The sequence below is a fragment of the Pelodiscus sinensis genome, chromosome 30 (genome assembly GCF_049634645.1).
Source record: "Pelodiscus sinensis isolate JC-2024 chromosome 30, ASM4963464v1, whole genome shotgun sequence".
NCBI lineage: Eukaryota > Metazoa > Chordata > Testudines > Trionychidae > Pelodiscus > Pelodiscus sinensis.
This window is the reverse complement of record NC_134740.1, coordinates 2820361-2891265: the sequence shown is the minus strand read 5'-3', so window position 1 is coordinate 2891265 and position 70905 is coordinate 2820361. Positions and strand designations below refer to the sequence as shown.

At 46.3% G+C, this 70905-nt stretch overlaps 6 protein-coding genes across 6 annotated transcripts; 2 read left to right on the top strand and 4 right to left on the bottom strand.

Moving 5' to 3' along the window:
* Positions 1–9027: 9027 nt before the first annotated feature.
* On the top strand, positions 9028–9975 carry LOC102456226 (olfactory receptor 14A16-like). Its single transcript, XM_006128282.3, has one exon. The coding sequence runs from the start codon at positions 9028–9030 to the stop codon at positions 9973–9975; it is 948 nt and encodes a 315-aa protein (XP_006128344.2).
* Positions 9976–14629: 4654 nt separating this feature from the next.
* Positions 14630–18946, bottom strand: LOC102456481 (olfactory receptor 10A4-like). Its single transcript, XM_075911903.1, has 2 exons — positions 18917–18946; positions 14630–15604 (listed from the first exon to the last, which is right to left on the bottom strand). The coding sequence occupies exons 1-2, from the start codon at positions 18944–18946 to the stop codon at positions 14630–14632; spliced, it is 1005 nt and encodes a 334-aa protein (XP_075768018.1).
* Positions 18947–21284: 2338 nt separating this feature from the next.
* Positions 21285–22223, bottom strand: LOC102455489 (olfactory receptor 10C1-like). Its single transcript, XM_006128279.3, has one exon. It carries the CDS (start codon positions 22221–22223, stop codon positions 21285–21287), a length of 939 nt encoding a protein of 312 aa, XP_006128341.2.
* Positions 22224–33814: 11591 nt separating this feature from the next.
* LOC102456727 (olfactory receptor 10C1-like) lies at positions 33815–34741 on the bottom strand. The gene has a single exon (XM_025187345.2). It carries the CDS (start codon positions 34739–34741, stop codon positions 33815–33817), a length of 927 nt encoding a protein of 308 aa, XP_025043130.2.
* A 10202-nt stretch (positions 34742–44943) lies between these two features.
* LOC102456971 (olfactory receptor 10C1-like) lies at positions 44944–45900 on the bottom strand. Its single transcript, XM_006128284.3, has one exon. The coding sequence runs from the start codon at positions 45898–45900 to the stop codon at positions 44944–44946; it is 957 nt and encodes a 318-aa protein (XP_006128346.3).
* A 20958-nt stretch (positions 45901–66858) lies between these two features.
* LOC102457219 (olfactory receptor 2AP1-like) lies at positions 66859–67821 on the top strand. The gene has a single exon (XM_006128285.2). It carries the CDS (start codon positions 66859–66861, stop codon positions 67819–67821), a length of 963 nt encoding a protein of 320 aa, XP_006128347.2.
* Positions 67822–70905: the final 3084 nt, after the last annotated feature.

The following is a 70905-nucleotide window of genomic DNA, read 5'->3' as shown; positions in this document are numbered from 1 at the left end:
CCCATCATCAGCATGGATGCGTGTCCTCAGAAATGGTGGATGAAGCATGAAGCCATATGACCCTTTAGTATGTCTGGCATGTAAATATCTTGCTATGCCAGCTACATCCGTACGATACGAACGCCTGTTTTCAGTATCAGGTGACACTGTAAACAAGGCACGTGCCGCATTATCTCCCGCAAATGTAAACCAGTTTGTTTGTCTTAGTGATTGGCTGAAAAATAAGTAGGACTGAGTGGACTTGTGGGATATAACGTTTTACGTTCAACACTGGGTGAGCTGTTCATGGGGTTTGCAAGAAAGACTTGAGATGAGCAAGAGCGGCCCTAGACGAGCAAGAGCGGCCCTAGACGAGCAAGAGCGGCCCTAGACGAGCTGCCAGCAACTGGAGCCCTTGGCGAAACACGTTGTCGGCACCCCCGCCTCCAAAACCCTCAATGGCCGTTTATCTTGGCGTTTTAGGCCACCGCTTAGTTCATCTGTATTGACGGGCCGTGGTGGCAGACGAGCAATTGGCTTGCTTTCAGAACACACCAGCTTGCATCAGCTAGATGAGGGGGCTGCTATTCCCTCAGGGAATGGTTCCACAGGTCGTTTTCGTTCCGCCATCCTTCGAGTTCCATTAGTTGAACTTCTTTGCCCTACCATCGGCATGTCCGTGGTGGCGCGTCGGAGTTTCCCAATCTCCTGCATCCCTGTAGTGGCACGAACAGATTCCGCCAGCCAGTTGGATTGAGGGAGTGTATTGCTTCCCCAGGGTACAGCACAGATGTAATCTGGTTACAGGAACTGGGCTAGGAGGCCTCAGTGCCTCCCCTTGAGATGGGGGGTGGCTGGGCCCTACAATCCCAGCCCCCCTCCCTAGCTCCTTCTCCCCTGCTTCCCTGACTGAAACTAAACTCTTCCAACCCTGTCCCCCAGCCAGGGGCTGCACTCCGCCTTCTTCCTTTTGTCTCTCTCCCTGGGAGGCGACCTGTCGGACAGGTTGGGAGACCCTTGCCTAGTGACTCATCTGCTGGGCTACAAATAGCCACCAGTGGAGGTCCCCCACAGCCCACTACCCAAGCCTAGCAACCAGCAAGGCATCACCACACCACACTGGGGCTGTGTCCAGACTCAGGGGTTTTTTCGAAAAAAGTAGCCTTTTTTCGAAAAAACTTCCCCTGTGTCCAGACTCAAGCCGCGTTCTTTCGAAATTAATTCGAAAGAACGCGGCTTTTCTTTCGATGGCGGTAAACCTCATTTCACGAGGAAGAACGCCTTCTTTCGAAAGTTCCTCTTTCGAAAGAAGGCGTTCTTCAATGTAAATAGGGCTTCTTCAAAAGAGAGCATCCAGACTCACTGGATGCTTTCTTTCGAAAAAGCAAGCCGCTTTTTCGAAATTTCTCCGTGCAGTCTAGACGCTCTCTTTCGAAAGAGGCTCTTTCGAAAGATGCTTTTGAAAGAGGCTCTTTCGAAAGAAGCCTGCAGTCTAGACATAGCCTGGGTCACAGAGCAGACAGCACGCCCCCACTACGTCACAATGTTGCTTGCAATTTTCCAGGAACCAAATAGATTTCCAGAAGATGCATTCTCAGGATGGTGGTTTGCAGCCTACCTCTGGAACACACTCATGCCCTAGGCACGTTGGTGGACTTTCGCCAGCAACGCAAACTACTAGGAAATTTCTTTGAAAACACAATAAACCCTTCCCAAAGCATTAACTCCTCACCTGTGGCCTAAAAACACACAGTTTTGCCCCCTGAGCTAAAGGAGTAATCCATTACATGGCAGCCATACTTGACTGTAGACCTCTGTGTCTAGTAGAGGGAGACATGGCACCTACTTTACAAACATGCTACAAAGGCACCTGACTCAAGGCAAGGTTGGACCAGTAGAAGAGCCAACAAAAATGCTAAATTTTCACCTCTAATGAACCCAGGCACTAGAGTTTGACTGGCTAATTATTTCATTGGATAAATATATGATGTCTGTCCTGGGGTGGGGGAAGGGTCGATACAGGAAAGAAAGAAGAAGGAAAAAAACCTAAAATTATACTTATTTTTCAGGAGAGAAAAACAACCAACTTTTGTTCTTACATTCCAGCTAAGTTCTGTGTCGACGATAATCACGGGGGCATAGAATAGACGCAGGGAAAAGAGTCTTTTTTCAGCTGAAATCCTGGACCCAAGTCTTCGCTCCGGTCTCTGTACTGCTCCGCCCTCCACACACATAATTGGACGGTTACCACTTTGGCATCTGCACCCTCGTTTTATCTTTAGGAGGCGCAGTGGGTTCTCGTTACCTTTGAGTGTATGAGGAGGGTCTGTCTGGACTGTATTTGGTATTGGGTTGTTCTATGGTAATCTCTTTTTTCAGTGGCATCCTCTTAGAATCATACAAACATGGAATCCCTGGGCTAGAAGAGACCTCAAGAGGTCAAGTCCAACCCTCTGCACAAAGTGGGACCAACCCTTTGGTATTGGCACATCTTTTACAGTCATCTTGTGACTTTATTGGCAAAGGACTGTTCTTTCACTCATAGCAAGCCTCTGGCCTGGTCTGGCTCGGCAAAAGTCTTACAGGCCTCCACCTGTATGCCTTGCGTTCCATCCATAATTCCCTTATGGACCTATTGCACACTCATACTTCTCGATCTTACACTGCTATGACCCCACGACTTAAATCTGGCTTACACCTATCCTACGACTTGAATCTGCTTAATTCTACTTAACATACCTACAAGTGAATTGACCATCGCAGCAAATAACATAATGAGAAAATGAACTGATATTTGGGCGGGAGCTGGGTTGGTCCCTAAGGGACAAAATAGTGAAGGCATTGAATGTTCTAGCGGGCATTTCAAAAGCACCTGGTTGCCTAAAATGCCTAGATTTGAGTGGGCACGAGGCACCCTGGTACTACTGGATATCTCAGTGGGCGCCAAGATATCTTTAGCCTCCAGCCCTTCGTTTGAAAGTCTCCCTCAGACTCGTAAGACCAAATCTCCTTTTAAATGGCCTCAGTTGGACAACTGACAGGAGTAAATTCTCTGGCCTGTAGTAGGTAGAAGTTCAGACAGAAGATAATCGTAATAGCCCCTTCAGGTCTTGGAATAGATAGATAGATAGAAGGGTGTGAGGGGATGGATAGATTGATGGATGGATAGATAGATGGGGTGTGTGTAGATAGAGGGGATGTGTGGGGATGGATAGATAGATGGACAGATAGAGGGTGTGTGTGTAGGGATGGACGGATAGATGGATAGATAGAGGTGTGTGGGGATGGACAGATAGATGGATAGATGGGGGTATGAGGCTAGATGGGGCGGCAGACAGACATGACGGTTAAGCCAATGTTGTTACATTTGTGAGGAGACACTTTTGAACGCGTGGCATTGACATTGCTACCGCATTTTCCTACCAGAAAAAGTTGAATTTGAGGGGTTTTTTTTCCTCAGCTCTCCTCCTAGTTTTCACTCTCTTCACTAGGAGTTGAATTTTCCCTCTGCGTCCTCCCTTCTCAACTCTGCCCAGCCCCAGGGAGCAGCAATCCTGGTGCACGTCAGAGAAACCCCCTGGATAAATCTCCTTCACCCGGCGCGCGGGGCTCATTGCTAGGGAGGCCTGGCTCGGGGGCCCACCATGTGACACAGGGAGCTAGTTAAATGTCCTTCCCTTGAAGCGGCTGGCAGGCCACAGGACAGGTAGCTGGGTGCAGATTGGTTTCACTGGCGCACAAGTCAGCTAGAATCAGCCTGCTGAACCATTTCTGAGTCACGGCATCTTAGGTTAGTTTCCCCTTTCTGGTGAAAATGTTACCAACCCCTGATAATTCTTTGGTCACAGACTCGGAGGTATGGGGGGCACTGGGAGATCTAGGAGCGCATCTATTCCAGTCGTGTGTTTTCTTTCTAGAGATTGATAGCGTCTGGAAGAACCCCTCCCCCTGTGGTCAGGAGTCCTCTCGGGTAAGTGTCCTAGCTTTCCACGGATTCCGATTTCAGCGCTAGTAAATGTAAACCATGAAATTATTTCTCCATGGATATCCAGATCTGTCTTCCTATCAGTTTTCTTTTAGTGGGATAATTTGCCATGGTTCATGTTCTGTGCGGTTGAATTTAAGTAGATGCTGCAACCGTTTGAAAAAATTGAAGTAGGGTAGATAGGTAGATAGATCTGGAAGGGACCTCCAGAGAGCATCAAGTCCAGTTCTCTGCCTTCAATGCAGGACCAAGCACCATCTTGATCATCTCTGACAGGTCTTAAATATCTCCAGTGATAGATAGATATGGAAGATTTGAGAATAATATGGATGCTTATGGGAATGGATGGATGGATGGATGGATCAACAGATGGACAGAGGGAGGGATAGATGGGTGTGTCTGGGGATGGAAGGATGGATGGATGCACGGATGGACAGACAGATGGACAGATAAACTTTCCTCACCCTTAATACCTTACAACATATAAAAAGCCCTGTCCCTTCCCACGTCTGTCTTCATTTAAAATGATCTTTCTGCTTGATGTCTACTACTGGGTTTTGTGTTCCCGCAGCCCCATGGAAGGAGGTAAGATGGGACTCGTATCATGTGTACCGGTTGCTTTTGTTTGTCCCACCAAAAAAACAGCACCAAGTTTCTGACAACCCATGAATTGGTTTATATCCTTTTAAAAGACAAGAAAATTCCTCAGCAAGCAGGTTTCAGAACCTCCATCTACAGACGAGGGCTCATGCAACTCCGGCTGTAGACACTTCCTTTCAGCCTGGAAACGGGTTCCGAAATCCGTCCAAGTTGCTGGATTTTAGAGCCAGTCTTCCAGCCCAACCGGGAATGCCCGAACACAAGCCAGTTGACTTAGTCTGAGATGTGATGCTCATGGGAGATTATTTTGTCGGGTAGGTGAACCCCTGACATGTCCATGGATTTGTTGGGGAGCAAGAAGAAGGTTTCTTATGCTCTGGGCATGTCATTTTCTAGCAGAGGTGGTGAGTTCAATCCTTGCGGAGGCCACTTAGGGATTTGGGGCAAAAATTCATCAGGGATGATACTTGGTCCTGCTGAGAAGGCAGGGGACTGGACTCGATGACCTTTCAAGGTCCCTTCCAGTTCTAGGAGATAGGCAGTCTCTATTATTATTATTATTTTATTATTATGAGGGGGCCGTATCCTGGTGGCTCATAGAGGGAGTAAGTTTGGGTGTGGTATCTATTGTAGCGTTCAACACAGAAAGCAACATGTTTCGTGGAATCCATTTCACCTGGGTTTTTCAAAGGAACATACATAGTTGAGTACCTTGAAAGTCAACAAGTCTTCGTTGAGGTATCCTCTGGCAATGTTGACAACTGCAGTCGAAGGGGTTAAGGATGGTGGAGGAAGGGCATAACAAGTATGTTTCCATACAGGTCTGCTTTTGGGACTGGTTCTGTTCAGTGTCTTCATCAATGGTTTAGATATCGGCTTAGAGAGGACGCTTATTAAGTGTGCAGATGGTACCAAGCTGGGAGAGGTGGCAAATGCTTTGGAGGATAGGGCCAGGACTCAAAATGATCTGGAAAACTGGACAAAGGGTTGGAGGTGGTATCAAGCGATGCTTAGACAGCGACCAAAACAGGAGGTTGCTGGTTGGGAACGGATGGATGGATAAGTTATTTTCATTTAACTGATGTAATAAATAAGCACGTTCTTCTTTGGAATAAAAGTGTGTTACAAGGAAGAGGGAGAAAAATTGTCCTCCTTGACCTCTGAGGATAGGACAAAAAGCAATGGGCTTAAACTGCAGCAAGCGAGGTTGAGGTTGGACACGAGGAAAAACTTCCTACCTGTCCAGGTGGTTCAACACTGGAATAAATTGCCCAGGGATGTTGTGGAATCTCCATCTCTGGAGATATTTATAAGTAGGGGACAGACACCTGTCAGCGATGACCTAGACCCATGGGTTCCCAAACTGGGGGGCATGAAGAAATTCTAGGGGGGGGTGAGACAACCCAGCCCTCCCATCAAGTATTGCTGTCCCACTCAGTTCTTTTTTTTTTCTCTCAACAAGGGGTTTTTTGGTGTGGGGGGGGGGGTTTCAAAAATCAGAAACTTTTTGATGCTGAAAAGTTTGGGAACCACGGATCTAGATGGTGCTTGGCCCTGCCATGAGGGCAGGGGACTGGACACGATGACCTCTTGAGATCCCTTCCCGTTCTGATACTCTACGATACTAGGAAAAGATTTTTCCATCCATCTCCTGGAAATTTAGTGGCCATTGGTCATTAAGGTTCCTTAGACAGCTTTCAAAAACGTAGCGTAAATATCTGATTGCTGAGCTAGGAATAGAACAAGTGACTCTGAGTTTTGAAGCTTCAGGGGGTAGCCAAGTTAGTCTGTAAAAACAACACATGGTCTTCATAGATTAACAAAACATATAGATGGTGTCATGAGCTTTCGTGGGCACATCGCACTTCTTCAAGATTATTGGATTTTTTTGTTTTTCTTCTTTTAGCGTTTCTTGCTGCCTTCAGGTAAGTGTTAAAAACCGCAGCCAAAATGTTCAGTTGCCAATCAAGGATCACATCGGTCTTCTCATTGCATGGAAAGGTGCAAGATATTTTTGCCCTGCGGACAAAACACCTCTGGTTTTCACTTACAGCAATTTTTAAAGCACAAACGTATTAGGATAATCTGATATAACACAAATTGCACATATGTGTTTTTTTTTCTCGTGCAGATTTTTTTCAGGGGTGTCACTACAGGCAGAATTAAATGAGGGATTCCTTTCCAAATGTCAGAAACCAGGGTTTGTGTGTGGCATATATAAAAATTATTCATTATTTTCCCATTGTCCTCCGTTCTGAATTAGAAGTAGGCTTGGAAGAATGAGAGAGATCTTGGTAAAGGTGAGTAAATATTCATTTCACCATACCTGCCCAAACCAACACAAATATTTCAATGAGTAATATCGAAAAACCACAGTGAGGCAAAGTAAGAAAATACAACCAGAGAGATGAGTGGAGTTTTGATTGTAGGCTATATGCTTTGTATATTTTGAAGTGATTTTACAAGTCGTATCGTAATAATTATAAATGTTGTTTTCTGATGTTCAGTGTAATTAAATAAGTATCGTCAGCCACACTTTGTACGACATCCCTCCCCAGTAATTTCCCATGCCCGTGAAAATTTCAAGAGAAGAATGTAAGGAAAAATGTAAGGAGATCTATAAAATAATGACTAGTGTGGAAAAAGTGAATAAGGAAAAGTTATTTACTTATTCCCATAATATAAGAATGAGGGGTCACCAAATGAAATGAAGAGGCAGCAGGTTTAAAACAAACAAAACAAAGTTTTTCTTCACGGAGCACACAGTTAACCTATGGAACTCCTTGCCAGAGGATGTAGTGAAGAGTGGGATTTTAACAAGGTTCAAAAAGGAGCTAGATAGATTCACGGAGGTTAGGTCCATCAATGGCTCTTAGCCAAATGGGTAGGAATGGTGTCCCTAAGCCTCTGTTTGTCTGGGGGTGGGTGACGAGGAGTGATTACGTGAGGATTCCCTGTTGTGATCCCTCCCTCTGACGTATCTGGCATTGGCCACTGTCAGTAGACAAGACACTGGGCTGGTAGGACCTTTAGTATGATCCAGGATGACGATTCTTATGTTCTTATGTAAAAATGCTTAAAACTGATAACTTTTTTGCAACTGGGAAAATATAAATGGATCATCAAACTGTACAAATTAATACTGATGTTATCTGCTGACATTATAAAAAAGGAATTCTGCCAAGCACGGTTATGAAGGTTCTGCTTGTTGTAATTGAGGGCTTATGCTGAAAACAATCAGACAGTTTTTCTGTGGACGTGAGGTCCCACAGTGTCATAGAAATAGACATTTACAGAAGCAGAGAATTTTCTTTTCTTTTGTTGTAAATGAGGGTGAATCATTTGGACGAGCAAACAAGTTTGGGAAACGTATCTGCCATTCTAGGACCAAGAAAGAAAATATTAACAGGCAAAACGTACCCAAATAAATCTTTCAGAAGAACATAGGAGCGGTTGGACGGGGTGAGACCAAAGATCCATCGAGCCCAGCGTCCTGTCTGCTGACAGTGGCCAATTCCAGGTGCCTCAGAGGAAGTGAACATAACAGGGAAGGATCAAGTGATCCTTCTTCTGTCATCCGTGTCCAGACAAAGAGAGGTGAGGGACACCATTCCTACCCATCCTGGATAATAAGTATGAATGCATCTACCCTCCATGAATTTATCTAGGTCTTTTTTTAGCCCTGTTAAGTTCCTGGTCTTCACCACCTCCTCTGGCAAGGAGTTCCACAGGTTGACTGTGTGCTGCATGAAGAAAAACTTCCTTTTGTTTGTTTTAAAGGTTCTACTCTCAATCCATTGTTTGTTTAAAACCAGCCACCTGTTATTCATTGAGAATAACTTTCCTCTAATCCCTGAGGGTATGTCTACACTACCCTCCTAGTTCGAACTAGGAGGGTAATGTAGACATACCGCACTTGCAAATGAAGCCCGGGATTTGAATTTCCCGGGCTTCATTTGCATAAGCCGGGCGCCGCCATTTTTAAATCCCGGCTAGTTCAACCCCCCCGTGCCGCGCGGCTGCACGGAGTAGCTAGTTCGGATTAGGCTTCCTAATCCGAACTAGCTGTACTCCTCGTGGAATGAGGAGTACAGCTAGTTCGGATTAGGAAGCCTAATCTGAACTACCTACTCCGTGCAGCCGCGCGGCACGGGGGGGTTGAACTAGCCGGGATTTAAAAATGGCGGCGCCCGGCTTATGCAAATGAAGCCCGGGAAATTCAAATCCCGGGCTTCATTTGCAAGTGCGGTATGCCTACATTAGCCTCCTAGTTCGAACTAGCGGGGTAGTGTAGACATACCCTTATTCTTGGACCTGAATGACCTTAGAAAAAGACAATTACTCAAGCTCATTCTAGAACGAAGAATATGACCATGGAAGAAGCACATAATATCGTCCTCTTTTCTCTTCTGCTTCCCTGACCCTTTGTTTTTACCTTCCCACTTTTCTCCCCACAGCAGGAAATGTCCAACCAAAGCACCGTGATTGAGTTTCTTCTCCTGGGCTTCTCTGATGAGCGGGAGCTGCAGATTTTGCACTTTGTGGTGTTCTTGGTGATTTACTTGGCTGCCCTGATGGGGAACCTTCTCATCATCTCAGCCATCGTCCTCGACCACCGTCTTCACACCCCCATGTATTTCTTCCTGGGCAACTTGTCTATCCTGGACATCTGCTACATCTCCGTTGCAGTCCCCAAGTCCATGGCCAACTCCTGGAACAACACCCGGTGGATCTCTTTCCCCGGCTGCGTTGCCCAACTCTACTTCGGCATCACCTTTGCCTTCGCGGAGGTGACTCTCCTCACGGCCATGGCCTACGACCGCTACGTGGCCATCTGCCATCCTTTGCGGTACAGGGTCATCATGACCGGAGGGGTTTGTGCCAAGATGGCCGCCGGTTCCTGGCTCACCAGCTCCGTCTATTCCTTGCTGCACACGGCGAATACTTTCTTCCTGCCCTTCTGCCGGTCCAACGTGGTGGATCAGTTCTTCTGCGACATCCCGCAGCTGCTGAAACTCTCCTGCGCGGATACGCGCCCCAACGAAATTGTGGTGGTTGTCTTAAGTGCCTTGGCGGGCTTGTTTTTCTTTATTTCGATATTTCTGTCCTACTTTCATATCTTTTCGCCTGTGCTAAGGATCCCCTCAGCCCAGGGTAGGTATAAGGCCTTCTCCACCTGCCTGCCGCACCTACTTGTGTTTTCATTGTTTATCAGCACCGGGATCTACACGTACCTACGGCCTGGATCAGCGTCTTCCCCCTACGAGGGCCTCTTGGGTGCTGTGCTCTATACTGTGGTTTCCCCAATAATAAACCCACTGATTTACAGCCTGCGGAACAAGGAGATAAAAGACGCCCTAGGCAAACTTTTAAACAAGTTGTGTTTCACCAAGGGCCTTTTCACTTCTTAGTGTCTATATACATTTGTATTTCCTGTCCCGTGTAGTCAACCTGTGGAACTCCTTGCCAGAGGAGGCTGTGAAGGCTAGGACTATAATAGAGTTTAAAGAGAAGCTAGATAATTTTATGGAGGTTAGGTCCATAAAAGGCTATTAGCCAGGGGATAAAATGGTGTCCTTGGCCTTTGTTTGTCAGAGGCTGGAGAGGGATGGCAGGAGACAAATCACTTGATCGTTGTCTTCGGTCCACCCTCTCTGGGGCACTTGGTGCTGGCCACTGTCGGCAGACAGGCTACTGGGCTAGATGGACCTTTGGTCTGACCCAGTACGGCCGTTCTTATGTTCTTATGTCCCACTCCAGCGGATCATCTTCACAGTTAAAGGATGGGAGTCATTTTCATGGAATATATGTTTCTCAAAACATAGAACACCATTTAGTCAGGCGTCAGGGCTGGTTGAAGTCAATTGTGTGTTTCTAAATGGTGTTTAAACATGGGGCCATTGATGGACCTAACCACCTTGAATCTATCTAGCTCTTTCTTGAACCCTGTTAAAATTCTAGTCTTCACCACATCCTCTGGCAAGGAGTTCCACAGGTTGACTGTGCACTGCGTGAAGAAAAACTTCCAAAGGTCCATCCAGCGCAGTGTGCTGACTGCCGACAGTTGCCAATGCCAGATGGCCCAGAGGGAATGAACAGAACAGGAAATCCTCATGAGATTCCTCTCCTGTCCTCCATTTCCAGACAAACAGAGTCTAGGGACACCATTCATACCCATTCTGGCTAATAGCCATTGACAGACCTAACCTCCAGGATTCTGTCTAGCTCAGTGGTCCCCAACACAGTGTCCGCGGGTGTCGTGGCGCCTGTCGGGCCATTTCTGTGTGCCCGTCGAGTGGTCGGGGCCGGCCCCACCCCCGGGTGCACAGGACATGGGCTGTTCTGGGCCCGGGCGCGCAGCGTATGGGCGGCCACACCCCTGGGTGTGCCGCACAGTTGCGGCGCCAGCCCCGGGAGTGCGGCGCATGGGTGGCACCAGCTCCGGGCACGCAGCGTATGGGTGGCCCCACCCCCTGGCACGTAGGCGGCCCTGACCCCGAGCGCATGTGTGGCCCCTCCCCTGGGTGCCCAGCGTGTGAGCGGCCCCGCCACCCGGGTGCCCGGCAGCCCCAAAAGGTTGGGGACCACTGATCTAGCTCTTTTTGAACCCTGTTAAAGTCCTAGCCTTCGCCGCATCCTCTGGCAAGGAGTTCCACAGGTTGGCTGTGTGCTGCATGAAGAAAAACTTCCTTTGGTTTGTTTTAAACCAGCTGCCTATTCCTTTCATTGGATGTCCCCTAGTGCTTATATTGTGGGAAGAAGTAAATAAGTTTTCCTTATTCACTTTTTCCACAATAGTCATGATTTTATAGACTTCTATCCTATCCTTCATTGGTCTCCTCTTTTCTAAGCTGAAAAGTCCAAGTCTTTTTAATCTCTCTTTAGATGGGACCCGTTCCAAAACTCTAATAATTTTTGTTGCCCTTTTCTCAACCTTTTCCAATGCCAAAAGTTCTTTTTTTGAGATGAGGCGACCACATCTGTACACAGTATTCAAGATGTGGGCATCCCATGGTTTTATTCAGAGGCAAGAAGATATTCTCTTATTCTCTATCCCTTTTTTAATGACTCCTAAGATTCTCTTGGCTTTTTGACGGCAAAAAACAGGTGTGTAAGATTCTGGGAACGGTTTGTACGTATCTTAGCTAGGGAGGGGATGGCTTGTGACCCCGGGGAAGTGTGATGAACATCAGAAGATGTTAGTGAACAACAGGGCAGATAAGAATTGTCTTTGGCAAAATGCATTGAAAGCGGTTTGGCTTGAGAAATTCCTAGGAGAAGGTGAACACAAACTCCAACCTATGTGAAGAGCGTAGCTCAGTGGTTTGAGTATTGGGCCATTATATAGAGCGTTGTGAGTTCAATCTTTAAGGGACCCAGTTAGGGTACGTCTAGACTACCGCGTTTTGTCGACGGAAGTTTTGTCGACAGATACTGTTGACAAAACTTCCGTCGACAAAGAGCGTCCAGACACATCGAGTTCTGTCGACAAAGCAAGCTGCTTTGTCGACAGAACTCCGTAGTCTGGACGCAATGTTACAGGCAATAACACCTTCTGTTGACAGAGTTCTGTCGACAAGGTGTTATGCCTCGTAAAATGAGGTATACCAGCGTCAACAAAACTGCTGAGATCTGTCGACGTTATGTCGACAGAACTCAGCGGTAGTGTAGACGCTGGTATAGTTTTGTCGACAAAAGTCCACTTTTGTCGACAAAACTAGGTAGTCTAGACACACCCTTAGATCTGTGACAAATCTGTCAGGGATGGTATTTGCTCCTGCTGTGAGGGCAGGGGACTGGACTCCGTCACCTCTCAAGGTCCCTCCCAATTCTATAATTCTTTCCTCAGATTATGCAAAACAAAAAAACAGATCTTTGAAGCTACACCCAGACGGAATGCCTAATTGTCTGCTAACCCAAAGACGGTCGGGCGAACCCCTCCGAAAGAAAATCTCAGCTCTTTGTGCTGGTTCTGATTTTGAATGTGAGACCGTTATGACCCTTTAAACAAAGGGGACAGCAATTGAGGCTACGTCTACACTGCTCCCTCTGGTGCAAAAAATGTGCAAATGAGGCAAAGCGTGGAATATTGCCGTGCCTCATTTGCATAATTAAGGAGGCTCTGTTTTTGCACAAGAGGCTTTTGCGCAAAAATAAGTCATCCACACTGCTCCTTTTTTTGCACAAAACCACCATCTTATGCCAGAGCCCTTATTCCACATTTTTTTCCAGGAAAAACGGCTCTTGCATGGAGAGGGCTGATAAAGAAAAGTTATTTATTAGTTCCCTAAATAGAAGAACTAGAGGACACCAAATGAAATTAATGGGGAGCAGGTTTAAAACTAATAAAAGAAAGTTCTTCTTCACAGCGTGTAGTCAACCTGTGGAACTCCTTGCCAGAGGAGGCTGTGAAGGTTAGGACTATAATAGAGTTTAAAGAGAAGCTAGATAATTTCATGGAGGTTAGGTCCATACAAGGCTGTTAGCCAGGGGATAAAATGGTGGCCTTGATCTCTGTTTCAGAGGCTGGAGAAGGATGGCAGGAGACAAATCGCTTGATCGTTGTCTTCGGTCCACCCTCTCTGGGGCACCTGGTGCTGGCCACTGTCGGCAGTCAGGATACTGGGCTAGGTGGACCTTTGGTCTGACCCAGTACGGCCATTCTTATGTTCTTAAGTAAGAGGGTTCTTGCACAAAAATGAGCTGTGTGGATGGCTCCTTTTTGCTCAAAAGCCCCTTGTGCAAAAACGGAGCCTTCTTAATTATGCAAATGAGGCACACGATAGTCCATGCTTTGCCTCATTTGCATATTTTTTGAGCCAGAGGGGGCAGTGTAGACCGAGTCCCAAACATTGGCCCCTTTGTTAAAAGGGTCATAATGGTCTCACATTCAAAAAGATGTGTTGATGTTGCCTTGGGGTTTGAAGGCCTGAGTCTGACCAGGCCGTGAGGATGGAGCTGAGGTGATTCCGGTTTAGCACTGTCAATTCTGTCATTGATTTTGATATGCTTTCCCCCTGAAGAATAAATGTACTTGCAGAATCTGTGTGGGAACTTCATTGAGGCAGGGTATTTATACTCTTTGCAGACTTAGAAGAGAAAGCAGAGAGATGCTAGCTTACTTAGGCCTTCTGGGATGCGTAAGACATCACCGGTGGTATCCTGACAGGTCGTCTTCTCCATCAACGATGATAAACTTTCGGCGGCATGTGTGTGCTCCCCATCGACCGTGTTAACCACGCACACTTAGTCAACATCGCAGACTCCGAGAGAGCCCCCAAAGAGCAAACACTCAGGGTATGTCTAGACTACAGAGTTTTGTCGATAGAAGTTTTGTCGACAGATACTGTCGACAAAGCTTCTGTCGACAAAGAGCATCTAGACTGCAGCCAGTTCTGTCGACAAAGCAAGCCGCTTTGTCGACATAAGTGTGGACGCAAAGGACAGTGTAGATGCAATAATGCCTTCTATCAACAGAACTCTGTCAACAAAAGGCGTTATTCCTCGTAGAATGAGGTTTACATACGTCGACAAAACTGCTGAGTTTTGTTGATGTTATGTCGACATAACTCAAAGGCAGTGTGCACGCAGGTATAGTTTTGTCGACAAAAGTCCAGTTTTGTCGACAAAACCCTGTAGACTAGACGCACCCTCAGATAAGGATCGAACGCACCCAGACAGGTGACAAAGGACTGACTCCGTCAACAGTATGGAGTTCACTCTTTGCCCCCTCAGTTGGAGAAAGACGACTGACGGGTTCGCTTTTCCACAGAAATGCAGACAGGTGACACCTCACTCCTGACAGAACAGGTTGCTCCTCTCCTGTTACTTACAGGCCCAGCCAAAAGGTTCACGGGGTCCAAGGCAACATGCTGTGTTTGCAGGGCCGGCCTTACTATGAGGAGAACTGAGGCAGCCACCTCAGGTGTGAGCCATTTTAATAATATCGGTGGGGAGAGGAAGGGAGAAACTACAGAGACGGAATGTAGCGTAACTGGGCAACTCCACACATGGACAAAATGTCTTGCAGTCCACACACTGAACCCCACATGTGCCATGTTCATCTCAAAATGGAGGCTCTCCCCAGGAAGATATTATCCTATGAAAGGTTCTCCTGAGCGCCCCTTTCACTACCTTGTTCCTGAGGCTGTAGACCACCGGGTTTAATAACGGGGTGATTACGGTGTAGCAGAGGGACCAGAATTTGCCGGTAGTGGGCGAACTATTAGATTTGGGCTGGAAGTAGGTGAGACCGGTGGTGCCGAAGAACAAAACCACCATGGTGAGGTGTGAGGTGCAGGTCGAGAAGGTTTTACCCCGGCCTGCAGCTGAGGGCATTTTCAAGATTTCGGTCAGGATGTAGAAATAGGACCAAAGGATCAACGCAAAGGGGATGGCGACAAATAGCACCGTCGAGATAAGGGCTTCGATTTCAATCCCATTGGTGTTTCCGCAGACCAGCTCCAGCACTGGGGGAGCGTCGCAGAAGAAATGGTCAATCTCCATGGGGGGGCAGAAAGGGAGATGGAACAGCCACATGACGTGCGTTAGCGTCACGAGGCTGCTGCTCAGCCAGGCCGCGCCTGCGAGCCGCAGGCAAACGCTCTTCTTCATCACAACGGCATACACCAGGGGGCGGCAGATTGCCACGTACCGGTCATAGGCCATCAGGGCCAGGAGGCAACACTCGGTGCCTCCGAGTGAGAGGAGGAAATACATCTGGGCCGCACAGCTCGAAAAGGAGATGGTTTTCGCCCCTGCCAGGATGTTGGCCAACATTTCCGGGATGATGACCGCAGTGTAGCACAGCTCCAGGAAGGATAAGATCCTGAGAAAGAAATACATGGGGGTGTGAAGGGCAGAGTCGGCACATGTTATAAGAACGATGAGAGCATTCCCCAGCAGAATAGTTATGTATATAACTAAGACCAAGACAAAGAGTAGGCCTGGCAGGTTAGGGAGACCAGAATATCCCAGAAGGATGAATTCAATTGTGGAGGACTGGTTCCTTCCTTTCGTGGTTTCAGGATATTGCACCTCCTAAGGAAATGAAGAGGTATTCAGATACCATGGTGACGTGGATCCTTCTAAAACACATAGATACAGAGCACAGTGACCCTATGAAAGTTATTGGGTGCAGGAATTAAACCTGGGCACTTAAGATAATTAACCTTTTTGGTTTGTACTAAAAAAGAAACCTCTGTTAGCCAATGCCCCATCAACCTCTCAGTGGCCTGGTCGCCAGTAGCGGGCAACACAGATCCCCCCCCCTTAACCCCAGTTTACATTAGGACTTTATTTTGCAACAACCCTCTTTAGGCTGAATTTATAAGCAGAGCATCCACACAACCAAGCCCGATATTTCAAAATAACGGGACACTCGAATACGTTTTTTGAAAGGCAATATGCAAATTTGGTGCTAATTTGCATATCTTCTTCGGGTCACTTTTTGGAAAGCAGGTTTTTCAAAAGTGAAAGTCTGGACGTGGTTTTTTCAGGAAAAAAAAACCCTTTTTTGAAAAAACCACTCTTCCAAAAAAGAGGTTTACGTGGTTTTTTGAAAGGTTTTTTTTTTTTCAAAACAAGCCCACGTTCAGACTAGTTTCACTTTCAAAAAACCCACTTTTGAAAAAGCAATTGGAAGAAGAGATGTAAATTAGTGCCAAATTTGCATACTTCCTTAAAAAAACCCATAGTCTAGACGTAGCGTTATTCTGAAATCTGTGCTCCTGCTTTCCTCTGGGAAAAATGCTAATTTTAAAATAGTTATTTCAAAATATCATTAGTGTGGACGCTCCGGTGCCACTATTTCAGAATAACGACTCCTCAGAGTCATGCGAAGTAATTACACTTCAGTGCTTCCTGGGGTGTTAAGTTGAGATAGCGTGTCCACATTAACAGAGCCTGCCTTGAACTCATTTCGAGGCTTCCCCCATAAAGGGGAGACACGATCGATTTTGTTATTTCCGGAGAGCAGGTCTACTCTGGGGAATTATTAGGTGTGCACTTTATTTCAAATTGATTTAAGTTATTCCGAAATTACACTGCTGTGTTGACATACCCTTAAAGATTAAGTGGAGCCCATTTCATCAGATGCATGACGTTTTTGCCGAAAGAGACTAACTCCTTTGAACAATAATCTCACTTCTACAAACACAATGTCAGAGGTCTAATTTAGCTGTAGCCACTCAACAAAGAGATTTTGGAGTCACTGTATGAGTTTTTGGACCCCTTCATGTGCAGTAGCAATCAACAAAGCAAACAAAATTTGGGGAAACGTTACGAAAGGGATAGATAATAAGACCATAACATCATATTGTTTCTATATAAACCAATGGTACAGCCACATCTTAAATACTGCATGCCGATTTGCTCACGCCATCTCAGGAAAGATATATTGCAATTGGAAAAGGTACAGAGAAGGAGGGGGAATTATTAAGGGCATGGGATAACTATTAATAGGACTGGGAGTTTTCAGCTTGGAAAAAGGGACAACTCGGGGGACACAAGATAGAGGTCAATTAAATCATGACTGTTGTGGAGCTTGTTCTCATAACACAAGATCTTAGGGTCAGGAAATGAAGTTGATAGGCAGGGTTTAAAATAAACACAAGGAAATATTTCTTTACGCCATAACACGTCAACCAATGGGACTCTACCAGAGGATGTTGTGAAGGACAAGATTTTAAGACGACTGAGGGTACGTCTAGACTACCGCGTTTTGTCGACGGAAGTTTTGTCGACAGATACTGTCAACAAAACTTCCGTCGACAAAGAGCGTCCAGACACATTGAGTTCTGTCGACAAAGCAAGCTGCTTTGTCGACAGAACTCCGTAGTCTGGACGCAATGTTACAGGCAATAACACCTTCTGTCGACAGAGTTCTGTCGACAGAAGGTGTTATGCCTCGTAAAATGAGGTATACCAGCGTCGACAAAACCGCTGAGTTCTGTCGACGTTATGTCGACAGAACTCAGCGGCAGTGTAGACGCTGGTATAGTTTTGTCGACAAAAGTCCACTTTTGTCGACAAAACTAGGTAGTCTAGACACACCCTAAAAAACATACTAGAGACGTTCATGAGTCAACAGTGGGACACTTGCAAAAAAAAAAAAAAAAGCCAACATGATTCTGGGAGGCATAAACAGGACTGTTGTGAGCAAGACACAAGAAATCATTCTTCTGCTCTGCTTTGCACTGATTAGTCCTCGGTGGGAGGATTGTGTCCAGTTCTGGGCACCACTTTTCAAGAAAGAGGGAGAGAAATTGGAGAAGGTCCAGAGAAGAGCAACAAAAAAAGATGAAAGATCTAGAGAACATGAGCTAGAAGGGAAGGTTGAAAGAATCGAGCTTGTTTAGTTTAGAAAGAGAAGACAGAGGCTATGTCTAGATTGCAAAGACAAGTCGGGAAAAGAACTGCAATTTGCAAATCCTTTTCCGTCTTTTTTTTTTTTTTTTTTTTTTTTTGGAAGAGGCTTTTCCAAAATTTGTCCCAGCCACACAGGGTGAAATTTCAGAAAAACCTCCTTTTTCAGAACATCCCTTCTTACTCATACAATGAGGACTACAGGGATGCCAAAAGAACATGTCCGCTTTATCGGAAACTGTTCTTTGGATATGTTCCTTGGATGTGACAGCTTTTCTGGGATACTGGAGATATCCTGGAAAAGCTCTGCCGTGCAGACATAGCCTGAGAGGGGACATGATGGCGGTTTTGAAGTATCTAAAAGGGTGTCACAAGGAGGGGAGAAAATTGTTCTCCTTGGCCTTTGAGGATAGGACATCAAAGCAAGGGAGGTTGAGGTTGGATATTAGGAAAAACTTCCTACCAATCAGGGTGGTGAAATACTGGAATAAATTGCCCCGGGGGGTTGTGGAATCTCCATCTCTGGAGATATTTAAGAGCAGGTTGGACAGACACCTGTCAGGGATGGTCTAGATGGTGCTGGGTCCTGCCGTGAGGGCAGGGGACTGGACTTGACCTCTTGAGGTCCCTTCCAGTTCCAGGATTCTATGGAGGACAGGTCCATTAAGGGGTATTCGTCAGGATGGGTGGGGATTCAGGGTTTGCTAGCAGCCCCGAATGGGTGACATGGGATGGATCCATCGTTGATTCCCTGTTCTGTTCACTCCCTCTGAATCACCTGGCATTGTACCAACAGCAGAATTAAAATTTTGCCTTCCTTGAAAGAGACACTTCCCTGCCTTAACCAGGAATCAGAGACATTCCATCGGAATTCGATCTCCCACGCAGGGAGTCTCCAACCTCTGCCATCCGCCTGGCCATGTCTAAGACCAACATTACGTCTTATATGCTCGCACACTCTCATAACAATCAGAGAGAAACACTCACTGAGAAGAGTGGTCCATTGTCCACATTCATTTCTGCAAGAAGCTCTTTGGTTGAGGTGGGTTCGCATGTCTTTGTTTATTTCAAGTCGCAAAGACAGCCGACTTTTATCCTCACTCCGTCTTCTCCCACCTTCCATCCCTTGTCCCAGGGATTTCCCCTCCCACCTCAGGGATCTATTAACATGTTTACGTAGCTGTGACCAAAACCAACGGTGCCCATTACATTGTGATTGCGAAAGACAGGCTACTCTCCAGAGGTGGAAAATGAGATCTCTTAGAACGGATTTTTTTTTGTAGGTTTCTTTCAAAGTTGAACGGGTTGCCACTGGGATATTGGATCCTTCCCAAAGTTCATGGGTCGATTTTCAGAAACTGGATTGCTACCTGAGATCCGCAGACTCTTGAGTGTCCTCAAACGATGTCTAGAGGGCCCATGAAAGATTACTGTAAAAAAAAAAAGTTTCAGGTCCCAGAAAAATGCATACTCCCACTACAGGCCAAAACTGGGTAGAATTGAGCTTACTTGTGGACATGTCTACACTGGGAAACTATTTTGAAATAACTCAAATCAATTTATTAGCTCCGGCTCTGTCTACACTACTAGGATATTTTGAAATAAGTTATTTCAAAAGAATAACTCCCCAAATCGCTATTTCAAAAAATGTTTATTCTTCTTCACAAGTAAGAGTTATTTTGAAATAATCAGCCTATTATTTCAAAATAGTAGGGTGGACAAGGGAGTTCTACATCATGCAATGAGAACCAGCTGCTTTTTAGTTCAAACAGTAGAGGCTCCTATGCAAGGCTCCAGGGATCCCAGGTTCAAATCTACCTTGTGGTGCTCTAGCCATGTGGTGGTTACATGTAAAGGCTGCTTCCTCAGCTAGAGGAAGTATGCAACCCACACACCTAGGCTACATCCAGACTGCACTTTTAGGGTGTGTCTAGACTAGAGGGTTTTGTCGACAAAAGTGGACTTTTGTCGACAAAACTATACCTGCGTCCACACTGCCTTTGAATTATGTCGACATAACATCGACAGAATTCAGCAGTTTTGTCGACATATGTAAACCTCATTCTACGAGGAATAACACCTTTTGTTGACAGAGTTCTGTCGATAGAAGGTATTACTGCATCTACACTGTCCTTTGCGTCCACACTGTAATGTCGACAAAGCGGCTTGCTTTGTCGACAGAACTGGCTGCAGTCTAGATGCTCTTTGTCGACAGAAGCTTTGTCGACAGTATCTGTTGACAAAACTTCTGTCGACAAAACCCTGTAGTCTAGACATACCCTCAAATCTGAAAAAGATATGCAATTTGTGGTAATTAGTCTCTTTTTTGATTTCCTTTCTAAATTTGGCACATCTACATGGCACCAAATTGCGAACGAAAGCGCTCTTTCAAGCCCATCCCTTATTCCTCAGAACGAGGTTTACAGGGATGGCGAAATAGCTCATCTGTTCTTTGGAATTTTTTTTTGAAAAAGAGGACTTGTTCCTTGGACGCGGTGTTTCTTTTTCCCGAAAAAGCAATGCAGTCTGGATATAGCCCTAGTGTTGTTCACTGCCCCATGCAGTGGCGCTTAGACCATTTACAGCAAGAGCTAAGAACAAGAGACCTCTACAGCCAGCTGGCTTTTTAACGCAAACAGTAGAGGTTCCTATACAAAGTTCCAGAGGTCCCAGGTTCAAATCTGCCAGGTGCCGGTTACAGATGCTCACCTTGTTGAATAAGGGGAGTTATTTTGAAATGACTCCCCAGCATAGATCTGCCCTCCTGAAATAACAAAATTGATATAGTATATCCCCACTACGGAGAAGCCTTGAAACTAGTCTGAGATAGGCACTGTTAAGGTGGACACTATTCCTCAATTGAGAGCTTGTGGGTGTGGCCAATTTTTCCAAAATCCCATGAAGTTTGTTTACAGTTACCACTTCCGACTCTCAGTGGTCTGTGCTATTATTTAGCCTGATTTTACCCATAAATATTCATTACCAGCCCAGTAAGCAGGGGAAGTGTTGATAATGCTGCTAGACAATATTGACCTCCCATGATCCGGAAAATTCTCTGGTACAGAACCGGTCAAGTCCCGAGGGTGCTGGACAAGAGAAGTTCGACCTGTCATACTAACAAAAAATTCTGCAAATGATAATATTTCTTCATGTATTTTGTTAAATTTGAAATGTTAAAGAAAAAAATGCATGGAAATACAAAACTCAGCCAATTTTCCAACACTGAATTACACACGGCAAATATCTCGTTGACAGCTGAGATGCTGTCTGAGAGATACTCCAGTAAAGGAAATGTCGTTTGGAGTAAGGTACTTCTCAGAGATTCATCCGTCAGAAAAGAAATTATCTGAATGTATTAAAACAATTTAATGGGTATTTTTCTCAAAGCGTCTTTCACCTCTTTGTTCCGGAAGCTGTAGATGATGGGGTTTAAGAAAGCAATCACCACGGAATAGAAGAGCGAGAACACCATCTCCTCCCCCATGCCGTAGCTGGACTTGGGGCGGGCGTAGGTGATGAGGGCCGTCCCATAGCACAAAGTCACCACAATGAGGTGTGAGGAGCAGGTGGAGAAGGCCCGACGCCGGCCTTCAGCCGTCTTGATTCTCAGGATGGTGGGGATGATAGCGACGTAGGAGAGCAGGCTCATTAACAAAGGCACCATGAGGGCGAAGCCAGCACCCAGAATGAACTGGATCTCTATCCAGTAGGTGTTCCCGCACACCAGCTTCAGCACCGCCTGGATGTCACAGAAGAAGTGGTTGATCGTGTTGGGCCCACAGAAGGGAAGGGTGAAGAGCGAGGATGTGTGCCCCACGGCCACCAGGGTGCCGCAGATCCACGACCCACCCGTCAACTGGAGGCAAACCCTCTTATTCATGATGGCCATGTAGCGCAGCGGGTTGCAGATGGCGCTGTAGCGGTCGTAGGCCATCGACGCAAGCAGGAAGCACTCGGTAACGCCGAAAAACAGAAAGAAAAACATCTGCACGGCGCAACTGGCAAAGGAGATGGTCTTACGGTCAGAGAGGAGGTTGTCCAGCATCTTGGGCAGAGTGACAGAGGTGTAGCAGAGGTCCAAGAAGGACAAGTTCCTGAGGAAGAAATACATGGGGGTGTGAAGGGCCGGGTCGACATATATGACAAGGATGAGGAGAAAGTTGCCCAGCACGGTGAGGATGTAAATGAACAGAAACACCACAAACAGGACGAGATTCATGTCGGGGTAGTTCGAGAAGCCCAGGATGACAAACTCAGTCACGGAGGTCTTATTTCTCATTCTCTCCGTCACCATATTTTCTCTTGAAAATCAAAAAGAAGACTTGTTAGTTTGATATTTTATATCAAGTCAAACTGATTATGATCTATCGATCTCTCTATCTATCCCCATATACCCCTCCCTCTCTCTCTATCCGATACCCTGTATCTATCTATCTATGGAGGGGATTTGTCTGGCACCTTGCTTTGTGTGATTCAAACCTTCAGTGACCCTGGGAGCGTTCATGTATACGAACTTAAGAACGGCCAGACTGGGTCAGACCAAAGGTTCATCTAGCCCAGTGTCCTGTCTTCTGATAGTGGCCAGTGTCAGGTGCCTCACAGGGAATGAATAGAACAGGGAATCATCAAGTGATCCCTCTCTTATCATCTATTGTCAGCCCCTGACAAACAGAGGCTAGGAACACTATTCCTATCCATCCTGGCTAATAGCCATTGATGGACCTAACCTCCAGAAATCTCTCTAGCTCTTTTTTGCACCCTGTTAAAGTCCTAGCCATCACCACATGCTCTGGCAAGGAGTTCCACAGGTTAGCAATGCGCTGAATAAAGAAAAACTTCCCTTGGTTTGTTTTCAACCTGCTGCCTATTCATTTCATTTGGTTGACCCCTCATTCTTATATAGTGGGAATAAGTAAATAACTTTTCCTTATTCACTTTTTCTGCAACAGTCATGATTTTATAGACCTCTATCCTATCCTTCTTTAGTCTCCTCTTTTCTAAGCTGAAAAGTCCAAGTCTTTTTAACCTCTCTTCATATGGGACCCGTTCCAAACCCCTCATCATTTTTGTTGCTCTTTTCTGAACCTTTTCCAATGCCAATACATCTTTTTTGAGATGAGGCAACCACATGTGTAAGCAGTATTTTGGGGGAGTCCATCACAGCCACACACTGAGCAAGATAAAATACACAATTCGAATCATAGCATGCCAGGGTTGGAAGAGACCTCAGGAGTCATTAAGTCCACCTCCACACCCAAAAGAGGACCAACCCCAACTCAATGCCCCTCTGCCATGGATATTGGTCAAACAGGACAGTCTCTACGGAAAAGAATTAATGGACACAAATCTGATATCCAAAAAGGTTACACACAGACACCAGTTGGAGATCACTTTAATCTACCCAGGTACTCGTTAATGTATCTCCGAGTCACCATGTTGTTTTGGGCCAATCATGTAAGCTTTGCAGGTGTGGCTAGCTCAGTGGTTTGAGCATTGGCCTGTTAAATTCATGGTTGTGAGTTCAACCCTTGAGGGAACTGATCGGGGGCGAATCTATCAGAGATTGAACTTTGTCTTGCTGTGAGGGCAGCAGACTCGAGTCGATGACCTCTCAAGGTCCATTCCAGCTGTATGAGGTATATCTCCATGTTTTATATTAAATACCCAGGGAAGGTTGGAACTTAGCTTCATTTTCAAGTTTGAGTCCTGTCACAGAGGTATGAATAGAGCCATTGGCAGGATGGCCCGCTACATGCCACTTCCGAATGACATAAAAAAACAAACAACGGGAACTTCAGAACGACTTGCAACTTATCTATCCGCTTCATGCATGGAGACTCTAGGGGTACGTCTAGACTACAGGTTTCTGTCGACAGAAGTTTTGTTGACAGATACTGTCGACAAAACTTCTGTCGACAAAGAGCGTCTAGACTACATTGAGTTCTGTCAACAAAGCAAGCTGCTTTGTCGACATGGTAGTGTGAACGCAAAGGACAGTTTACATGCAATAACACCTTCTGTCGACAGAAGGCGTTATGCCTCGTAAAATGAGGTTTACCAGCTTCGACAAAACTGCAGAGTTCTATCGACGTTATGTCGACAGAACTCAGCGGTAGTGTGGACGCAGGTATAGTTTTGTCGACAAAAGTCCACTTTTGTCAACAAAACCCTGTAGTCTAGACAAACCCTAGGGGTGTTTCTAGACTACAGGGCTTTGTCGACAAAAGGGGACTTTTGTCGACAAAACTATACCTGCGTCCATACTGCCTTTGAGTTATGTCGACATAACGGCAACAGAACTCAGCAGTTTTGTCGACGTATGTAAACCTCATTCTACGAGGAATAACGCCTTTTGTTGACAGAGTTCTGTCGATAGAAGGCATTATTGCATCTACACTGTCCTTTGCATCCACACTGTTATGTCGACAAAGAGGCTTGCTTTGTTGACAGAACTGGATGTAGTCTAGACGCTCTTTGTAAACAGAAGCATACTGTCGACAAAACTTCTGTCAACAAAACCCTGTAGTCTAGACATACCCTAGTTGACTATTTCTTTCTCTTTTTTTCCTTCTCTCTCCCCTCATCCCTTATTTATTTTGCAACTGCACTTTTAATAACTCCGGTCATCTGAAGAAGTGGGTTGTGCCTACGAAAGCTCATGATGCCATCGACATGTTTTGTTAGTCTTTAAGGTGCTGCTAGACCATTCGTTGGTTTCTTTTTAAAAGTTTTTCCAGTTACATACTAATTCGGCTTCCCCTCTGAAGCTTTCAATCCACTGAGCCAGGACTTGGTCAAGCCGGGACTTCAAAACCTCTAGGGATGGAGATGCCCTCCTGTCCCTAGAGAACCCATCCAAGTGCTTCCTCACCTTCCTTGGGAAATCATTTTCCTCATAGCCAACCTACACCTCACCCAATTGTGGTACTGAGCAAGATTTGCACTTCTTACTCTGGGGAAAAAAGTGTGATGCCTAAGAACAGGAGATACATCTAGAAGAGTGTTTCTCAACCTTTTTTATAAAGTACCCCTTTTTTAAAAAAACATAAGTACCCCCAGTTTCTACAGTTTTCAGACACACAATTTTTTCTACCATTGCAACACATTTGTTTAAACAACTTAATCGTAGCCAGGTGGGCGATGAAATTTTGGGGTATAAAATGTACAAAAATAATAAAGCGCTGTAAAACTTAAAACAAAAATTCAGTTTTCTCCAATTTTCAGTGGTGTAGATGTACCCCCAGATGTCTCTCGAGGACCCCTAACGGTACTCGTACCACCAGTTGAGAAACATGATCTAGACTGCAAGGCTATTTTGGGATCCTGAAATAGCTACCCTATGTCCAAGGGACACGTCTGCTATTTTGAAATAATTTTCAAAATAACAGATGGGCTATTTTGACATCCCCATAAACCTCATTCCACGAGGAATAAGGAGTGTTTTGAAATAATGCTATATTTTGAAATTTGGTGCCGTGTAGCTGCATCAAATTTCAAAATAGCCTATTTCAAAATAAAATTGAAATAAGGTACACAATTTGTGTATCTTTTTTTATAATTTTGTAGAGCAGTCTAGACATATCCAGTCAGGCAGAGGTGACTGGTTGGTTATTTTCAATGTGCTTCTTTCAGGAAAGGGATGTAGGGGCAGAGAAGCAGGAAAAGGAGAGAAAGCAGCGAAGCCATCGTAACGTTTTTCAGACTGCACGCTGCAGAAAAAGAAAGAGAGCACTGGAGAATATTGAAACGGGAGAACTGAAGACAAGGGAGAAGGAAATAAGGGAGAAGAAAGAGAAAGAGGGTGAAAATAACATTCCGACTTCCTGGAGAAGCCAAACCAGAATTCACCTACCCCAGTGATCCCCAAAAATCCACCATTGGGACCATTTTTAATTCGCCCACATAAGACAGAAGATATTGCTGAGTATTTGACTACCTTAGAAGAAGTTCCTGACACCAAGACAGTTCCTACCCTGGCCGCAAAATTAACTGAGAAAGCTCCAAGGCTATGTCTAGACTGCAGGCTTCTTTCGAAAGAGGCTCTTTCGAAAGCATCTTTCGAAAGAGCCTCTTTCAAAAGATCGCGTCTAGACTGCAGGCGGATCTTTCGAAAGAGAAATCTGCTGTTTCAAAAGAGAGCACCCAGCGAGTCTGGATGCTCTCTTTCGAAGACGGCCTCTTTACATTGAAGAACGCCTTCCTTCGAAAGAGGAACTTTCGAAGGAAGGCGTTCTTCCTCGTGAAACGAGGTTTACCGCCATCGAAAGAAAAGCCGCGTTCTTTCGAAATAATTTCGAAAGAACGTGGCTTGAGTCTGGACGCAGGGGAAGTTTTTTCGGGAAAAGGCTACTTTTCCCGAAAAAAACCCTGAGTCTGGACACGGCCCAAGTGTGTACAATGAAATGCCCATTGAGGATGCTTTTGATTAGTGCAAATGGAAGAATGTTGAATTACAAAAGTTTGGGGTTATTCCTGAAATAGATAAGAGTTAAATTTAAGGAATCTTTAGAAGGAAATTGGCAGGAGCAGGTTTGGCCTTACCTGTAAGTGAAATATGCAGCTGCATAGGGGCTCCTGAAAATCTGGGGCACCGCTGGGTTTTAATGTCTTCCCACCCACCTCTTCCTATCCCTGGCCTGTAGATCCACTTCCTCCAGAGAGGATCTAGTTAACTTCAAATTTAAAAGGCTGGCCAGAGCTATTAGCAGAGCCTGTGAAAGAGCCATTCAAGCAGTAATGAAGGCATTGAACAGGCATTTGCCTACCTCAGTTATATACAGGATGAACCTCTCTAGTCCAGCACCCTCAATTCTAGTCCTGAACGAGAGAATTTTCCATCAGTATGACCAGTGCTTTTTACAGCCACAGGTAATGGATTACTGGCACCTTTTCTCTTGCAAAAAAAGCACAATATGACCAACACTTCCATGGCTTACTGGGCTCTGAGAAGACATGTAGGGGTCAATTAAGGTGCGTCTACACAGCAGGGCTTCAGTCAGAGTAAGCTGCACAAATTGAGCTACGTCAACTGCATTGTTTATTTTGAAATAGCTTCTTTCAAAATTAGGACCATCCACTTATTTCGAAATAGAGCATTCTTCTTCTGACTTCCCTTCAGCTACGTCTAGACTGCAGAGTTCAATCGGAAAAATTGCATCGCTTTTTCCAATTTACTTTCGAAAGAGTCTGTTCTGACATTTGGTGCATCTACACAGCACCAAATTTCAGAACAAAAGAGTTCTTTGGACACATGCCTTCTGCCTCATAGAACAAGGTTTACAGGGATAGTGGAAGAGCGTGTCTGCTTTTTCAATTTTTTTTCTGAAAAGTGCACACATTCCTTGAGGCATTGTTTTTCCGTGATACCTCCAGGATCCTGGAAAAGCAATGCAGTCGAGACGTAGCCTTACTCCTCGTACAATGAGGGTTACAGGAGTTGGAGTCAGAAATCCTCCAGATTGAAAGTATTTTGACATAAATCAACTGCCTGCCGTGTAGATACGGACTGTTACTTTGAAATAATACTAGTTATTCACCTCAAAAAAGATATTTTGGCCTTGGAAAGGGTTCAGAAAAGGGCAACTAAAATGATTAGGGGTTTGGAACGGGTCCCATATGAGGAGAGGCTAAAGAGACTGGGACTTTTCAGTTTAGAAAAGAGGAGACTGAGGGGGGATATGATAGAGGTCTATAAAATCATGAGTGGTGTGGAGAGGGCTGATAAAGAAAAGTTATTTATTAGTTCCCATAATAGAAGAACTAGAGGACACCAAATGAAATTAATGGGTAGCAGGTTTAAAACTAACAAAAGGAAGTTCTTCTTCACACAGTGTGTTGTCAACCTGTGGAACTCCTTGCCAGAGGAGGCTGTGAAGGCTAGGACTATAATAGAGTTTAAAGAGAAGCTAGATAATTTCATGGAGGTTAGGTCCATAAAAGGCTATTAGCCAGGGGATAAAATGGTGTCCTTGGCCTCTGTTTGTCAGAGGCTGGAGAGGGATGGCAGGAGACAAATCGCTTGATCGTTGTCTTCGGTCCACCCTCTCTGGGGCACCTGGTGCTGGCCACTGTTGGCAGACAGGATACTGGGCTAGATGGACCTTTGGTCTGACCCAGTACGGCCGTTCTTATGTTCTTAAAATAATGTTGCCCTGTAAATGTACCCCTAGAGCTAAGAACAGAACAGAACACGGTCAGCCAGGACTGGTGGCTGTAAATAAACATCATCAGACCACGGGGAAATATGAAAAAGGACATAAAGCCAACTAATATCATGCCGGACCGCGGATCTTGTCAGACCAGAAAGTGCTGGATTAGAAAAGTTCAACCTGTATTGTAAGTTTCTGAATGTACCGTGTTAGTCAACAAGAACTTACTTTTAATGCAAATTTTAAACTATTTCATTAGCATGTTGCTGACGATGATAAAATCACATCTCAAAAAAATTATCACTACTCCCGTCCTGTGGTTGCCATTGGGCTACTGTTCTCTTAAAAGTCTGCCTTAATAAGGAATTAATATAACTGAATGCAGTTTCTATTCATTCTATTTAATTTTATGTAACTATACGGGGCTTTCTGTTCAATGAAATAGTCTCGATTTCTCGGGCTCCTTCACGAGGCCCAACTAGATGGAAATTAATATTTTGCCAGTGTCGCAAACCTCTTGGTTCATCTACAATGATTTAGGGTACGTATCTCTTCTCTCTTAAAAGAACATAAGTCACAAATAAACACCGATACTATAAACAATGAGGAGTTTTGTAGCACTGTAAAGGCAAATAGATTGGACTAACAAAAATGATGAAAGGTCTAGAGAACATGAGTTAGGAGGGAAGGCTGAAAGAATTGGGCTTGTTTAGTTTGGAAAAGAGAAGACTGAGAGGGGACATGATAGCAGCTTTCAAGTATCTAATACGTGTTACAAAGAGAAGGGAGAGAAATTGTTCTCCTGGCCTCTGAGGATAGGACAAGAAGCAATGGGCTTAAATTGCAGCAAGGGAGTTTTAGGCTGGATATTAGGATGTTTTTTCCTAATTGTCAAGGTGGTGAAACACTGGAATAAATTTCTGAGGGAGGCTGTGGAATCTCCATCACTGGAGATATTTAACAGCAGGTTAGAGAGACATCTATTAGGGATGATCTAGACAGTGCCTGGTCCTGCCATGAGGGCAGGGAACTGGATTTGATGGCCTCTCAAGGTCCCTTCCAGTTCTAGCGTTCTATGATTGTATGATTTATTGGAGCATGACCTTTTGTGGGTCCTTCGTCATATGCATGGCATGAAAAACTTATGTCCAAGTAAATCTGTTAGTCTTTAAGGTGCCATAGCACTCCTCGTTTTTTTTGCCGATACTGACTTACATGGCCACCTCTCTGAGACTGAGACCATCATTTTCCCAGCATAACTCATGGAGATCAGTGCAGTTATGCCCATGAAAAATAGGAGTAAAACTTTGCCATTTCTCTTCTATCCACTGGTATCATTTTGATTAGAATAGAAAAGAAAGGAAAAGTAAACAGAATGCTATCTCAGAATCGGTACATTGCTTTGTAAAATGTATTGATTGCACCCAATTGGCATTTTCCGATGGAAAATTAGTGCACTGGAATGTTTTGAAATGGTTCAAAAATTCGCAGCACTAGAGTTCCTCCTGGTGTTCCACTGAAGGGTGTCTGAAGTTGGGGTTTGAGACGAAAATGGACCCCATTTCAGTTCAAGACACTGGAGGGATTTCACGAAACTCATCAAGATGCATCTCATTTAGAAGACCCCAACGGAAATAAACGTAAGTCTTGGCAAATCAAGAAAGGTCTCACCTGCTCCGTAGCCCACGTTCATCTCCGTTCAATGATGGCCAAAGAATTCAGTCACTCATGGTACAGGAATATTTAACAGCTTCTTTAGAATCACAAAGGGCCTGGTTTTTTTCTTTCTCTCCCAGGACCCATTATATGAAGACGTAACATAATTATTACGGGAATATTCTTTCTCCTCTTGAAATCAGCGGCAAACATCTAATGATCTCAATAGTGTAGCATGTTGGCATTGAATGTTTTGCATCTATGGGACAAATAACCAGCTAGCCCTAAGCTCCTAAATCCCATGGGCACATTTCCAAATTCCACATCTTGTAACAAAGCAAAGACTTGAAGGGTTGGTCTATATGCAAGATGCCACCAGCAAATTGCCGCTGAGGTGCATAGAGTTTCCAACCAAGGAAAGGCCATAAATGTCCCATTATACCCCAGTTAATGTTGCTTTCAAGAAATGGCAACTTCACATGGGCAAAGGGGAGATTCTTAAAAACACGAAAGTTGTTCCTTCATCGACAGATGGGCCATTATTTTCAAGGCAAAGAAGATAGGCAGAACCTGCTCCTAATTGACCTGGGGTAAAATTGTCTAAAAAAAATCTAATCTAAATCATTTCCCACAACTCTAAGGGTGCGTCTACATAGCAAAGTTATTTCGGAATAACGATGCGAGCGTCTACATAGCAAATCCGTTATTTCAAAATAATTTCAAAATAACGGATGGCTTCTTCCGACTTCTGTAAAAACATTCTACGAGGAATAACGCCTCTTCTGCAATAGCTATTTCAAAATAAGGCGTGTGTAGACACTCCACTGCTGCGATTTCGAAATAGCCCCTCCCCAGGGCATTCTAAGTTATTCCCCCTGGGGCTGTAAATCGAGAGAGCACATCTACATTAGGGAAGCCGGACTCAGATTCATTTGGAGGTTTCCCTGCAGTGTAGACATGCTATTTCAAAATAAGGTATTTTGGAATAACTATTCTGCAGTAGCTTGTTCCGAAAAAACCGTGCAGTGTAGATGTAGCCTAAGTGACTTACGAGCTCAAGTCACATTCAAGTAGGCCCATGTTTCCCAAGGTAAGAACATTCCTAATTCCCATTGGCTTGGCTGAGAGTTGGGTACTGACGGTGTGTCTACAATGCACTGCAACTGGAAGTTGCGTAGCTTCTTATGATGCAATTTTGAAATAGCTTATTTTGTCATAGGGCGCTGTCTGCACAGTGCCAAATTTCAAAGTGAAACACTGTTCTGAAATGTCCCTTACTCCTCGAGGAATGAGGTTTATAGGAATATCGGAGTATTAAGCACGAAATAATAACCTTACTGTGAAGATGTGGGATAGCTATTTTGGGATACTCTGGTACTTTGGGATAATCCTGAAATAGCGTTGCAGTCTAGATGTACCCTGAATGACCAGAATACCTTTGACTTTCTGGCCTTTAAGACAAGTCAACGGGAACATGGAAATGTTACCCCCAGACCCATATTCTGTGGAAGATTTAGATCGACCAAGAGAGTTTGGTGACTACGGGCATGTCTACGCTGCATTTCAAAATAACAAGGGGTGTGTTTACAGAGCACCCTAAACTCGAAATAAAATATGCAATCTGCCTATCTTATCTCGAATCGATTTGGAAATAGCTTATTTTGAAATTTGGCACGTCTACACAGCACCAAATTTTGAAATAATGTGCTGTTTCGAGCCATCCCTTATCCCTCGTGCCACGAGGTTTACCGGGATGGTGAAATAGCCCACCTGTTATTTTGAAAAAAAATATTTTGAATCAGTGGGCGGCCTGTGTCAACATGGGGTAGCTAGTGTAGACATGGGGTAGCTAGTTCGGGATACCTCCGCTATCTTGAAATAGCCATGCAGTGGAAACATATCCTAACTGCCCCTTTAGGTGCCCAAATCCCAGAGTTAGCTAACACTGGTATTCTCCGAAAGCTGTATGCACTTCCATTTCCTGGGGTCCCCATTGCCTTAATGCCTACTCATGAGGCTCTGTGCATGAACACTGAGGCCTCTTGTAGCATCCAGATGAATAGATTTCAAGACCAGGAGGGCCCATTGTGATCTTGTAGACTTACCACCTGTATGACACTTTCCACGGAATGTCCCCAAAATAATTCTTAGAACAGATATTTTTTTGGGGGGAAGGGGAGGAACATCCAATCCTGATTTTAAAATAGTAAGAGAGGCAAAATCGGCATTGACCCTTGGTTAATTTTTCCAGTGAGTAATTAATCCTGCTGCCAAACAGGTAAGTCTTGGTTTCCGGTCTGAAAGTCTTATTTCAACTTCCAGTCGTTGGATCTTGTGAGACCTTTTTCTTCTGGTTGGAAGCTTCCATCATTATGTTTCCATCATTAAGTTTGCAGATGATACCAAGCTGGGAGGGGTGGCAAATGCTTTGGAGGATAAGGTCATAATTCAAAATGATCTGGACAAACTAGAGAAATGGTGAGAGGTAAATAGGCTGAAGTTCAATAAAGACAAATGCAAAGTGCTCCACTTAGGAAGGAACAATCCATGTCTCTCACACAGAATGGGAAGCGACTGTCTAGGAAGCAGTCCCAGAAAGGGATCTTGGCGTCATAGTGGACCACAACCTAAATATGACTCAACAGTGTGACACTGTTGTGAGCAACACACGAGAAGTCATTCTTCCACTCTACTCTGTGCTGATTAGGACTCACCTGGAGGATTATTTCCAGTTCTGGGCACCACATTTCAAGAAAGATGTGGAGAAACTGGAGAAGTCTAGAGGAGAACCACAAGAATGATTCAATGTCTAAAGAACATGAGCTATGAGGGAAGACTGAAAGAACTGGGCTTGTTTAGTTTGGAAAGGAGAAGACTGAGAGGGGACATGAGAGCGGCTTTCTTTGCAACAGCATCCCACTGCTGACTCATATTCAACTTGTGGTCCACTATAACCCCTAGATCCCTTTCTGCCGTACTCCTTCCTAGACAGTCGCTTCCCATTCTGTGTGTGCGAAACTGATTGTTCCTTCGTAAGTGGAGCACCTTGCATTTGTCTTTATTAAACTTCATCCTATTTACCTCAGACCATTTCTCCAATTTGTCCAGGTCATTTTGAATGACGACCCTATCCTCCAGATTAGTCGCAACCCCTGCCATGAGGGAAGGAGACAGGACTTGATGACCTCTCAAGGTCGTTTCCAATTCTAGTGTTCCGTAATTCTATGATTCAATGATTTATTTCAGAAACTTCCTTCTGATTTCACTAAAAGCAACCCTGGATTTCCCCGAGGAGCATCATGCCAAGAATGCAAATGCCCTTTTTGACCTCAGGGGCCCAATGGAAATATCTTTACCCCAAACCAATTTTTGTCAGTAGTTTTGGGAGTAAAAGATCACATCAGCAATTCTCAACACTTCTGTTTGAAATAAGGGAGACATCTTTTTTTAATTAAATCCCGACATCCTTGAATTACAGAGTAAGAGCTGCTCAAATCCTGAGAGAAGTTTAAAGTTTTCATTTCCCTTTCTTTATTTTAACTACATGAATTGTCTTTGAATGCCAGAAGGGGATTTTAAAGGAATACATTAAATCATATTTCCTCCTTTGTTTCATCAGCTGTGAAAATATTAATAAAAAATTCTTGGACACACAATACCTCAGGACAGGTCGATCAGCTGTACATTTAAGAACTCCTGGTGAAGCTCGGAAAACATTAAGTTTCGTTTGAGGTGTAAAGTCGTCTTTGAGCTACACATTCCAAACCAGCTGTAGGGAAATGCTTTGTGGGTAAGTCTACCCACGGGTATCCCGTAATAACTGGAGGTATCCCAAAATAGCTATCCCACGTCCAAAGAACACATCTTCTATTTTGAAATTATTTTCAAAATAACAGACATACTATTTCGGCAGCCCGGTAAAACCTCATTCCACAAGGAATATGGGTTGGCTTGAAATAGATGCCCCAAATTTTGAAATGGCCTTTTTCAAAAGAAAATCAAAATAAGATATGCAATTGGTGTAACGCACATTGTGTACCTTATTTTGATTTTAGAGAGCAGTCTAGTTGTACCCGGTGTGCTAACTGAATAGCTTCATCCCTGTTTTCCTTAAGGCATCTTTCACCTCCCTGTTTCTGAGGCTGTAGACAATGGGGTTCAGGATTGGAGTCACCACGGAGTAGAAGAGAGAAAGCAACTTGTTGACATCTGGGGAGAAGCTGGCCTTGGGACGCAGGTACATGACCATGGCCATCCCGTAGAACAAGGTCACCACGATGAGGTGTGAGGAGCAGGTGGAGAAGGCCCGGCGCCGGCCCGTGGTGGACCGAATCTTCAGGATGGTGGAGATGATGTAGAGGTAGGACACCAGGATCAGCAGCAATGGCAGCAGGAGGATGATAGCTGCTCCCACCACAATCTGAATCTCATTCCAGTAGGTGTCGCCACACACCAGCCGCAACAGCGGCTGGATCTCACAGAAGAAGTGGTCGATCACGTTGGAGCTGCAGAAAGGGAGGGTAAAGACGAAGATGGTGTGCTCCAGAGCCACCAGAGTGCCGCACACCCACGAGCCTCCCGACAGCTGAAGGCAAACCCTTTTGTTCATGATGGTCGTGTAGCGCAGAGGGTTGCAGATGGCGCAGTAGCGGTCGTAGGCCATCGACACCAGGAGGAAGCACTCGGATCCAGCGAAGAACAGAAAGAAAGCCAGCTGTAGGGCACAACCCAGAAAGGAGATGGTTCTGCGCGTGGAGAGGAGGTCGGCCAGCACTTTGGGCAGGGTGACGGAGGTGTAGCACATCTCCAGGAAGGACAGGTTCCTGAGGAAAAAATACATGGGGGTGTGGAGGGCTGGGTCAACGCTGATGGCGACGAGAAGGAGGAGGTTGCCCAGCACAGTCATGATGTAGAGGCATAAAAAGACCACAAACAAAATGAGATTCCCATCGCGGTGGCTGGAGAAGCCCAAGATGATGAACTCAGTCACGGAGGTCTTGTTCCTCATTCTCTCCCACAGCACCTTGTACATGGAGAAACAGAAAGGAAAACTGTACGTTGGTTGGGCACAATGAATTAAACCTAACTAGCTATCCCATACACCTCTCTCTCTCTCTCTCTCTCTCTGTCTCTCTCAATCCGTCTATCCCCATCCATCCATCCATCCATCCAAAAACTGTACATTGGTTGGGTACAATGAATTAAATCTAACTAGCTATCCCATACACCTCCTCTCTCTCTCTCTCTCTCTCTCTCTCTCTCTCAATCTGTCTATCCCCATCCATCCATCCATCCATCCATCCATCCAAAAACTGCATTGGTTGGGTACAGTGAATTAAATCGAGCTAGCTATCCCATACACCTCCTCTCTCTCTCTCTCTCTCTCAATCTGTCTATCCTCATAAACCTCATCTATCTATAGGAAAGGAAAACTGTGCATTGGTTGGGTACAGTGAATTAAATCAAGATAGCTATCCCATACACCTCGTCTCCCTCTCTCTCTCTCTCTCTCTCTCTCTCTGTCTATCCTCATAAACCTAGTCTGTCTATCTATCTGCCTGTCTGTCTGTCTGTCTGTCTGATATGAATCAGGATTGACACCATTTTGGATCTAATGTCTTGTCACAGCCCTCTAAATCTGGAGTAACTTTCCTGAATTCAATGTTTTTCTACCTTCTCTCAGGATCCCTGCTTTTATATTGGTGTGTGTAAATAAACTCAGTGGAAATACATCCATTCTGTGCGAGCATCAAAGGCGCATATATTTGGATCAATGCTATTATAATTACATAAAGCGTAATCACATAATTACATGAAACAGAGGTTCAACTGGACCTGGTGGAGTTTTTACTTACCCTGGTGGAATTTGTGAGAATCTGCATTCGAGTCTCTCATAGGTCAGTGTCGCCATTTATCTCATTTTCTTCGGGTGTGGGGCACAATCAAGGAAGTTAGGCTGAGACACCTCAACCAAGACCATGGATTGGTTTATCCTAATTCTATTGTGTAGACATTCCACCTCTCTACATGAGAAACACATGTTTGGTGTATGTTATTCAGAGTGCTATGCAGATGGCTTCCTTCTTTTCTCTTCTCTACAAGACCGACAATAGGCCATTGACTTCAGTGCCTGTATCCCTCATCACACTTATTTTGTCTGCTCTTTCTTTATCCTCCCTACCTCTATTTATCCACCATGATCCACCCATTAATCTTTCTCTTTTTTCCATAGGTGAAATGTTTACCAATCCTCTTCATTTCCACCAATTTTGCTCTTACGTAAGAACATGAGTGCACAGTGAATCACACGAGTCATCCATCCACCCAAGGGTCCTCCTTCTCACAGTGGCCGGTGCCCAGTGCTACAGAGGGAATGAACACAAAAGAAGAGGGTTAAAGAGAAAATTTCGATATGCAGATGATTGTGGTATGACAACACACACGAGATGTCCAGGGTATTGAGAAAGGGTTCAACAATGACCTCTAAAATATAGAACACTATGTCTGGAAATGGAGACTGAACTCCCGATAAGAATCGAAAACCACGTTGAAAGTGACGTTCTTTGTGAAAAGAGTGAAACATGATTTTACCCCAATGTATCTCAACTGTGCTGCCTGGTTCTTGGACAATTTAGAGAAGGTAGTAAGAGCCTGCGTAGTTCAGAAAGCCAGCTAGATTGTTAGGCTTAATGATTACCATTTATGGTTCAATGTCTAGTTGGCAGCTGATATCACGTGGGTACTTCATTGGTCGGTCCTGGGGCTAATTTGGTTGCTCAGCTTCAGTCATGATCAGGATGTTGGGTTGACTCGCACCCTCAGCAAGTTCACAGAGGACACTAGTGGAGGGAGTAGTTGATACATTGGACGACAGAGAAACCTGTACAAACTGTAGAATTGGGCCAAAAGAAATCTGATGAGTTCAGCAAGGATAAGTGCATAGTCCTACACTTCATACAAAAGAATCCACAGCATTTCTGCAGGGGAGGGACCAATTAGCTAAGTGAGTTATGCAGAAAAGGATATAGAAATTAGAGTGGATGAGAAGTTAGAGATGAGTCAACAGTGTGTCCTGGTAACTGCTGATGAGCCAATCTTCCATGAACTTAGCTAATTCTTCTTTGAACCCTGTTATATTTCTGGCTTTCACAGCATCCTGTAGGAATGACTTTCTCCAAGGTGACTGTGCTTTGAGTGAAGAAAAACATCCTTTTCTTTGTTTTAAATATGCTGCCTATTCATTTCATTGGTGGACCCCGATTCTAGTCTTACGTGAAGGGCTGAATACAACTTCCCTTTTCACCTACTGCACATCAACTGTGATGTTGCAGATCTCTCTCATTTCCCCCTCTTACTTGTCTCTTTTCTAAGTTCAACTAAAGTTTTTAAGTTGCAGTGGGGGAGGTTGGAGATTAGGAAAAAACGATTTCCCTTGGAGGGTGGAAAATCACCGGGATGGGGTCCCTAATGGTGGAATCCGTCCTGGCTCAACAAAGCCCTGGCTGGGGTGATTGAATTGGGGTTTGTCTTACTTTGGGCAGGGGGCTGGACTCGATGACTCCTGAGCTTTCTTCCACCCTAGGATTCTATGAGTGTATGACTATTCTTGGTATATTTAATTTTGCAATGAATCTGAGATTCCCCCATTTAATCCTAATTTCATGATCAAATAAAATGTTGACAACTTAGCCTTTATGTTGGAACCGTATGTTCCCGTGTTAGCATTTTGACAGGCAGAGATAAGTCAAAACTGTCTGATAATATTGGATTGAAATTTAGACAAAGTCAACATGTTCCCGTGCAAATGTCATCAAAGCAGCCCTTTCTGATGGTGGAATTTTCCACTCGTTTTGCTATTAGCTGCAGGGGAGTCATCCGTGGCTTTCAACTCACAGAGATGTGAAAGTCGGGACTTCAACTTGAAAGTGGAATGCATTTTGGTGGGAAAACAATAATAGAAATGGCACGAGAATCTCTAAATTCAGCTCTATTAGAATAATCAGGAGAAAATTAATGTATTTCTAGTCAAATCAAACAAGGCTCACCTCCTCTGTCGCTTTCTCTGTGATTACCAAAATATTTAGTCATGGATGGAAGTGGACTATTTAAGAGCTTCTTTGGACTCTCCAGGGAACTGGTTTCTGGTGTATCTCAAAGGACCCATTACGTGAAACTATAACACAACTATTCAATGGATATTCTTCCCGCAATTAAATCATTTCCCAACATGTAATGATTTCGATAAAAATAGAATATAGAGCTTAATGTTTTGTGCCATTGGGATACAGATCCTGTTGGCACCCAGGTACCTAAATCCCCTGGCAGATATCTAAATGCCACCTCTCATCACTAAGCAATGACCTCATGGCTTGGTCCAATTGTAGGACTCCTCTCATAAAATGCCATCGATTTTATACTGTTCCCACCCAACGACAAGAGCAGAATGGTCACAACACACTTCTCTTAACACAACTGAGAACATAATGGTTTCCACCCATGACGCCTCCACCAAAGGGAGTTTCTTAAAAACAATGAATTTTCATATTATTTTCAGTGTAACTAAGATGATCTCAGTGTCACTCTAATTATTATCGGGTAAGTGTTTTTTAGATAATCGATGTGATTTACAAATGTAAGTGTTGTTTATTAAAGTGATTTAGGCACCCCGAATCATGGCTTTAAAGGTATTTTTGTGCATAACTCCCCTTGACTTCAGAGAATTATAGGAGCTTATGGGCTGGCTCAGGGAGGCTAAACCCAGGCCTGCCTCTTCCACCAAGGCCCCGCCCTTTCTCCAGGCCCCGCCCCCACCTTGTCCAGGACCCCAGCTAGTCTGTCAGTTGCCCTGTTATCCATTGCAGGACCCCGTTATGTCTTTTAGTCACAGCGTTGCACTTCGAGATTTTTTTACTATGACCCCCAAATCGTTTTCTGTCCCACCATTTCCGGAGGTAGCCTGTCAATATGGCTGGCATTCTTTGTGTTCAGATGTCTACATTTAAAGTCAGACATCTTGAAAAGCAAATGGTTGGCTTATGCAAGTGTCACCAAGAAAATCAATGTCCTCTTCGTTATTTCCAACTCCCTAATTTTTGTGTCATCCACAAATAAGATCAGTGCTGATTTGATGTTATTGATAAAAAAATATTGACTGGTGTATGGCAGAGAATTTATCCTGCAGGTGGCCTTGCTACACAACCTCCCATTCTGCTATGGGTCCCTGTTTACAGTTAAACTTTGAGGCATAACAATTAGCCAGTTCTTAATGCATTTAATGTCAGCCAACTTACTCGTATAGCATTCTACATTTTTAATAAAAATACTGTGCCGTCTCGATACTATGTTGTGCATAAGGCCACGTGTGAGCTGCTAACTAGAGAAGCGAGGCACAGTTTCGCCAACGTCACTTCTGAGTCCGAATTCGGAAGGCCTGCTCAGTGGATACCTAACTCCACACAAAATGGCCAAGGAAGAGGGCCTCCCACATAACTCTTGGTGCACTGGCTGGGATGACTAGTTGCCATAGTACTCAGTCCTTGTTTTAGTGCTCCTCTATCTCATGAGCGTTGAAGAAAGAGAGAGCCTGAAAGGTCCGGCCTAGAATGAGGCCTAAGGCCTAAACTAAAGTCAGGCCCTGTTGGTGTGAACTAAATTTAGCGGGAGTCAGACAATGAGCAAAAGTTACTTATGGAATCATAAAATCGTAGGGTTTGAAGAGACCTCAGGAGGTCATCGTGTCCAACCCCCAATTAAAAAATTGAAAGACAGGCCCTATTGCCAAGACTGTACAGTGGCCAGCATGAACACGAACCCACCACCCCTTTCCTTAAACATTCAGGCTACATCTACACTGGCATGATTTTCCGGAAATGCTTAAAATGGAACAGTTTTCCGTTATAAGTATTTCTGGAAAAAGCGTGTCTACATTGGCAGGATGCTTTTCCGGAAAAGCACTTTTTCCGGAAAAGCGTCCGTGCCAATGTAGATGTGCTTTTCCGCAAAAAAGCCCCGATTGTCATTTTCGCCATCGGGGCTTTTTTGCGGAAAAGAAATCTGTGCTGTCTACACTGGCCTTTTCCGGAACAGTTTTCCGGAAAAGGACTTTTGCCCGAACAGGAGCAGAATAGTTTTTCCGGAAAAGCACAGATGATTTTACATTAGATGGTCAGTGCTTTTCCGGAAATTCAAGGGGCCAGTGTAGACAGCTGGCAAGTTATTCCGGAAAAGTGGCTGATTTTCCGGAATAAGTGGCCAGTGTCGACACAGCCTCACTGTCCAGAATGAGAACTTGGCACAGATACCGCGAGCACTGAAGAGGGAAACATCTTCCAGCTGGCTAGCATAAGGCCATCCCCAAAACAACGTAAAATGATGTGGTTTGGCTGAAGGGATGAGTCGGGATGTTTCTTCCGAAATATCGGGAAGGTAACAAGGGGAGGTAACAACCATGCCATGAAACACGTAAGGAGGTACGTAAGTTGTTTAGCCCAGATGGTTTGTCTCTATTTACCAATGTTAAGATACTTCGCCCTAATATTCACCTGGCTGAAGGGAGACTGGAAGGCCCCGCCCGGCTGCTCACAGAGTTAGTCCATGGTAAAAGACACGCATGTTTCAGCGTATGTGTAAAACTGACCTCTGTCACTCACAGCATGCTTCATTTCTGCTCGACTTGGTGCTGATGAGGCCTCAGTTGGAGGATTGTGTTCCGGGCACCACATTTCAGGAGAGAAGTGGAGAAACTGGAGAAGGTCCAGAGAAGAGCAACAAGAATGGTTTAAGGTCTAGAGAACATGAGCTAGTAGGGAAAGAATTTAGTTTGTGTAGTCTGGAAAAGAGAAGGCTGAGGGGGGACATGGTAATGGCTTTCAAGTATCTGAAGGTATGTCTACACTAGCCACCCTAGTTCAAACTAGGGTGGCTAATATAGTCATCGAACTTGCAAATGAAGCCCGTGATTTAAATATCCTGGGCTTTATTTGCATGGTCCGAGGCGCTGCCGTTTTTAAATGCCCCGTAGTTCAAACTCCCTGCCTGCGGCTACACACGGCACAGGCTAGGTAGTTCGAATTAAAGCTCCTAATTCGAACTACCTAGCCCGTGCTGTATGTAGCTGCGGGCAGGGAGTTCGAATTATGGGGCATTTAAAAATGGCGGTGCTCGGGAACATGCAAATAAAGCCTGGGATATTTAAATCACGGGCTTCATTTGCAAGTTCGATGACTACATTAGCCACCTTAGTTTGAATGAAGTTGGCTAGTGTAGACATACCCAAAGAGGCTTTTATGAGGGAGAAAAATTGTTCTCCTTGGCCTCTGAGCATAGTACAAGAAGCAATGGGCTTAAATTGCAGCAAGGGAGGTTTAGGTTGGACGTTAGGAAAAACTTCCTAACGGTCAGGGTGGTCAAACACTGGAATAAATTGCCCAGGGAGGTTGTGGAATCTCCATCTCTGGAGATATTCAACAGCAGGTTGGACAGACACCTTTCAGGGATGGTCTAGGCAGTACTTGGTCCTGCCATGAGGGCAGGGGACTAGACTTGATGACTTCTCGAGGTCTCTTCCTGTTCTAGTGTTCTATCATTAACAGCAAACCTGGCCAAGCACACTCACCCCTAGTGATTTTCTTGAAAATCTCAGCTGAGGCCTGCTACATGGGCTATATGGGCCACTCCAGCACGGCCCCCAGCCAGAAAACACACCCAGCCAATAACGGAGGACCACAAATAGAAAGGATTTGAACAGGGAGCCCCAACCTCTCTGGGCAGTGTCCTCAACACTGAGATGTTTCAACACTGGTCCCGCTCAATCTCTCCTCTAAAAACTGCTCCATTACTGAGAAATCCTTGCATATATATTGGGCCATAGAGCACGTGAGAATGACTTCAAGTCGCGTGGCTGGGGCATTCCCTTGGACCCAGGACCCCAGTGCTCTGCTTTGATGACTCTAATGTTCATGTAGCATAGCACGAACTCCATTTACCAGGAGAGGCTGAAGGAAGCCCAGAGCAGAATATCCATCAGTTCAGTCGAGACCCTCAACTGAGAAGTAGGAAACCCCTCTACAAATTCCTTCTCCTCCTCAGACAGAAGGAGAACTGAAGTGGGAGATCTTCCACCTCCCAGGAAAATACCTTAGCCCTCAAGCTAAAAATTACATGGCAGCTGCAGCTGCACCGAACTCGTCCTCTGGGGTTCCCAACCCGAGGAGGATACTTTTCTTTAGCCTGAACCTAGAAACTGGACTCCAATTGAGGGGCAGAGTTAAGGGTACAAACACCTCAATGTGGCCACTCCCATTAGCTGGATGAGGCAGCTTTCCATACTTCATAGAGAAAGACGCTGTGATTAATTATAATACGTATCCTGGGATTGGAGAATGACAAAAATGAATTCAAGTTGCAGTGGGGAAGGTCTAGGTTGGATATTAGGAAAAGCGATTCCTATAGGAGGGTGGTGAAGCCCTGGGAGGGAGTAGAATCTCCATCCCTAGAGGTTTTTAAGGCCTCTCTTGAAAAAGCCCTGGCTGGGATGGTTTAGTGGAGGTTGGCCCTACTTTGGGCAGGTAGTTGGAGTCGATAACTCGTGAGGTCTCTTCCAACCCCTGTAATTCTATGATTCTATGTATTGACTATAGCATGAGACATAGGGTGCCCTAGGTCCCCCAGCTGAAGCCATGTCCACGGTGGCCCGGTGCGAGGTGACCAGAATGGGACTTCCCGCAGATTGAAGGAGAATAAGCATTTCCAAGTGTCTGTTGCTCACTTATATGCATTGTTCGGCCTGTGCTTATTGATGTGTCACATTGCAGCAGCTGTGCAAGGATTAAATTTGTGCTCCTCTAAGCCAGCCTTGAGGACTGCTGGTGAAAACACTGGGTGTTCTTTATCAGATGGCCTTCAACAGCCAAAACTCCCCTTGCTAGCTAGCCGAGAACTTCGTATGGTATAAATATTATGACCTCAGCTCTCAGCCCCATGGGAACATTGAGAGTGGCATTGGGCCAACTCGCAGACACTCGGTAAGCAGCTAAAGTATAAAATCACTGGGATTCCCACCCCTCTGGGAGTCTCACCAGGGACTTAGACCTTGAAGGGTGCCTTAGGTTCCCCAGCTGAAGCCATGTCCACCGTGGCCTGGTGCGAGGTGACCAGAATGGGACTTTCTGCAGTCTGAAGGGAGTAAGCATTTCCAAGTGTCTGTTGCTCACTTATATGCATTGCTCGGCCTGTGCTTATTGATGTGTCACTTTGCAGGAGCTGTGTAATCATTTAGCTGTATTATGCCTGGTAATAGTAGTGACATAGTGAGATTAATAAAAGTAACTATCCCTAATCGATTCTGTCTTGAAGTGCATCCACAACCCTGTTGGGCCCTGCTCTTCTGGCTTAACATTGACCATCAATGCAATCCTCCTCTTAGACCTCAGATGTCCCATGTGCAATCTCATGATTAGGGCCCTACCAAATGCACAGACCATGAAATCTTGTCTCCCCCTCATGATGTCTGGTCTTTTGCCTGCTTTTACTCTATGGGTATGTCTAAACTATGATTTTTTTCTAAAGAGGATATGCAAATTCCATCAGCATTTGCCTATCTTCTTCCAATCTCACTTTCGAAAGAGGATCTTTTGAAAAGTGAAAGTAGTTTTTCAGGAAAAAAAACTTTTTTGAAAAAACCCCCACCTAAACTTCCTTTTTTAAGGAAGAGTGGGGGGTTTTTTCAAAAAAGGGTTGTTGTTTTTTCAAAAAAAAAAAAAAAAGAACGTGTCCACGCTACTTTCACTTTCAAAAGATCCTCATTCAAATTCCTGTGGAATTTGCACATCCTCTTTCAAAAATTGTATGTAGTCTAGACATAGCATATGTGATTCCGATTTCATAGTGGAGAATGTTTCTCAAAAGGGGGGTTCTGGCTCAAAGGAGGGTTGCATCGGGCAGGGGGAGGGGTCCTGGCATTGCCACCCTTACTTCTGCACTGTCTTCAGAGCTGGGGGGCTGCTGGCAATGGGCACCGCTCTGAAGATGGTGTCCCACCAGAAGCAGAGAGCTCAGGGTGGCCGTATTACACTCTTCCATCCTTTCTTCTCTACCGCTGTCTTCAGAGCTCAGGATTGGGATCCCTACAGCCTCAACACTGAAATTCCAGATTTAAACCATTGAGATAATGAAAATTACAATTTTTAAAACACTATGACCATGAAATTAATTAAAACGTGCCTGAAAAGATATGCTGGTCTAGACTCGGGAACTTGGCTTAAGGTACACAACTTCAGTTACATAAAATATGGCACCATCTTCACACGGGAGGCCGACAGGAACAAATGCTTTGTTCCCACTGGCCTCCCTTACTCCTCTTGACTTGCGAGAAGTATCATCACTGAAGCCATCTTCAAAGTTCAATTAAGTGGGTCTTAACTAGACCCACTCAATCAAACACCAGAAGATCTATCTCTGGTGTGGCAAGCGGAGACCTGGCTTGAGATGTTGATCACGTAGAACTGATTGACAAATAAGGGGCAAGAGATACTGATGTTCTTTCTGAAGCTTCAGAGGGGTAGCAGAGTTAGTCTGTAACAGAAAAACATTAAAAACCAACAAATAATCTGGTAGCACTGTAACAACTAACAAAACATGTAGATGGTATCATGAGCTTTCGTGGACACAGCCCACTTCTTCAGATGACGGGAGATACCTGAAATCTTTCTCAGATACCTGAAATTCCTTTCAAAGCATTTTTTTTTTAAATAATGAAAAGTGAACTCCACCTACCGAGTTACCAAAAACATTTTCTATGTCCTCTACCAATCAGGCATTTCAACAATTGAGCAGAGAATATGGGAACAGATTCGTAATTAAAGTATGCGAGATCTGTTCTAAAATGTACCTATATTCGAATTTGAACTGTTGAAACAACGGGAGGAGGGATCTATATAATTTCATTTTTTATTTATTTTTCCCCCATTTTATTTTCTATTAAATTCCAATTATTTTAGGCCAACCAGTGGTTGAAAAAAACTCTTTTATTTTATCGAAATTCAAAATTTTAATGAAAATATTTAATTGAAATAAACATTTCAGAAAAAGCAGACCAGCACTAAGTTTGATGAGATAAATTATTATATAGTCCATCTTGGTCTCCTTGCAAATATAGAGTCTCTTGAAAGCTGAGATATTCCCCAGGGAACAATCCCGTTGGGGAGGAAAGGTCTATTTTTGCGGGTGAAATACCTTCATCCCTGTTTTCCTCAAGGCATCTTTCACCTCCTTGTTCCTGAGGCTATAGATTATGGGGTTCACAATTGGGGTGAACACTGAGTAGAACAAAGAGAGCAACTTGTTCACCTCTGCAGAGAAGCTGGACTTGGGGCGGACGTACATGACGAGGGCCGTCCCGTAGAACAAGGTCACTACGATGAGGTGGGAGGAGCAGGTGGAGAAGGCTCGGCGCCGGCCTTCGGCGGACTGCATTTTCAGGATGGTGGAGATGATACAGACGTAGGATACCATGATCAACAAGAAGGGTATCAGGAGGACGAAGGCAGCTGCTACAATGATTTGGATCTCATTCCAATAGGTGTCCCTACACACCAACTTCAGCAGTGGCTGGATCTCACAGAAGAAGTGGTCAATCACGTGGGAGCCACAAAAGGGAAGCTGAAAGATAAAGGCCGTGTGTCCCAGGGCCACCAGGATGCCACTGATCCACGAGCTTGCAGCCAGTTTGTTGCAAACCTTCTTATCCATGACGGCCGTGTAGCGTAACGGGTTGCAGATGGCGCTGTATCGGTCATAGGCCATCGACCCAAGGAGGAAGCACTCGGTGACAGCAAAGAAGAGAAAGAAATACAGCTGCACAGCACAACTGAAAAAGGAGATGGATTTATCTTCGGCGAGGAAGTTGGCCAGCATCTTCGGCACGGTGACAGAGGTATAGCAGATCTCAAGGAAGGACAAGTTCCTAAGGAAGAAATACATGGGGGTGTGAAGGGCTGGGTCGACATTTATGACGACGATGATGAGGAGGTTGCCCAGCACGGTGATGATGTAAAGGCACAGAAACACCATGAACAGCATGAGATTCAGGTCGGGGTGGTTAGAGAAACCCAATAGGACAAATTTGCCCATGGAAGTGTCATTTGTCATCTCTTCTTCAGCATATTTCATCTTAAGAATTAAAAAGAAAGTTACACATGAGTTTGATATGTTATTCATGTAAATTAATAGTGACATCTTTCAGTCAGCCCATGCAATCTATCTATCTAGCTAACCCATACATCTTCTCTCTCTCTCTCCCCGTCCACCCATCTCTCTATCCATCTATCTATCCATCTGTCTATCTTTTACCCAAGACAGACTAATCTTTCTTTTATAAATACAGTAAAACTCCGTTGGTCCGGCATCTGATGGTCTGGCACTCCTGATGGTCCGGCACCATCAGGAACCCGGAAGTGCTCAGCAGCTGGACCATTGGAGCTGCTCTGCCCCCAGCTTCCCCTATTCAGCTGCTGCTAAAACTGACCAGCGGCTGAATCGAGGAAGCCCGAGGCAGAGCAGCTGGGGCGCTGCCGGGTAGATCCCCATGCGCTGCCCCTGGGGGGCTGCGGGACCAACCCAGCAGCACCCCAGGTGCCCTGATTCAGCCGCTGCTGAAATTGACCAGCGGCTGACTCAGGGAAGCCCGGGGCAAAGCAGCTCTGCCTCAGGCTTCCTGGAGTCAGCTCTTGGTCAATTTCAGCAGCGGCTGTCTTGGGGACGCCTGGGGCAGAGCAGCTGGGGTGTTGCTGGGTTGATCCAGTAGCGCCAAGGAGTGGCGCTGCGGGACCAACCCAGCAGCACCCCAGCTGCTCTGCCCCAGGTATCCCCAAGAGCAGCTGGGGTGCTGCCTGGTTGGTCTCGCCGCGCCAAGGGTCAGCGTTACCCCGACCAACCTGGCAGCACTCCAGCTGCTCTGCCCCAGGCGTCTCCGATTCAGCCGCCGCTGGTCAGTTTCATCAGCGGCTGAACCAGGGACGCCTGAGGCAGAGCCGGACTATCAGAAGGGGGGGCTATGAGGGGTCTGGGGTGGCACCCCCCCACCCCAGGCCCCTCATAGCCTCCCCTTCCGATAGTCCGGCATATCTGATAATCCGGCACCCCCTGGGTCCCAAAGATGCCGGATTATCGGAAGTTTACTGTACCTGTTTATTAGACAAGGGGACTGTACTGTATCTATTATACTTGGCATTGAGTAGGTCAGTTGATGCAGTAGCACACGGGAAAACATTAGTTAAATTTGAGAAAACTGTGTTTTGTAGAAAAATTGCAATAAGTAATTGTAACAACTCATAATCAGGGCTCGACAAATAATGCAATCTACTCGCCCGTGGCAAGTAGATTGCAACCCAGAAGAGCCGGCTTCCGGTGATCTGTGCATGCGCAGAATGATCTGTGCAAGCGCAGATCGCCGGACAGCGCAGCTGGCACGCAGGGCTCGCCACGGTTTGGCGAGCCCTGCTCATAATATAAACAATTATTTGAGGGGGCTGGTGCATAAGACCCACAAGGAGAGACTGAGGGTATGTCTACACTACAAAGTTAATTCGAACTCAGAGCCGTTAGTTCGAATTAACTTTCATAGGCGCTACACAGGCAAACCGCTAGTTCGAACTTAATTCGAACTAGCGGAGCACTTAATTGGAACGAGGTAAACCTCATTCTACGAGGACTAATGCCTAGTTTGAATTAACTAGTTCGAATTAAGGGCTGTGTAGCTGTCCTCCATAGAATCCTTGAACTGGAAGGGACCTCGAGAGGCTATCGAGTCCAGTCCCCTGCCCTCATGGCAGGACCCAGCTCCGTCTAGACCATCCCTGACAATGATCTATCCAACCTGCTCTGAAATATCTCCAGGGATGGAGATTCCACAACCTCTCTCAGCAATTTATTCCAATGTTTAACCTCCCTGACAGGTAGGAAGTTTTTCCTAATGTCCAACCTAATGTTAATGGGCCATTTCACCTTGAAGAGTCCCTTAGAATATGAGCTGACTAGCCTGTTTCAGCTTGCATTTTGCTATGGTACTCTCAGTACCTTTCCCAGACCTTTCACCAATCCACCTTGACCCTCAACAAGGGGAGGCAGGTATGAAAAAATGATCAACATTCTTCTGGGGTGTATTAACAGGAGTGTCCTAAGTCAGATCCAGGAGGTAATAGTCACTGCGCGTTCAGTACTGGTAAGGTATCAATTGCAGTAGTGTGCCAATTTCTGGGTACCCGACTTTAAGAAAGACGTGGGCAAACTGGAGAGAGTCTAAAGTACAGTCACAAAAAAATTCTAAAAGGCGTAGAACACCTGCCTTCGGTAGAAACGTTTAAAAAAAGGAGGCATGTTTAGTCTTGAGTAAGGTAGACTGAGGGAGGACCGGATAAATGTCTAATAAATGTCTTCAAATTGATAAGAGCTGTTACAAGGGGAATGGTGACCAAGGGTGCCTCTATACTGCACCGTAACTCAAAAGAAGATACACAAGTTGAGCTATGCAAATTGGGTGGCACCTTTCGGTGCTATTTCGAAATAGCTTATTTCGTCATTGGGTGCTATCTCCACAGTGACAAATTTCGAAATGACGTGCTACTCCGAAATGGTCCCTGACTCCTCATGGAATGAGGTTGATAGGGATGTAGGAATAACGGGCTTGCTATGAAGAAGGCAGGAGAACTATTTCGGGTTACTCCGGCATCCCGAAATAGCATTGCCAGGTAGACGTAGCCTAACTGTCCATGGACAGTAGAACAAAGACGTAATCTGCAAGCCAGGGAGATTTCGGTTCATTATTGGGGGAAAACTCTTTGAGGACGTAACATCTCAGGAATCAGCTAGTAGGGGAGGTGGTGGAATCCCGCTCATCAGAGCTTTTTAAGAAGACGTTAGACAAGTTTTCTCAGGGAGCATCTAGGCAACCATAGTCCTACTTCAAGGGGTTGGGTTTGATGACCTCTTGAGATCCCTTCTCATCCTACTATGTACATGTACACTTAGGCTACGTCTACACTGGCATGAATTTCCGGAAATGCTTAAAACGGAACAGTTTTCCGTTATAAGTATTTCCGGAAAAAGAGCGTCTACATTGGCAGGATGCTTTTCCGGAAAAGCACTTTTTCCGGAAAAGCGTCCGTGGCCAATGTAGACGCACTTTTCCGCAAAAAAGCCCCGATCGGCATTTTCGCAATCGGGGCTTTTTTGCAGAAAAGACTACTGGGCTGTCTACACTGGCCCTTTTCCGGAACAGTTTTCCGGAAACAGGACTTTTGCCCAAACGGGAGCAGCATAGTATTTCCGGAAAAGCAGCTGATTTCTTACAGTAGATCGTCAGTGCTTTTACGGAAATTCAAGGAGCCAGTGTAGACAGCTGGCAAGTTATTCCTGAAAAGTGGCTGATTTTCCGGAATAAGTGGCCCAGTGTAGACACAGCCCCTGGGTGCAACTATACATGAGCTGGGAAGTGTTACTCCCAACTGGCGTAGATGTACTCCTGGAAGCTATGGTTGAGTTAATGCAGTGTCGGTGGCTCTGGTGAGCAACCGAGCTATCAATCCAGGAGGTCAGGTGTTGGATTTTTTTTTCCCCCATAGCTCTTAGCCTGAGCACTTGCCTGAGCCACCGAGGACACACTGGCCTTTTTAGGCACCTGTTTTGGGAAAGCTACCAAGAACACATACATGCAAACTAGAAATCACATCTCTGAGCTGAAATGTGGACACATCCTCAGGCTACAGCAAGTCATAGTGCAAAACTACCCTGCTTGAGAATCATGAAATCTTAGGGTTGGAAGAGACTTTAGGAATCATCAAGTCCAGCCCCCTGCCCAAAGCAGGACCAATCCCAACTCGATCATCCCAGCCAGGGCTTGGTCAAGCCGGGACTTCAACACCTCTAGGGATGGAGATTCCATCCTCTACCTAGGTAACCCATCCCAGTGCTCCCCCCCCCCGCACCCGCCTAGTGAAATAGTTTTTCCAAATCTCCAACCTAGACCTCCCCCACTGCAACGTGAGACCGTTCCTCCTCGTTCTGCAACTGTCCCCACTGAGAACAGACTCTCTCCATCCTCCTTAGAACCCCTCTTCAGGAAGTTGAAGGCTGCTCTCAAATCCCCCTTCACTCTTCTCCTCTGCAGACTAAAACAAGCCCAAATCCCTCGACCTCGCCTTGCTTTGCAACAACTATTTACTTTAGAAGTTTCAGAGGGGGTAGCCAAGTGAGTCTGTAACACAAAAAACTTAAAATAACATGAACTAAATAACTATCCACGTCAAACACGCCTGTCCCACACTAAAATCTCCTTAATGCTGTTTGACCCACCCTGGTTTGAAACAGGACTAGATGACCCCTGAAAGAATTGGGTTTGTTTAGTTTAGAAAAGAGAAGACTGGGGGGACATGAGAGCCGTTTTCAGGTATCTAAAAGGGTGTCATAAGGTGGAGGGAGAAAACTTGTTCATCTTGGCCTCTGAGGATAGGACAAGAAGTAATTGGCTTAAACTGCAGCAAGGGAGGTTAAGGTTGGACATTAGGAAAAAGTTCCTAACTGTCGGTGGTCAAACACTGGAATAAATTGCCCAGGGAGGTTGTGGAATCTCCATCTCTGGAGATATTTAAGAGTAGGTTGGAGAGATGTCTATCAGGGATGGTCTAGATGGTGCTTGGTCCTGCCATGAGGGCAGGGGACTGGACTTGATGACCTCTCGAGGTCCCTTCCAGTCCTAGTATTCTATGATCCCGTACTACAGAATCTTTCATGTGTGGTCTCTGGGACCATCCAGGAATGACAGCCTAGCACTAGGTAGAGATACCCCTCAGGGTGCTGTGAACTGTGCGTTTGTATTGAGAAGCTTCCCCTGCGATAGAGTAAGCTTTCCCCACGTTGAAACAGGGCCCGTTTCAGTGCAAGAGGAGAAAGGGACAATCCGTCTAGATTGATCCGTCAGACCGATCCAAAGGAATTGGGCAGGGCTGTACTCAAATAAAGAAATCTCACCTACCTCGGCAACCCACATCAGTCCGGTCTCTCTGCTTGCGAAAGAATTTGATCGTGGACTGAACTGGAGTATTTAAGAGCGTCTTTCGACGCCCTGGGGAACTGGTCTTGGAGGCGTCTCAGCCACACCTTCCGAGAATACATAACATAACTGTTAAGGGACAGAAATCTCCCCCCGCCCGCCCATCCGTCCCTTGAAACATCTGTCGGTTTCAGTAGGAGGAAACTTGGGATTTAACTTGGTTTTGTGTCCATGGCCAAATGCCAGCCCTTCAAACCAATGGTGCCAAATCCACAGATGTAGGAAATCAACTTAGTTCCACAGACGTCAATAAGACATGTCCCTTTTTAGTTGGTAAGAACATAAGAACGGCCAAACGGGGTCAGCCCAAAGGTCCATCCAGCCCAATGTCCTGTCCGCCGATAGCGGCCAAGGCCAGATGCCCCAGAGGGAGTGAACAGAACAGAATTGTCACGTGATCCTTTCTCTGTCATCCATTTCTGGACAAACAGAGGCTGGGGACACCATTCCTACCCATCCTGGCTGATAGCCATGGATGGACCTAACCTCCATGAATTTTTCTAGTTCTTTCTCCAAGCCTGTTCAAGTCCCGCTTTTCCCGACCTCCTCTGGCAAGGAGTTCCGCAGGTTGACTGTGCACTGCATGAAGACAAACTTCCTTTTGCTTGTTTCAAACCTATTCATTTCATTTGGTGGGCCTTGTTCAAACTGACATATTGTCACCGGGGCTTATCCACAAGTGGGGAGAATCGTTTCTTTTATTGGAGTGAGTAGGCCAAATGAAAGCCAATGGTGTGGGATTATTTAGGTCACCTGATGATCCGATGGGACAGCTCTAGACCCTAATGCAACATGGCTTTATTCCTGTTTTATGCTGCCGGAAGTCCGTTGACGTCAAGAAACCAATGGTGTCATACTCCTTAATAAGGCCTAATGTTGCTTTTTTTCCCCTTTCACTGATTTCCCTAATGGTTGTCAGACCTCTATAAACCATACCAATCCTTCCACCCTTATCCATTTTCTACTCATGCCTAATGTCTTCACTGCAGCGCCTATGGGGTGTTGCTATGTTGGCATAACTCAACAGGCGTCACACCCTTGTGGTGGTGGAATTTACCGTGCCAGGAGGTGTTTGTTGTTGCCGGAGGAGGACTAGCTCCCCAAATCGTGTGTCTTACATTGTAGGAAGCCCTGTTCTCTCACCTCCAGAGGAGCCCCCAGCTTCCCCTTATCTTTTCTTGGTTGCAGGGTGACACTTGAACCATTGACGTTAGCTCAGAAGGCAGATATTGTATCTACTGGGCCATTGGAAGAGCCCCCCAAACTGCCTACAATCCAGGACCTCCTTATCCATCTTATGTCCCAAGGGTACCATGCCCACATTGGTTGGGGGTCAGGCTCAAACCCTCAGCCTCTGGCTCCCTAGGCCTGGGTTTACCTTCGAGCTCTGTCAGGAGACACATCAGACCCATTAATTGTGGTCCTTGGTGCCAGATGGAGGGGGTAACCCCACAGCCCACCATGCCCCATGCCAGGGAGGGAGGGGCAGGATTCACGCACGGAGCTCGGGGATGGGAGCTGGGGGGGTCGGAGGTGAGGGGCTACCCGTGGGTGCAGGCTCAGCATGCACAGGAGTTCTTCAGCCATGGGGGAGGGGCTGCTGGCTGAGGTAAGGCAGACCCCACTGCCATGCCCCCCCCCCCAGGGAGCACCACAGCATTGTCCCCGTGAGCCCCCCAAACCTGCCACTCTCCTGCCCTGCTGCACTGGCCCGAGCCTCCAGTCACCCCTGCCCTGACTCCTGCACCCCCACCCCCTGCCCCGACATGCACCTCACAGCCCTGAGTCCCCCCCCAAGTCCCTGCCTTGGTCCCCCCCCACACCAACCTCCTGCCTTGAGTCTCCCACACCTCCCAGCCCCTGCCCTCACCCTCCACCCCCTCCTCTGAGACCTTTACCACACCCCTGCCTTGCGTCCCCCCACATATCCAAGCCCTCTGCCTTGACCCCCACACCCTGCCCACACCTCCCAGGCCCCGCTCCTCCTCACACCCGCAGCCGTGAGCCCCATAATGCCTGCCCCTGCTCCTCCAACCCCGCTGCTTTCCCTGAGTCCCCCCAACTGCTGCCCTGACTCCTCCAATCCACACTCCCTGCCCACAGCGCCCCCCCCTGCCTTGAACTCCTCACCCCTGCTCTGTCTCATGCACCCCTGCACCTCACAGCCCTCCCCCCTCTACCAGCCCCCTATCCAGAGTCCTCCCTCCTCTCCCCCTGACTCCTGCACCCTCCACCCCCTCTGTCAGGAGCTCCCCAACCCTACCCTGACTCGTCTACCCCAAACCCTGCCCTGACCACCCCCAACATCCAACCCCCTACCCTGAGGCCCCATCCCTGTCCTGACTCCTGCATCCTCCACCCTTCCTGCCCAATGCCCCCATCACCCCCCAGCCCACCGCCCTCACTACTGACCCCTTATTCCTCCGCCTTTTTCCCTGACTCCTTCACCCCCTAGCCGCAGCTCTGAGCGCCCCCCATGCCTCCCATCCCCCGTCCTGAATCCTGCACCCCCACCACTGGCTTGAGCCCCACTGTTTAAATAAAGCATTTCTGTTTTCCAAGAAAAAAAATCAGCACCCAGGCCACACCTGGTCCATTCATTCAATGAACGCAACTCAGTGAATCGGCTCCGTCCTGAGATCTTTAACTAGTTCATGTTCTTAGATTTGCTATACCCCCATTAATATCATGAAATCAACCCTTGTGAATGTTGACAGGTGTCCCGTTTTCAACCAAACACCCGGCCAAAAAGGGTCCCTCCCCAGCCCTGACCTGAAAACGAGGGAAGGAGGGAAATGGCATGAACAGGGCGGGGCCTCAGAGAAGGGGCGGGGCAAGAGCGTTCGGTTTTCCTCGGTCGGAATGTTGGCCGCCTCTGAGGTGACAGAAATCCGGCCTACGTCTCTTCTCATTGAGGGGCCTGTCTACACGAGGAAACGATTTCGAAATAACCCCATTCAACATCATAACTCCCCAAATAATAAAATCAATAGGGCACCTCCACACTATAGGGGGAGCCTTGCAGTGGGTCCAAGGCGGGCTCTGTTATTGTAGGTGCGCAAAATCAGACTCAGCACCCCAGGAAGCCTTAGGGAGTCATCAGTTTGAATGACGCTCAGGAGTCGTTATTTCGAAATAGCGGCGGCGCTGGCGCTGGTGAGCACCTAAATCCCTTAGGCCCCATTGAAAATCCCAGCTGAAGCCTGGAGCACGCAGGCACACACCCCATTTGGAAGCACCCCGGTTATCAGCCCAGCCAACAAGTCATCAGCTCCCAGCTTACAGAGCACGCCGACCAACACCCACTAATTACTGGGCTTACTCATTACATGTGCTCCTCTCCTGTGTCAATAGGACCCCTCCCCCTCTATGTTCCTGCCCCCCGTAGGGAGGAGATGATGTGTTTGTTGAGTTGATCACCTGGATATTGCAGAGTATGCTTTGGCTGGGATAGTCAATGGAGCCTAAGGGGTTTAGGCGCTCGACTGCTGTTGACCTTCTGTACGAATTGAGCACCCATCTGTCTTTGCCCTTCCGAAAACCCCACCCTACATATTCTGAGGTGACAAGACATTTGGGGGGCCTTGATGGAGATCCCTTAAAGGGTCCTGGTCCATGACACCCGCCCTCAGGGGATAAGGCACCTTTCCAGCCCCTCAGAAGCACCACTTGCTTCTGAAATGCCAGGCTGGTGGTTGCTCACATTATATCACCCAGGGCTGTCCCTACTGGGTCCAGTGTCCTACGTGGCTCAGCACCAGTCCCCCCACAAGGGCAGGGAGGCTGCAGCTGTGGGGGAAAGGGGTTGCCAGGGCTGGGAAGGAGGTGTGGGCCGGAGCAGCAGAAATGTCTCTAGCTGCACACTTTGTGGCGGCCATTTTGTCCTTCAGCCTATGAGGGCCACTCACCTCCATCTAGTGAGTCGGGGCTGGGTGCTGTGTTTGGGGGGGCATCCCAGGGATGGGGCAGAGGGCAGCTGGACCACCACTCATTCTGGGGCAGGTTGCCCACAGAATGGGGTTGGGGTGGCCGGAGCCCCTAGACAGCACGTTGGCTTCACAAGGCTCCATGACGTTTGTCTCAATTTGGCACCCCAAATTTCAGGGGGCCCTATATAGCTGAGGGTGTTGCCTCTTGGCAGAGTTGGCCCTGAGGTCATATCTGTCTGGTGCTCCCGACCCATGCTTCTCTTTCCAGAAGTGGTGTATCACACTGATTTTCCACGGTGGAGAAGACATCTTCCAGTCCTACTGTTGACCCATAGGCCTTCCTTCCAGCTCCCTGCACACTAGGACGTCCCATAGGGGTGTTGCCCCCATGTATAGATTTACGGGTAGGCCTTTTTTGGACCACCTTCCCCCTCGCAGGCCTTGTTGGATAGCCAGGTGGCTTTTCCCAGGATGCACTTGGAGAGTGTTGCGGTACACGGTTGCGGTTGTAAATGGATGGGCCACAGAACCAGTGATGGAGAACATGCAGTGGACAGAAATTCCTAGCAGGAGAGACACTCCCAGATGTCCATGTGCTCCTGCCTTACCGGCATGCAAGGCTGTTTAATTAGAGTTAATTGGGAGGCTGACTTAGCCTGGCCTTGTCCAAGAGGTCTAAGGGAATTAGGCCCCTAACCTTGTTGTAAACAGAGGCTGAATTTCCTTAACCAATTGGAAAATCCCAGCCTCTTTCCTTTTTTCTCTCATGTTGACAACTTTATAAGTGATCTCAAACTGGGTCACTCTATAACGGGCTGGATAACTGTTCTCAGACTGTCGTTATTAATGGTTCACAGTCATGCTGGAAGGGCATAACAAATGGAGTTCCGCAGGGGTCTGTTTCGGGACCGGTTCTGTTTAATACCTTCACCAGTGATTTAGATATTGGCATATTCAGTTTGCAGATGATCCCAAGCTGGGAGGGGCTGCAGGTGCTTTGGAGGATGGGGTCATAATTCAAAGTGATCTGGACAAACTGGAGAAATGGTCTGAGGTAGATAAGTGGAAGTTGAATAAGGACAAATGCAAAGTGCTCCACTCAGGAAGGACCAATCACTTTCACACAGACGGGGCAGCCACTATCTAGCAAGGAGGCCTGCAGAAAGGGATCTAGGAATCAGAGTGGACCACAAACTAAATATGAGTCAACAGTGGGACGCTGTTGCAAAAAAAGCAAACATGATTCTGGGCTGCATGAACAGGAGTGCTTGAGCAAGACACGAGAAGTCATTCTTCCGCTCTACTCTGCACTGAATAGGCCTCAGTTCATAGAATCATAGAATAATAGGACTGGAAGGGACCTCGAGAGGTCATCGAGTCCAGCCCCCCACCCTCAAGGCAGGACCAAGCTCCGTCTACACCATCCCTGACAGATGTCTATCTAACCTGTTCTTAAATATCTCCAGAGAGGGAGATTCCACCACCTTCCTTGGCAATTTATTCCAATATTTGACCACCCTGACAGTTAGGAATTTTTTCCTAATGTCCAATCTAAACCTCCCCTGCTGCACTTTAAGCCCATTACTCCTTGTCCTGTCCTCAGAAACCAAGAGGAACAAATTTTCTCCTTCCTCCTTGTGACACCCTCTTAGATATTTGAAAACCGCTCTCATGTCCCCCCTTAATCTTCTTTTTTCCAAACTAAACAAGCCCAGTTCATGAAGCCTGGCTTCATAGGTCATGTTCTCTAGACCTTTAATCATTCTTGTCGCTCTTCTCTGTACCCTTTCCAATTTCTCCACATCTTTCTTGAAATATGGCGCCCAGAACTGGACACAGTACTCCAGCTGAGGCCTAACTAGTGCAGAGTAGAGCGGCAGAATGACGTCACGAGTTTTGCTTACAACACACCTGTTGATACAACCTAGACTCATATTTGCTTTTTTTGCAACAGCATCACACTGTTGGAGGTTTGTGTCCAGTTCTGGGCACTACATTACAGGAAAGAGGGGGAGAAATTGGAGACGGTCCAGAGAAGAGCAAGAAAAATGATTCAAGGCCTAGAAAACACGAGCTGTGAGGGAAGACTGAAAGAATTGGGCTTCTTTAGTTTGGAAAAGAAAAGACCGAGAAGAGACATGATAGTGGTTTCCAGGTATCTAAAAGGGTAACATGGAGGGTGGGGGGAAATTGTTCTCCTTGGCCTCTGGGGATAGGACAAGAAGCAATGGGCTTAAACTTCAGCAAGGGAGGTTTAGGTTGGACATTAGGAAAAACTTCCTGCCAGGGTGGTGAAACACTCGAATAAATTGCCCAGAGAGGTTGTGGAATCTCCATCCCTGGAGATATTTAAGAGCAGATTGATCAGACACCTGTCAGGGGTGGTCTAGACAGTACTTGGTCCTGCCGTGAGGGCAAGGGACTGGACTTGATGACCCTCGAGGTCCCTTTCTAGTCTACAATTCATGATTCTATGCTCCAACTTGTCCCGTGTCCTATCTCTCACGATTTATAAGTGAACCACCCCATTCTACTACTGCTAGATTCTGGTCATCAAAAGTTCAACACCACCCCAAGAATGGGGTCGCACCCCTAGCCATCTTGGGCACCCGCCTGTCCTCCAAAATTCCACCGTTCCATTGCGAATGACTCTGAGACCTCACAGTTCAGCTCACACGAGGCAGGCCTGGCTCTGCAGCAGGGCTGCTATGCCCCAGTCAAACGATAATTAGCAATCCCCTGAGCCTCGAAGCCTCAAAGATAATGACTCTGCCATCGGTTTTCTCACTGGCATTGAAGCCCTCGGAAAAAAGGGAATTCTTATCTGCCCAGTGAAGGTGCCTCTAATCTACCATCCCCTTGGTATCCAACCAGGGCAACTCCCTGATCTAGTGTGGACTTTTATTAGACTTGTGTCCTTGCTCTGCCATTGGTATCTGTAAAATTCAGCTCTGCCGATCAGCGGGAAGGAGTTTCATTTTAATGGCTCCCCCCGGGCATTATTAAAAAGTCTTCGCCGACGGAGTTTCAACTTTAAACAGGTCGCCGAGGGGGTTGTTAGCATTCAGCGGGCGTCGTGCAAGGAAGCGCTACCCACATCCACAACGGTGCACCTGGCACGGATTTGTCCCCCGGCATTAAGCGCCTAGCAACAGGTGACGTTTATGGACTTTGGGAGAATAGTTACGTTTAAAAAAAACCCACAAAGTGGATGAAACTCAAAGTTACTTTGGAGAAGCGTAATGCACCAAATTCTCTGGACAAGGCCCCTAGCAGGGTAGGCATGACTCCAGGGAGGATAATGGAGCTCTGGTCATTTTCACCACTGGAGGGTCCTGTCCTATTAAGTATAGTAGAATTGATAATTGATGGATGATTTCGTTCTCGCTAGAGGGATATCCCCCAGCGCACCTCCTTGCTGAACTCGGACTTGCAGGTGGTGGAGCTGTCTTGGGAGACAGCTCATCCATCTTCAGTAGCGTCAAACCAGCTACTAACTGTGGACCGTCCCTGCTGCCAAGGGCAGCAGGCGGAATCCAGGCAGCGCGAAGCAAACATCAGGGGGCCGAAAGGAAAAGCCATAGTCCAAGGGAAACAGGCTGCGGGGCGGGGGGTTCCCACTTACGGCTCACTTTTTGACATCTGGACAAGCTGTGGTGCTGATAGTCCTCCCCTTCCACATCCTGGAGGAGAGTTATCCAGGTCAATAGTCCCTTTGAAATCAAGGCAGTGAGTGATGAGACTGATTGTTACCAGTTTAACATAATATAAGAACATCAGAACGGCCACACGGGTTTAGACCAAAGCCCAGAGGGATGAACAAAACAGAGAATCCTCACGTAATCTGTCTCCTGTCATCCATTTTCAGCCTCTGACAAACAGAGGTTAAGGACACTGTTCCTACCCATCCTGGCTAATAAGTATCTAGCTCTTTTTTGACCCCGTTAAAGTCCTGGCCTTTGCCACATCCTCCGGCAAGGAGTTCCACAGGTTGACTGTGTGGTGCAGGAAGAAAAACATCCTTTTGTGTGTTTTAAACTGGCTGCCTCTTCGTTTCATTTGGGGTGCCTCTCCCCAGCAAAGTTATCTCAGAATAGCGGCTGGTCTTCCAAAATAACGATGTGTTATTCACAGCCATTCCGTTATTTGAAAATCATTTCGAACTAACGGACAACTTTTTTCAACTTCGGTAAACCTCATTCTACAAAGAATAAGGCTCTTCCAAAATCGCTATTTCAGAATAGGAGCCGTGTTTCGGAATAGGAGCCGTGAACAGGGCAACCGCTGTTATTTTGAAATAAGGTATTTCGGAAGATATCTTCCAGAGTAGCTTATTCCGAAATAAATGTGCAGTATAGATGTAGCCTTGGTGATCCACAGTTCTTACGTGATGGGAAAAAGTTGGTAACTTTCCCTTATTCGCTTTCTCCATCCCTGTCATGATTTTATAGACCTCTGTCATGTTCCCGCTTAGTTTTCAAAACTGAAATGTCCCCGTCTTTTTAATCTCTCTTCATATGGGATCTGCTCCAAACTCACCCTTTTGGGAACTTTTTCCAGTGCCGAGAGATCTTTTGTGAGATGAAGCGGCCACTTCTGTATGCAGGTTTAAAACACAGTGTGAGCAAAGCACAACACGCTCTGGCCTCTATTTAGCACCGCTGCCGTGAGCAAATCAACAGCCCAGTTCAGCCAGTTCCTCATGGTGTGATTACTCCCATTGGTGTCAACAGAACCGGTGATGGAGTAAAGGTTCAACGTCTACGTGGTGAAGTGAGAACCCGCCTCCCGTTTTGGGTGGTCAGAAGGATTTGTGGCGTGGGAGTCATGTCGTTTTTGTGGGCCGCTTATATCCGACTTCTGCTGGCTGGTTGAGGCTTGTGAAGGGAAGCTGATTTCACGCTCTGCTTCCTCTTCCTTGTGGAGGCCATCTTGGTGGAGTACTGTTCCTTCACAGTGGAGTGGCGCTTAACTTGATGCCCTCCTGACGTCTCTTCCAACCCTAGAAGTCTACGGCTACATCTAGATCAGTGTTTCTTAACCTTTTTAAGACAGAGGAACACCCAATTAATACTTTTTTTTATGAGGCACACCAAGGGTTTTTTTGTTAAAAATAAAAGGCCGGGGAAAAGTTATTGAGAAAAAAAATAGGGTCGGGGAGAAAGTTATTGAGCCAAAAAAAAAAAAAAGAAGGTTGCCTGCCCCTTTAAGGGCGGCCATTTTGAACTCTTTTGTTCACTGTAGCATATGGCACACCGGTGTGCCACGGAACATATTTTAAGAAATGCTGGTCTAGACTGCATCAGTATCCTGGAAAAGCAATGCCACGTGCAAAGAACGCATCCGCTTTTCCGAAATTTGTTTTGAAAAAGGGGATACGCTGTTTCATCATTCCTGCATACCTCATTCTATGAGAACCAAGGAATGTGTCGAAAGAGCACTTTTCCCCAGTATGCGGCACCATGAAGATGCACCAAATTTTGGAAAAAGCTCTTTCGACTGTAAATCGGCCAAAGATACACCAAGTGCACACTACATTTCTTTTTCCAATGTAACAGTGCAGCGTAGACCTAGCCAATGAAGTTTGTTTCATAAAGGGTGGCATGCCACCGAGTTAGACCATTCCCCTGAATTCGGAAGACTTCCAGTCTTGACTCTGCTGGAGATGCCATTTCTGACCATGTGTAGGGGAGCCTAGACGGCCTTCCCATGACCAGAACAACAGGACCTGCAGTGCTAGGCCTCGTCCCTGCCTTGTGCAAAGTATGGATCTGTAACACACCATGCTAGGACTGATTCAAACCTAGGTACTCACGTATGGACGCATGCAGGCCAGGCCAGAAACAGTGGGGGGCATCAGGAGTTCTTGCACAATTATGCATAACTTGTACAGGACAGTGAGACCAGGCCAAAAAGAGCAGAAACAACCGGGTACTAGGAGAGGTAGATACACTCGAGGGAGAGGTAGATATGTTCAAGGACAGGGATACGGTCCAGAGTGACTTAGACAAATTGGAGGGCACAGGGGTGACTCTGGCCCCGGGCATGCAGCACACAGGCGGTGGTGGCCCTGCTCCCAGGCATGCGGCACATGGGCTGTTCCGGCCCCAGCACACAGCGTATGGGTAGCCCCACCCCTAGGCACGCACCACAAGAGTGGCATCAGCGTTGGTCCCGGGAGTGTGGCGCATGGGTGGCACCATTACCGGACAGGCACCGTATGGGTGGCCCTGCTCGCAGGTGCATGTGTGGCCCCGCCCCCGGGTGCCTGGCACATAAGTAGCCCCGCCCCTGAGCACCCGGCAGCCCCAAAAGATTGGGGTCCACTGGTCTAGACAGTATTTGGTCCTACCATGAGGGCAGGGGACTGGACTCGATGACCTCTCAAGGTCCTTCCAGTCCTAGTATTCTATGATTCTAGGATTCTAGGACATCCCATATTTTGATGAGAGAAAAACGCAAGAGACAGCCAGAAAAACTATTAATAAAGCACCTTTGCAATATTTTGGCACAGCAAAATATATCCTAGATATTGGCATACTAGGTATCTTACCTAAACGGTAGTTGATTGGTAGCTATGACTAGAACGACCAAGTCTCGCTTTGTTATCAATTGGGTTTAGGAAGAACAATCAATGGGAGGGAATAAGAAGAATTGACCCACAGGGCCCTGCTTTCAATGAAACAAGAAGGAATAGATCCCTTCGCACCAGCAAGTCCAGTGCCTGGCGTTCCGACACGTGGGAAACCAAGGAACCACGCCCTCCTGCCTGGTACTGTAGGTAGCATCCGGGTGAAGCGTCAGGCGTAATTATTGTACAATAATCATCTTCTATTACTTGCTTTTGCATTGCTTTGCGCCGCATTCATTGCTTTCGATTTTAAACCTTCACTATTTTAAATTGTATAGGGATTGTGTGTCAGGCTGGTAAAACTGTGTTCGCTGTTTAAAGCAGTGGTCCCCACCGCAGAATGATCTGGGACGGCCCTGTCCCCGGGCGCCCGGCAGCCCTGAAAGGTTTCAAGCCACTTTTCAAGCTTGCAATACATAAGAAAATGGTTCAGTTTCTCTGGAGTGCTCTGGTTTCCCTTAGATCGACAAACCGAACTACACGACACCACGGCAACTCACGTATTGGGTACATTTTTCAAAGCATGCCAGTGCAAACAGCAGTCTAATGGGTTTCTAAGAGGCCCCTAGGTTTGTACCACCCATGATGGTCAATGAGGTGGGAGCTTTGGAAAACACTCCTGGTTTTAGGCATCCCATCCATAGGGCAATTTTGGGGAGACCACCCCTGGCCCTGCAGTTTGGTAGTCCCCTCATTGACCCCCCCCCAACCATCCTATGAATGGGACTGCCCCTTATACTGAGGTATGTCTGTGAAGCCCAGGGTGGCCTGGGAGATTCCCTGGGTGCTGTGGGGCTGGCTGCATCTAACCTCCATCCTTCTTGTTTCAGAGGAAGCCCCTTCCCCTGCCTTCTGGGCCGAGCAGTCTCATTCATAGGATGGTGTGTGGGGGCGGGGAGGCTGTCCCAGGTCCTGTGCTTTTGTGGGGCTGCGTTCTAGATGCTCCAACCGTCCTATGGATGAGGCTTGGCGTGGGCTCAGGGCATTATTAGAGGGGGCTGATAGAAGGTGACTGTAGAGGTTACCCACAACATTCCCTCTATTATTTTCCACCTGAGTGTGGAATAAATTTTATGTGAGCCAATGTGGATGTGCACCACCTAGCTGTACGACGAGCCACCACCAACTTACTGAGAATGACTCAACTGCCGGACTCCACTTCACGCAGCAAACTCAGGGGGCTGTTCTTTGGAAGCTACCCCGTGACACCTTTTAACTGAACTCCCATGCAGAGCCGAGCCCCACAGTGTGAAATAACCCATCTCACTCCACTTGGGACAGCGCAGTGATGCACTGAGTGACAAGCACAGGTTGGACCTCCATGGTCCGGCATTCCTGGGGACTTTGCCAGACTAGGGAGATCTTCCTGTCCCCTTCAGCCACCTGCCCCTCCCAGCCCTGGATTTCATACCCTGGCTTCCTGGCCCACAGAACACCTCCCACTAGTCCCCCACAAGGATGCCGGATGTTGCTGGAAAAGAAAGATTTCCAAGAACCTTGAGAATTTGGATAGTTAATTCCCCCCGCCCCACACAAACACTTGCTCTCTGATTCTCATGTGAGCCACGATTTCCCACATCCCTAAATCATTAGAGGGTTGTTTGCATTCAGACAAGTTTCCCTTGTGAGCAGGTCCCATGAAAAAATGCATTTTTTCAGGGGAGATGTTTCCCCAGAGGCCTGCAGAGAGGTAGACTTAAATACCTTCCACAGCCCTGGTTCATGTGTACCTGCGGGGAAAACTGCCAAGCAACGAGGTCCATGACGCTCTCAGGCGCTCCTGGGGAAACACACTGAAAGGAGGGCAGGGACCAATGCGCCTCAGGTCGGCAACCGGCAAAGAGGAAAAATGAGAGAGAAACAGAGCAGATAAAGAAATCAATGGGGAGAGGAAAGGCCTGAGAAGTGATGAAAACAGGTCTGATTTGCACAAGAGGGAAATATGAAGAAAAAACTAGATAGATAGATAGGGGGTGTGTGTGGGGATAGATAGATAGATAGATAGATAGATAGATAGATAGATAGATAGATAGATAGATAGGGGGTGTGTGTGGGGATAGATAGATAGATGGGGGTGTGTGGGGATAGATAGATAGATAGGGGGTGTGTGTGGGGATAGATAGATAGATGGGGGTGTGTGGGGATAGATAGATAGATAGGGGGTGTGGGGATAGATAGATAGATAGATAGATAGATAGATAGATAGATAGATAGAGGGGGTGTATGGGGATGGATGGATAGATAGATAGAGGGGGTGTATGGGGATGGATGGATAGATAGATAGAGGGGGTGTATGAGGATGGATGGATAGATAGATAGAGGGGGTGTATGAGGATGGATAGATAGATAGATAGATAGATAGATAGATAGATAGATAGATAGGGGGTGTGGGGATGGATGGATAGATAGATAGAGGGGGTGTATGGGGATGGATGGATAGATAGATAGATAGGGGGTGTATGGGGATGGATGGATAGATAGATAGAGGGGGTGTATGGGGATGGATGGATAGATAGATAGAGGGGGTGTATGGGGATAGATAGATAGATAGATAGATAGATAGATAGAGGGGGTGTATGGGGATGGATGGATAGATAGATAGAGGGGGTGTATGGGGATGGATAGATAGATAGATAGATAGATAGATAGATAGATAGATAGATAGATAGATAGATAGATAGATAGATAGATAGATAGATAGATAGAAGGACTGCTCCTTAGGGTATATACTTACGGAAATTAATGATAGATATGCAGTATAATAGTAGCCTTAGACTTTGGACAGAAAACATGGATGAGGTGATACTTCTTGTAGAAACAACTACTGTTTGTGGGAGAGGTTTTTTTTAGCTCACACAGAGTTGTGCTATCGATATGGGAACGTCCCCGAGTTTCTCACTGCTGAGGTGGAACAACTGGATAACCTCAGAAGTTCCTGGGTATTTCAAGACTCAAAGTGAAATGGCCCATTGAGGTCTCTCTAGTTATGGGAGGGGAGAGGAAAGGGACGGGAGGAAGCCGGGCATGGGGTGGAGTTAGTTGGTTACAGATCGTTGGGATGAACGATAAATTCAGCCCCTGAATTTTACTGTGTAGCCGTTCTCAGCTTTTGAAAGTGTTTGTGGGGCAAGTTTCATTTGAGTGCCTGGGCCAAAGAGCAAGATACAGAGTAATCCGGTGTTTGCCTCTTGGCTCTCTGGTGGTGTTCTCTTTTATCTTTTTTTCTTGTCTTTTCTCCATGAGCTAATTCAAGAGCATAGAGACTGTCCACTTGCCCCACGTAGCCGTGCTTGGGGCATTTTGTGCACTGGTTGATATATGCCACCTGATGTGATGAGCGTGTAGGGGGCCGCAGATACCGAAAGGGATGTTGTTAGGAATGTTGCTCAGAGTAGCATGGGGGTACTTTTATGGGTTTGGCATGTGGGTTTGAACAATGGTCTCCAGTTATAGTAGGAGAGGTCAAAGTCGGGTACAAGCCATAGCTGATGGGTTAGTGCGTTGATCTTAGGACAAGAAGCAATGGGCTTAAACTGCAGCAGGAGAGGTTGAGGTTGGACATCAGGAGAAACTTCCTACCAGTCAGGTGGTGAAACACTGGAATTAATTGCCGAGGAAAGTTGTGGAATTTCCATCCCTGGAGATATCTAAGAGCAGGTTGGACAGACATCTATCAGGGATGGTCTAGACGGTGCTGGGTCCTGCCATGAGGGCAGGGGACTGGACTCGATGACCTCTCGAGGTCCCTTCCAGTTCTAGTGGTCTGTGATTCTTTGTCAAAGGTATGCCAGCTGACGATGGGTCCCATTTTTCAAATTTGTGCGTTGATCTTAGGACAAGAAGCAATGGGTTTTAACTACAGCAAGGGAGGTTTAGGTTGGACATTAGGAAAAACTTCCTACCTCCCAAGATGGTTAAACACTGGAATAAATTGTCTAGGGAGGTTCCGGAATCTCCATTCCTGGAGATATCTAAGAGCAGGTTGGACAGACATCCATCCGGGATGGTCTCCTGCGAGGAGGGCAGTGGTTTGGCGGTGACGACCTTTCAAGGTCCCTTCCCGTTCTAGTGGTCCGTTATTCTTTGTCAAAGACACACTGGCTAAAGATGAGTTCCATTTCTCAATTTGCCTTTGTTTTCCCCACCATTGCTGGGAAATAATGTTTTAAAGGAACCCAGCATGCAAATAGGAGGCTATAAAATGTCCTACGTTCTTATCCCAAGTCTTTCTGTACCTCCACCGATGAGAAGTTTTCACCTATCTACTTCATGGGAGTTTTGTGCAGACCACTTCCTCATCGTCCAGTGGTCCAGACAGCATTGCGTGTTAGAACCTACCATAGTCAACCCCCAAATTCATACCAACAGATTGTTGTAGTACATTGACCATGTAAGAAACTCTTGTTTTACACTTTGCAGGCACCAGCTCGCAACGAAGGGCAGTTCTACTTAAAGGTGGCTAACGTTGAAAAAATAAAAACGGGCCATCCTCTCTCCATAAAGGCCGGCGGAGATAAAAAATTTGAATCCGCATCTGTAAAAATGAGCCGTTGAGATCCGCATCCACATCTGCGGATGTGGGCACCCGAGGATACAAAGAGGAGAGCTGCATATTTGCAGGGTTTGAGATACAAAGTGTATATCATGGAATCGTAGAATCATAGAACATTAGAGTTGGAAGAGACCTTGAGAAGTCATCAAGTCCAGTCCCCTGCCCTCATGGCAGGACCAAGCAATGTCTAGATCATCCCAGACAGGTGTCTGTCCAACCTGATCTTGAATATCTCCAGTGATGGAGATTCCAGAACCTCCCTAGGAAATTTATTCCAGTGTTTCACCACCCTGACAGGTAGGAATTTTTTCCTAATATACAATCTAAACCTCACTTGCTGCAGTTTAAGCCCATTGATTCTTGTCCTGTCTCAGAGGCCAAGGATAAAAAAATGTCTCCCTCCTCCTTGTAACACCCTTTAAGATATTTAAAAACTATTACGTCCCCTCTCGGTATTCTTTTTTCCAGACTAGGAAAACCCAATTCTTTCAGCCTTCCCTCCTAGGTCATGGTTTCTAGATCTTTATTCTTTTTTGTTGCTCTTCTCTGAACCTTCTTCAATTTCTCCACGGCTTTCTGGAAGTACGGTGCCCAGAACTGGACACAATCCTCCAACTGAGGCCTAATCATTGCAGTCGAGTAGAAGAATGACTTCTCAGTCTCCTCATCAGTATCTAGTCAAGTGAACTGTGGAGATCTGTATCCACATCTGCGGATGCAGGTACTTGCCGATATGAAGCCCATGTCCATGCATTTGGTAACTGCCCCTTCCCTGTCACTCTTCGAATGTTTCATCAACTGAATGTGGAAAGATTTTGCCTGTTATAAATAGAGGTGAGCACAAGATTCTCGGCCCTTTGTGTGTGTTTACGAAAGAGAATTATTTCTCATTTCATCTCCCAGGGCATCCATGGAGAAGCAAACCCAAGCGTCTGAGTTCATTCTGTTGGGGTTCACCAATATCCCTGAACTGCAACAGCTCCTCTTCGTGTGGCTTTTCTTGGCCTACGTGATGACCTTCATGGGGAATCTCCTAATTATCGTCATCACCTGCTCCGACTCCCGCCTCCACATCCCTATGTACTTCTTCCTCCGGAACTTGTCCTTCTTGGACATCTGCATAACCACCGTGGTCGTCCCTAAGATGCTGGCCGATCTTAGCACACAGAAGAGAACAATATCCTTCACCGCCTGCCTCTCTCAGTATTTTTTCTTTTTTCTCTTCGGGGCTACAGAATTTTTGTTGCTGGCGGTCATGTCGCTCGACCATTATGTGGCCATCTGCTACCCACTTCGGTACACCTCCATCATGAGCCAAAGACTGTGCAGTCTGCTGGTGAGCGTCGCCTGGATGGGAGGTCTTCTCCTCATCGTTACACCTATCATTCTGATCAGCCAGCTCTCGTTCTGCAAATCCAACGTAATCAACCACATCTTCTGTGACTATACCTTCTTGCTGCAGCTGTCCTGTGGGGACAAGCACCTCCTTGAACTCATCCATTTTGTTCAGGCTTTCTTCACCATTCTAGGCACCTTATTGCTGATAGCCGTGTCCTACTTCTCCATCCTCATTGCCATCATGCGCATGCCTTTGGCGACGGCACGCCAACGGGCCTTCTCCACCTGCTCCTCCCACCTCCTCATTGTCCTTATCTGCTACGGCAGCTGCGTTATCATGTACGTCAGGCCCAACCAGGAAGAAGACCTGGACATCAACAAAGGGCTTGCCCTCATCAACGCCGTGGTGGCCCCCTTGCTGAACCCTTTCATCTACACGCTCCGGAACCAGCAAGTGAAGGACGCACTGAGAGAAGCGGGAAGGAGGGTGTTTTCTCCCCAGAGTGTGAGGGGGCTCCAGGCAGTGCAGAAATAACAATTAATTAAACCAATCTTTGACATGAAAAGAGGCCAAGTCCTTCATTTTTTTTCTCCATTGTGGAAAGATAGAAAATACAGCAAAAGGCCACCTTGGCTTAACCATGAGATCTTGCATGTTCTAAAAATAAAAAAATGAGTCATATAAAAATGTAAAGTAGGACAAATTACAAAGGATGAATATAGGCAAACAGCACAGGAATGCAGGGACAAGATTAGAAAGGCAAAGGCACAGAATGAGCTCAAACTAGCTACGGGAATAAAGGGAAACAAGAAGACTTTTTATAAATACATTAGAAGCAAGAGGAAGACCAAGGAGAGGGTAGGCCCACTGGTCAGTGAGAAGGGAGAAACAGTAACAGGAAACTTGGAAATGGCAGAGATGCTCAATGACTTCTTTGTTTCGGTCTTCACCGAGAAGTCTGTAGGAGCACCTAACATAGTGAATGCTAGTGGGAAGGGGGTAGTTTTAGAAGGTAAAATAAAAAAAGAACAAGTCAAAAATCACCTAGAAATGTTAGATGCCTGCAAGTCACCAGGGCCTGATGAAATGTATCCTAGAATACTCAAGGAGCTGATAGAGGAGGTATCTGAGCCTCTGGCTATCATCTTTGGAAAATCATGGGAGACCGGAGAGATTCCAGAAGACTGGAAAAGGGCAAATCTAGTGCCCATTTATAAAAAAGGAAATAAGAACAACCCAGGAAACTACAGACCAGTTAGTTTAACTTCTGTGCCAGGGAAGATAATGGAGCAAGTAATTAAGGAAATCATCTGTAAACACTTGGAATGTGGCAAGGTGATAGGGAACAGCCAGCATGGCTTTGTAAAGAACAAATCATGTCAAACCAATCTGATAGCTTTCTTTAATAGGATAACAAGTCTTGTGGATATGGGAGAAGCAGTGGATGTGGTATTCCTAGACTTTCGTAAGGTGTTTGATACGGTCTTGCATGATATTCTTATCAATAAACTAGGTAAATACAACTTAGATGGGGCTACTATAAGGAGGGTGCATAACTGGCTGGATAACCGTTGTCAGAGAGTAGTAATTAATGGTTCACAATCCTGCTGGAAAGGCATAACAAGCGGAGTTCCGCAGGGGTCTGTTTTGGGACTGACTCTCTTCCAATATCTTCATCAACGATTTAGATATTGGTATAGAAAGTACGCTTATTAAGTTTGCTGATGATACCAAGCTGACAGGGGTTGCAACTGCTCTGCAGGATAGGGTCATAATTCAAAATGACGTGGACAAATTGGAGAAATGGTCTGAGATAAATAGGATGAAGTTTAATAAAGACAAATGCAAAGTGCTCCACTTAGGAAGAAACAATCAGTATCATACATACAAACTCAGGGGGCCGCTCTTTGGAAGCTACCCCGAGGCACCTTTTAATGCAGAGCCGAGCCCCACAGTGTGAAATAACCCATCTCACTCCACTTGGGACAGCGCAGTGATGCACTGAGTGACAAGCACAGGTTGGACCTCCACAGTCCGGCATTCCTGGGGACTTTGCCAGACTAGGGAGGTCTTCCTGTCCCCTTCTGCCACCAGCCCCTCCCAGCCCTAGATTTCATACCCCGGCTTCCTAGCCCACAAAACACCTCCCACTAGTCCCCCACAAGGATGTTGCCGGAGCAGAGGGATTTCCAGGTACCTTGAGAATTTGGATAGTTAATTCCCGCCCCCCCCCCCACACACACACTTCCTTTCTGATTCTCATGTGAGCCGTGATTTCCCACATCCCTAAGTCATTACAGGGTTGTTTGCACTCAGACACATTTCCCTTGTGAGCAAGTCCTATGAGAAAATGTATTTTTGGGGGAGATATTTCCCCAGAGAGCTGCAGAGAGGAGGACTTAAATACCTTCCATAGCACTGGTTCATGTGTACCTGGGGGAAACACTGCCAAGCAATGAGATCCATGCTGTTCTCAGGCGTTCCTTGGAAAACACACAGAAAGGAGGGCAGAGACCAATGTGCCTCGGGTCGGCAGCTGGCAAAGAGGAAGAATTAGAGAAAAACAGAGCAGATAAAGAAATGAATGGGGAGAGGAAAGGCCTGAGAAGTGATGAAAACAGGTCTGATTTGTACGAGAGGGAAATATGAAGAGAAAACTAGATAGATAGAGAGAGAGAGAGAGAGAGAGAGAGAGAGAGAGAGAGGTGGTGTATGGGGATAGATAGCTAGAGGGGATGTATGGGGAGAGATAGATAAGATAGATAGATAAGATAGATAGATAGAAGGGATGTATGGGGATAGAAAGATGAATTTAAATGAATGGAGATGCCTTTCTCCTAGAACGGGAAGGGACCTTGAAAGGTCATCGAGTCCAGTCCCTTCCTTCACAGAAGACCAAATACCATCCCTGGGCAGAGATAGATAGATAGATAGAGGGGGTGTGTGGGGATGGATGGATGGATGGACGGACGGACTGCTCCTTAGGGAATATACTTATGGAAATTAATGATAGATATGCAGTATAATAGTAGCCTTAGACTTTGGACAGAAAACATGGATGAGGTGATACTTCTTGTAGAAACAACTACTGTTTGTGGGAGAGGGTTTTTTTAGCTCATACAGAGTTGTGCTATCGATATGGGAACGTCTGCGAGTTTCTCACTGCTGAGGTGGAACAACTGGGGAGGCTCAGAAGTTCCTGGGTATTTCGAGACTCAAAGTGAATTGGCCCGTTGAGATCTCTCTAGTTATGGGAGGGGAGAGGAAAGGGACGGGAGGAAGCCGGGCGTGGGGTGGGGTTAGTTGGTTACAGATCGTTGGGATGAACGATAAATTCAGTCCCTGAGTTTTACTGTGTAGCCGTTCTCAGCTTTTGAAAGTGTTTGTGGGGCAGGTTTCATATAAGGACCAGGACCGAAAAGCAAGATACAGAGCAATCCGGTGTTTGCCTCTTGGCTCTCTGATGATGTTCTCTTTTATCTTTTTTTCTTGTCTTTTCTCCGTGAGCTAATTCAAGAGCATAGAGATTGTCCACTTGCCCCACGTAGCTGTGATTGGGGCATTTCATGCAGTGGATGAAATGTGCCACCTGTTGTGATAGGCGCCAAGATCCCAAAA

Excerpts from the sequence above, each read along its gene's own strand:
- LOC102456481 (XM_075911903.1), bottom strand. The coding sequence starts at position 18,946 with ATGAATGTGGACAATGGACCACTCTTCTCA. Across the intron at positions 15,605-18,916 it reads ACAATGGACCACTCTTCTCA|GAGGTGCAATATCCTGAAAC; the intron begins GTGAGTGTTTCT and ends TCATTTCCTTAG.
- LOC102456727 (XM_025187345.2), bottom strand. The coding sequence starts at position 34,741 with ATGAGGAACAAGACCTCCGTGACTGAGTTCATCATCTTGGGCTTCTCC.
- LOC102456226 (XM_006128282.3), top strand. The coding sequence starts at position 9,028 with ATGTCCAACCAAAGCACCGTGATTGAGTTTCTTCTCCTGGGCTTCTCT.
- LOC102455489 (XM_006128279.3), bottom strand. The coding sequence starts at position 22,223 with ATGGTGACGGAGAGAATGAGAAATAAGACCTCCGTGACTGAGTTTGTC.
- LOC102457219 (XM_006128285.2), top strand. The coding sequence starts at position 66,859 with ATGGAGAAGCAAACCCAAGCGTCTGAGTTCATTCTGTTGGGGTTCACC.
- LOC102456971 (XM_006128284.3), bottom strand. The coding sequence starts at position 45,900 with ATGAAATATGCTGAAGAAGAGATGACAAATGACACTTCCATGGGCAAA.